Source organism: Prunus avium, chromosome 1 (genome assembly GCF_965620075.1).
Source record: "Prunus avium chromosome 1, drPruAviu1.hap1.1, whole genome shotgun sequence".
NCBI lineage: Eukaryota > Viridiplantae > Streptophyta > Magnoliopsida > Rosales > Rosaceae > Prunus > Prunus avium.
In genome coordinates, this window is record NC_142284.1 from 58,711,112 (window position 1) to 58,772,059 (window position 60,948).

Sequence of the window (60,948 nt, forward strand, 5' to 3'; positions counted from 1 at the left end):
CTCACCTGCCGTTCGGCTCTTTATTAGCATGTCATCTACGTACACCTCCATTGTGCTGCCGATCTGCTCGGCGAAGATTCGGTTGACCAGCCTCTGATAGGTTGCCCCCGCATTCTTCAGGCCGAACGGCATGACGTTGTAGCAGTAGAGGCCTTTGTCTGTTATGAACGCCGTGTGCCCGCTATCGGCAGGGTGAATGAAAATCTGGTTGTATCCAGAGTATGCGTCCATGAAGCTGAGCAATTCGTGACCGGCAGTGGCGTCAACCAGCTGGTCGATGCGTGGCAATGGGAAGCTATCCTTCGGGCAGGCCTTATTGAGGTCGGTGTAGTCTTGGCACATTCGCCACCCGCCGTTTGCCTTCCGAACCATGACAGAGTTGGCCAGCCACTCTGGGTATATGGCCTCCCGGATGAAGCCAATGGTCATCAGCTTATCCACTTTGTTTTTCATAGCCTCATACCGTTCGGCATTGTAGGATCGGCGTTTTTGCCTAACCGGTTTGAAGGCCGGTGATATGCTCAATTTGTGGCTAATGATGTCAGGGGATATGCCCGGCATATCGTTATAGAACCAGGCGAAAACCTCTTAATTCTGCCGAAGGAATTGGATGAACTCGGCTCGGAGGGCGGCGCTGAGCATGGTGCCGATCTGTACGCGCCGGTCGGGCCAACTTTCATCCAGTGCCACGGTTTCCAGATCTTCGGAATGTTGTGCCACCGGAGTGGTCGCCTCTTCTCTAGGATCATCCACCGCTTCATTACCGTTCGGCATATCCACCACTGTGAAGGTTTCCTTTTGCTTCTGAGGGGCTGCCGATTTCAATGCCGTGGCATAGCAGTTCCGAGCGCTCAGCTGATCGCCCCGGATTGCTCCGGTGCCGTAGCAGGTGGGGAACTTCATGAAGAGCATGTGGGGGGACAAGTGGGCCTTTATCGCTGTGAGTGCCGTTCGGCCGACTATGACATTATATGCCGTGGGACAGTCCACTACGAGGAATTGGTCGTAAACCATGGTTCTTCGTGGAGCCACGCCGAAGGCAATTGGCAGGCTGACACTACCGATTGGCTGGACTAAGTCCCCTGAAAAACTTAGAAGGGGCGAGAGTTGCCGATTGATTTGGCTCTCATCCACTCCGAGCTCCTTGAATGCATCGGCGAAAATGACATTTACCGAGCTGCCGGTGTCGATTAGGATTCGGCCAACATCGAACTCGGCAATCTCGGCTCGGATGATCATGGGGTCGTCATGAGGGAATAGTATCCCTTCTTCCTCTTCTTCGGAGAAAGTAATGGGTTCCCAGCATACCTTCGGCATCTTGGTGTGCCGGTTGCTCTCGATGCCGAGGACTTGGGGGTACTGTGCCGCCCTGACATACTGTTTCCTTGACCGGTTACTCGCTCCTGCGAGAGTCGGGCCGCCGCTGATGGTGCTGATCATGTTGATCTGACGATTGGCGTTCGGTACCGGAGCCTGCTGGGGCCTGGTGATATATTGGTCCAACTTGCCCTCCCAAATGAGCCTCTCGACGATTTTTCGCAGGCTTATGCAGTCCTCAGTGTTGTGGTTGTTCTGCTGGTGGTACCGACAGAATTTTTCCGTATCGCGGCTGTCCTGCCGACTGGGCTTCCGGAAGGCTGGCTTTGGGATGATTTCATTTTCGTTCATCAGGACCGCTTCATAGGAGGCGTTGAGTAGAGTGAACACCTCCGTCCCCTGATTGTGCGCAGGTAGCGGCGCTCGGTAGCTGTCTTTGTCGTACCTGCCCTTATTCTTCTTGGAATGCCCCTTTTGAGATCTTCCGGTGTCTTTGCACTTGTGGCTCTCAGTGTATTCGGCAGGTCGCACCGTTGGCGCGAACGGCGATATCTGCGCCATTGCGGAATGCTGTAGAGGTTTGTTCTGCCGAGCCGTGGGCTCGGCCTTCGAATTGAAGTATTCGGCTTTTGCATGGATTGCCGCTTGCTTCATGAGCTCGTCGTACGTACGCCAGTTGCTGCTGTGTACCAGATACCGAAAGTGTGAGGACCATAGGCCACTCTTGAAGGCGCCACAGGCTGCCCTGTCGTCGGTATCTGGACACCTCGAATATTCATTGCTGAAACGCGCGGCGTACTCATGCAACGGCTCATCATCTCTCTGCCGGACGGTATATAGGTCGTCGGCAGAGTACAGTCTGTCCGTTTGAATCATGAAATGGTTCAGGAAGATCTGCTTCATCTCATGAAAAATCAAGTTGGTTTACATCTTTAATTATTTTTCAATTTTTGATCAATAATAAATATAAGAACGTGTACCATGTCCAATGAATAATGTGAAATAAGGTTACTCATGTATCTTACCATGCAATTTATAAAGTGTAAAATATTATACTAAAAAAATGATAAATAAATTACTATGGGGTGTTTAATTCTCTTTCATTAATTACTCCAGATTTTCTAAGTCACAGAATTTGTCAGCTAGCAATATAATCAACTTAAATCACTCAAACCCACTATGCAATGCATTTCTTTCCAATTTTTTGTGTCAAAATAATAGATGATTTACTAAATAAACTTCTTCTAAAGTTTCATTAAAAATTTCCATGTATTTATCACAATTTCCATGGTTTTCATTCAATTTTTATCGATATCAATATTTCCGTATTTTTTAACCACCGATGTTTCCGAAACTATCGATATTTAAGACCTTGGTTGGAATAAGAGCAACATACTTGATGTACGCGAGGGGCGAGGTTTAAGGCAGGGAGAACACCCAACCCAGATGAAATAGAGAGAGACATAGAGGGGCGGAGAGATTTCAGGGGCTAGAGGAGATAAGGGTTGCTGTTGTGGCTATGTCCGATAGGAAGGGAGGGGGAGGATCGCGTTCGCCGGACATGGGAGGGGCATTGGGCGATGGGGAGGTAGATGGAGGATCGAGATGGAGTAATTAGAAAATCACTGAGGTAGTCACGTGTGAGAAAAGCAACCCTCAACTATCGGTTCCCCATTTTAGGTGCTTTTTTTTGTTTTTGTTTTTCCACAATTTATTCTGGACCATTAGATCAAATAATTCAAATCTAACCGGTCCAACAAGTTGATGAATCGATACTTTGATGTAGGGGGCTTCTCCAATGCGAACTCTAAGATGCGAACTCGTTGCGAACTTTTGTTTTTAACCGTTGGAAGAAGAGCGAAAAGAAAGAAAATAAAACCACACAAGCCATCCAACGGTTAAAAACAAAAGTTCGCAACGAGTTCGCATCTTAGAGTTCGCATTGGAGAAGGCCCCCTTTGATGTATACTAGAATTTTCGCTCAAAGAAACTCCCTTAAGTAAATGAAGGTCAAGAAAGGCAGCAGCATCCTAGGTTTTAGCCTCACATGAGTCACGTGGGCTTTACCAATTTATATTGAAAATACAACTAAATGAGCTTTTTTATATTTTACTTTGCATTAAAAAAGAAAAAGCAAACACAGATTTCGACATTATTTTTGTCCATGAAATTATTTTAATCCCTTGGGTAATGGGGTAAGCACCTGTTCTTGTCACCCAACAGCGCAAATTACTAATTGTGCCAGCACTACCAGAATTACTTAACTATTTTTTCTCGGTTCCTCCTCCCCACGCTTAGACAAAGCCAACTTTAACGCAAGTAGAAAAATCCATCAAACCAGAGAGGGTGCGTGGAATTTGAAATTAAATAATTGGCTTCGAGGTTTTTGTTTTGACTCGGATTTTGAACACTTATTCTCTATGTGAACTGGATACAGAAGACATGCAATCATAGCACTATACCATATCCAGCATTTCTTTCTTCTTGATATCACTTTCCTATCTCCTTTTTTTCCGTTTTCTGAAGCTCAAAATGGCTGATGGGCTCATTTCCATGCTGCTAGATCGCTTGGCCTCTGCAACCTATGAATACATAGGAGGAGGGGTGAAACTTGTTTTGAACGTGAAGGAAGATGTTGAGAAATTCACTCGGACTCTCCGAGTTATTCAAGCTGTGCTTGAGGATGCAGAGCAACGCCAAGTGACGGATCAAGCTGTCAAAATCTGGTTGGATGAGCTCAAAGATATATCCTACCAGATGGTGGATGCGCTGGATGAGTGGAACACTGCCATTCTGAAACAACAAGTTGAGAAGCAAGAAAGAGAACAAAATGCTCCTGTTCCCCCCAATAAGAAGGTATGTTTCTCTAGTTTCTCCCGTTGCTTTTGTTTTGGCCAACTGAGTCGGGTAATTCATCATCATAAAATTGCTCAGAAGATACAAGGTCTGAATGATAGGTTAACTGAGATTTATGAGGAAAGAAAAAAGTATCAGTTTCTACACAAAGAATTAGGCATTCAACAACCTCAACAACCTCAACGACCTCAAACTGCATCTTTTGTCAATATGTCTGAGACATTTGGTCGTGAAAAGGAACAGGATATTTTGATAACAAAGTTGTTGGGTGATGGTAGTGAAGAAAAAAAGGGGCTCCTTATCATCCCTATTGTAGGGATGGGAGGCATGGGTAAGACCACTTTGACCCAACTAGCCTATAATGATGACAATGTTAAAGCCCATTTTGAGATCAGAAAATGGGTTTGTGTTTCAGACCCTTTTGATGAGATTAAGATCGCTAAAGCCATTAGTGGCGATTACGCCCCAAGTTCAAATGAATTGGATGAGGTCTTGCAATGTATGTCTAGATCCATCCGGGGCAAAAAGTTTCTCCTTGTCTTGGATGATGTATGGACCGATGATCCTAAAAAGTGGGAACAATTAAAGGTACCATTAATCCAAAGTGGTGCTAAAGGCAGCAGAATATTGGTCACCACAAGAAAACTAGAGGTTGCTAATATGATGAGAGCAACACCAAACATGATCAATCTGGAAGGGTTGAGTGATGAATATTGTTTGGCAATCTTCAATCATATGGCCTTTTCTGATGGGAATGTAGATGAGGCATTTGGAGATATAAGTGAGAAAATTGTAAGGAAGTGTAAGGGTTTGCCTCTTGCTGCAAAGACTTTAGGTAGTCTCATGCAGAATAAAAGAACAATGAGAGAATGGAAGGGTATTTTGAATAGTAAGATATGGGATCTAGAGAAAGTCGAGCAAGAAGTTTTCCAACACCTATTCTTAAGTTATAATGATTTGGCCCCAACAATTAAATGCTGCCTTTTATATTGTGCTACTTTTCCTAAAGATTACGAGTTCCAACGAGATCATTTGATTAATCTCTGGATGGCACAAGATTATATTATTTCGAAAGGGAATAAAAGTAAGGGAACAACGGGTGATGCAGTTTTTGACAACTTAGTGGCCCGATCATTTTTCCAGGATTTTGATGAAGATCTTAAAACTGGTACCATTACAAGTTGCAAAATGCATGATATTGTGCATGACTTTGTGCAATTTCTCACCAAGAATGAGTGTTTGATTATCTATCATGGCGAGGAAACTATCAGCGAATCAAATGTATTGGGTGATAAGGTTCGTCATTTGACCTTGAGATATGTTCCTGAAGGTCCACTTTCTATCTCATCTTACAATTGCAAAAATCTTCGCACGCTCGCAACTTTTGATTCAAGAATTACTACCATAGACCCAAATTTAATTTTACAATTGAAATGTCTTAGGACATTAAATTTGAGTGGTAATTCCATCAAAGAACTCCCAGAGGAGATTGGTGAATTGATACATTTGAGGCATATTGATTTGTCTTACAATGAAGATTTGGAGAAATTACCGGACAGTATTTGTGGTTTGTACAATTTGTCTACCTTGCGCCTTCGTTGTTTCTATGGTGGACTTAAAAACTTGCCTGAAAAAATGGGAAACTTGATTAGCTTAAAGCATCTTGAGGTTTGGTTGTGTGTAGCTCTGGAATTCTTGCCCAAAGGGATAAGGAGATTAACAAGTTTGCAAACACTAGATGTGTGTCGGTGTGGTGGCGACAACGATAAAGCATTCCAAATTGGGGATCTGAGAAAGTTGAACCTTGAGGGAAGTCTCAGAATAGAACTTGTGGGGGATGCGACAGATAAGAGCGAGGTTGAGAAAGCACAATTGTGGGACAAAAAGCTATTTCATCTCACCGTTGATTTTCAAAGGCAGACGAACAATAGTAGTAGTATAGAAATACTGAATGCCTTGCGACCGCACCCAGATTTGGAATCTTTAAATATTTGGGATTATAATGGCACCACGGGGCCCAATTGGATTCAGTCTTTACACCATTTGAGATTCCTTAGTGTTAGTTGGGGGACAGAGTGTGAACTTTGGCCTCTTGGGAAATTGGAGTGCCTTGAAACACTGAACCTATCCGGGATGGATGGAGTGAGAAAGGTCGGTGTTGAATTTTTGGGATTAGAAGATCAAACCTCATTTAGAATCAGATCACCACCCCTGATATTATTCCCAAAATTGAAACAACTCCACTTTTACGACCTCCCGAATTGGGAAGAGTGGGAAGGCGTGGAAGAGTGGACGAAAGAGGATTCTGAAATTACAATCATGCCATGCCTTTCTGAGTTGACAATTCGACATTGCCCTTTACTAAAAGCACTGCCAGACTTCCTCTTCAAAACACCACTGCAGACTCTTGAGATCTTATACTCTCGGAGACTTTCAGAGCGTTACCAAAAAGGCAATGGAGAGTGGGCCAAGATTTCTCACATCCCAAACATCCGCATACAAAGAAGGTAATGGAGCTCTAGCAATCTCTTATTTACATACTTATGTATCAATTCCAACTATGATCTTATTTGTTTCCTTCAAAATCTTCAGAGGATGGTGACTCGCAAAGCACATTTATGAAAACATCTGTCTGCGGCATATATAATCTTGAGATGAGTATGAAAGGTACTTTGATCATCTTCTTTAAAAGGTACTTTCCTTTTTAATTTTGTACTAAAAGTAAAACTAATTGTTCGCATTATTTTACGACCTCCCGAATTGGGAAGAGTGGGAAGGCGTGGAAGAGTGGACGAAAGAGGATTCTGAAATTACAATCATGCCATGCCTTTCTGAGTTAAGAATTGAGAGGTGCGGAATGCTAAAAGCACTGCCATACTTCCTCTTCAAAACACCACTGCAGACTCTTGAGATTGGCAGATGTCGGAGACTTGCAGAGCATTACGAAGAAGGCAATGGAGAGTGGGCCAAGATTTCTGCTACGAACCCAAACATCCGCATACAAAGAAGGTAATTGAGCTCTAGCAATCTCTTATTTACATACTTATGTATCAATTCCAACTATCATCATATTTGTTTCCTTCAAAATCTTCAGAGAATATTGACTCGCTAGGCACATTTATGAAAACATCTGTCTCGGCGGCATATATAATCTTGAGATGGTGACTCGCTAGGTAATTTTCTTCCTACTAAAACTATAAGTAATTGTTCGCATATATGATATCATAATTTTTCTATGAAGAGGATTTTTCAAATGAGTATGAAACCACTTGTGTCTCGGGGGATTCAGTACTGGTGTCTCATCAAATATGCAACCACTTGCATTACAATCAAAAACGTTATCAGAAGTTTTTTGATTAACTTCTTCCTTTGACTTTATCATTTCTTTTTCAATCAATTCTTCCATCTCTCTCAATTTTTTCATAGCAATTCTAGTAGTAGCTTCTGTCTCTGCTGCCTTACTCAATACATCATAAGTTGTTCACATCAAAGCATTTCGTCGCAATGTGATCGATGATTTACCATTTACCTGTAATAATTCACCATGCCCATTTGCCTCCAATTCCTTTTTGGCATCTTTTGTCCATCGCTTCAATATATATTGTTCTGGTATTTGACTCCAACATTTGACATTTAGTACCCTTAGAGCATGACGACACAATAAACCCATAGATTCAAACATTTTGCAACTACATGAAATAGTGCAATTGAATGAATTTAGTTCGACAAGGTAAACTCTGTTGTGACCCTCTTCATTAAGTTGAAATGAGTGAATTGTGCTATCACTTCCAACCTCATGCATCATCACTGCCAAACTATCTACAAACTCCTTTTCAAATAATTTAAATATTTTCCTTGTGTAGACAGTAGCAGCATGATTCAAAATTCCACTGCTTTTGGCAATTCTAGAAGGGAGTCCTTGATTGCAACGAAAAGACTCTTCTAATTCACTTGAACGCATTTTTTCCGCTTGTTTATCATAGTGATGCACAAATTGAGTAAGACTCATTGTCTTAGTAGACATTTGATGAAAAACATTGTTTGTGCTCTCACTTCTTTGTGAAGATTTTATCCTAGCAGTAAAAATATGCCGGCTAAATACTGGACACCATTTTGCACGAAGATTATATAGTGTCATCAACCATGGGTTGCCTGTAAGGTTGAATTTTGCCAATAAGTCATCCCAAATAGATTGAAATTCCAATTCTGTCTCACAATATCCTTGAAGACACTTATTGAACATATGGTTAAACTCTTGATTACCATAATAACTTCCCAAATTTCTTGCAGCATTCTGAGATATGTGCCACGAGCATAAACGATGACATACCCCAGGAAAAACATTTTGAATGCCATTTGCCATTGCCTGACATTGATCAGTAAAAATAGTCTTTGGTTTTCGACCTCCCATTGATTCTAAAAATGTCTCAAATAACCAAATAAATGAATCAGTTTTCTCATCCAATAAGAAAGCACAACCGAATAGTACATTTTTCCAATGGTGGTTGACGCCGACAAAAGGAGCACATATCATGTTATACCTATTAGTTCGATAAGTAGTATCAAATACTACCACATCTCCAAAACAGTCATAGTCAATTCGTGACCTTCCATCTCTCCAAAAAAAGTTTGTCATTCGATTTTCTTGATCAACTTGAACTGTGTAAAAGAACATAGGATCTTCAGCTTGTTTGCGCTTGAAAAGGTTCATCAAGCTTTGAGCATCCCCTGCTTCAATCATGGCCATTTTCTCCTTGTTCACAACATTGTAGCAATCTCTTTTTGTAAAACCAACATTTTGAGACCCGCCAACTTCTTCTGCTAAATAAGAATATGTATTTGTGGTCCTTATTCCTGCACCCACCATTGTTTTAATGACACCCAAATTTGAATCTGAAACTTTTCTATTTGATCTCAAAAATTGCCTCTCTTCTGGCTTAGCAAGTTCATGGTTATGCTCAGGAACAAAATGAGAAACTTTCCACGTATCATCTTCATCCTGAAATGCAAATCGAATGCTAGCTTCGCAACCTGTTCTTGTCTCTAATTTGCTAACCTTGCTCAATTCCGAAGGGTCACTATCTAGTCGAAAACCTTCTTTTGAACAAAGATAACTAAATTGCCGTAGAACTTTTTTGGTATTGTATCTCTTTTGTCCCTTCCGAACACTAAATCCAACTCTCGTAGCATAATTGTTGTAGAGATTATAAGCTTCCTCTTCAGTGGACACAACCCTTCCAAGCAAATCTTCATCAATATTTTCTACACGGTTAACGATCATTGGATCTTTTTCTCTTACGTTTTCTTCATCACTTTCAACATCAATGAATACTGACACAACCCACAACATCATCTTATATAACATAGAAATAATGATAATAATAATAATTATATATATATAAGAGAAACAACCTGTATAACCTCCTACAATCGACAAAAAAAGAAGAAGCAGCAATAGACTGAAAAAACAAACTGCAGCAATCGACAGAAAAAAAAAAAAGCAGCAATAGACTGAAAAAAAAAAACTGCAGCAATCGACAGAAAAAAAAAAGGCAGCAATAGACTGAAGAAAAAAAAACTGCAGCTGCAGCAATCGACAAATAAAAGCTACAGTAATAAAATAAAAAAGTACGATTGCAAACACAAATCAAGGATATTTGTTTACCTCTGTCACTATCCATAGTTTTATAGCTGTAAGCTTGACCGAAAAAATAAATGGCTGCAAAAGTCTTCTTTTCATAACAGTGGTACAAATTTCGATAAAAGTAATTATGTTTTAGGGTTCCTTTTTTATATTTTAAAACAAAAACAAAAAAGAGAGTTGGTTACTAACGGTGTTATAATTAAATTTGGATGTTAACATTCTCTCTCTTAAAAAGCAGCCATGCCACATGTCATTATACAATTGGTGCGTACTACCACCTGTAACTGACACGTGGTAGTACTGTACTATTGTATAATTTCTCCAAAGTGTGAAAGCCCTTGGTGGTTGTCTGCTTGGAGATTCTTATTTCATTATTATCTGAAAAGTATATCAAATATAAATGAAAGGCATAAAAAGCGAGGAGTTGTATCCACCTGCCCCAGCATTACATGGCAACGTAAATGAGAAATGTTTAGAAGCCATAAAGATGAGGACTGACTTCCATCTACCCGATTATTAATGTATGAGATGAGAGCAAGTCCAGCCATAGCCCCCAGCCCTGGCAGGACAGGTCTGAGGCCATCTCCAGTTATGAGCTAAATCCCAAATATAGCCCTAAAATAATGCAAAATCCATCTCCAACCATGGGCTAAATAAAATTTTGGCCAAATTTGGAGGGCCACATTTGGCCCTTTAGCCCTCCAACTAGGCCACATATAGCCCACCTTTAGTCTATGCCAATTTTTTGTGGGCCCATGCATTTGCTTTTTAAAAGCCAATAATAAAGTAAGTTGATGTCATAGGTGTATATATATAATAAAATATGAAGAATCCTAAAATATAGCCCTGCATGGCTGGAGATAGAAAAATTTAGCCCTGCACTATTCTTTAAAAAATTAATATTTTTTAGGGCTAAATTTTTAGCCCTGGACTACATTTAGCCCTATGACTGGAGATGGCCTTAGCCCAGGTAACAGTTTGCAGCGGGCCAAGCTTGCCCTGGCAAGCTATGGGCCCCACGAGACAGGGCCAGCCCATAGGCGAAACCAGCCTGACCACACCAAAAAAAATTTAAAAAATACTAAAAATTTCAGAAATTTTTTTATAAATAAATACTAAGTCATATTCTTCACTTCCCACACCAAAACTCTATACAAATTCCTCTCCTCATATCTCATGTGAATAGTGGTTGTCATGGCAATGAGTGGAAACACCACAACCTTTTGCAATGGCTGCCACTATTCATGTGAATAGTAACAGCCCTTGCCTTGCTCTTGCCCTTTGCCATAGCAAATGAGTGGAAGTGCTCTAAGAGCATCTCTATTGTAAAAGTGTAAAGGGAGATGTACCGAGAGTTATCGGAAGTTGCTCCAACATTCATATTTAATTTTACATCTCCATTTGTTGAGCTTCATATGCTGAAAAGGAGGAGAAATAATGTAAAAGTGATGGGCACCAAATATATAAAAGGTGAGATAGCTATCAAAACACCAAAAATATCATTTTGCTGCAACTTAATATAAAATCATTTCCTTTCATGTCCTTTTTACATCTCCTCACTATAGGAGAAAAACTCAAGTTTATAACTTCTGGAGATGTAAGGCCCCGTTTGATTCATGGGAAAAGAGACTTATGGATGAGAAATCAATTGCTTTCCCATGTTTGGTAAGTCTAGACATGGGAAATCGATGCCTTGCACATGGGAAAGTAAGGGGAAAGTGAAGTCATCTTTCCCCCTTGGGTTTTGTTTTCCTCCTTATGGGAAAGTTTAGGAAAATGAGCCAACATTAAATATGCATTTTTCATGACCATATTATCCCCATTAACAATTTAGAATTACAATATAGCATTAAATGCATTCTTTTTCATTTTATTTCATATGGGTAAAAAATCACATTATCTAACACAAACTTATATCGTGGCATGCAACAATTTTATTTTTTAAATAAAAAATAATCATCAATTAGCATGCAAATCACAAATCAAATTTATAAATTTTTTGACATTTCAATTTGAGAAACTTAAATACCAGTTTGTTCAGTATAAAGACTAGGTTTTCCTTTCAGTGCTCATTAACTATATAAAGACTTGTATAGAGTATAATTTAGATATATAAAGACTTGTAACAATCAGCATAATGAGACAAGTCATGTAGACTGAAATTTAGATATATACCTGAATTTAAATTGAGATTTCAATTTGACTATTTGATTTTGAGTGCTCTTTATGATATTTTTTTTTTTCCTTAGTCCTTTATGAATTTAGGTGTTAGTGTTTTCAATTTTTGATATTGGAAAAAATAAAATTAAAGGATTGAAAAAATAAGAGCCAAAGCCATAGATTGGTAATGATTATTACTTAGTAGAAAATAAGAGTTTAAGAAGGAGGAGACATGAATTATTTCTTTTATTGTTGCTGTTACAATAGAAAAAAAAAAAAAAAAAACCAAGGTAAAACTGTAATCATTGATGTACACAAGCGGGCCTCGAACCCACGCCAGAAGAGTAGAAGTTAAAGTGCAGAAAACCAATGCCGCAGGGCCTCGAACCCACGCCAGAAGAGCTGTTAATAATTACAGGTTTACGAATAATCCCGCTCGCGTTGACTCTGAGCGCAAGAATTATGGAAAGGAAAGAAAAGAGAAAGAGGTAATTATAAAATTCGATATGGTTAGTTTATGCTTGAATGTATATCCTCAGTCTCTGGTGCTCTTGAAAGTTGTACGTGCCATTGGGATTATAAGAGATTGGTAACTCGAGAAGGCCCTGAGGTCACTTGAAGTTTTCTTTTATAACTTTTATTGAATATTTTGTTCTGGTTTTTTCCTGTGAATATTTCTTTTGTCATTTATAAGGGAAAAAGATGAATTATGTTTACCTTCCCCTTTGCCTTTTGTGCTATATAAACATTCATATAACTTTGTTACCCTAAGAGGCTAAACGCCAATTGACTGTAGCCCTGTCTTCCAATACTGTGAATGATGAAATGGTTCTTTCATTGTATGGTTAACCTATGGTGCACTTACTGGCTATTAGGATATTGGAACTTGGCATATAGTCATGGTTAAATGTTATCCATAATGAATTTTCCCAAATCTGGAAGATTGGATAGTGTCTCTGACTTTTTGGTAAATTCATGATAATGTTGCATGAAATTTAACAAAAGATTGATATATATATTTCTTCTTAGCATGCTTAATTGTTGCCAAGATAGATCTTAGAAGTAGAATAGCTAGGCACCACATAATATTGAAGAATTGAGTTCTGAATCTTCTGATCTTTTTCTTTTATGCTAATGGTAATGATGATCCATTATTGTGGACTTTTTTGGCCAATGTGTGGTTGAGTAAGGTTTTAAGATTTTTTTAATATAACGGAACCATGCCAAGATCTTATTATATTTGGGTTTGAAGGTTGATAATTGTTAATGAATGCCCTTTTGTTAAAGAATGTAAAAGTGGTGCATAAGGTTGTTTCTCATCACAATCTTAGTTCTATTAGCTAGCTTGTATGTCTTTCAGGATTGATAATACTTGGATATGTTTTTCCTCCCATAAAATTGAAGTTGTTCAATTTTTATGTTTCTCCTATCCAACTAGATTAGCGTGCGCGCACACATAATTTTCATCAGCAAATTAAGCAATTTGAAAACCTTGTTATCGATTTCAGATTGCAGAATTGAAGTCTGGAATCCTCCCACGTGCTTGAAGGGAACTGAGGTCTCCTTTTTTCTCCCCCTCCAAATCACTAAATAATTAATTAGAAAACTTTCTTTTTTGCCTGGCCTGATTGTTTTGATGAAATATCATTCTATCTTTTGTATAAAGATCACCTCTTATATGTAACTTTGTAAGTGTGTCCTCATTTTTATAGGATGTGGTTATTGTGCAGACTCAAAATGCCAAGCTTGGTCCTCATCCCCTGTGAAATCAATGAGGCCTGTGCAACAGGAAGAATGTGCCGTCGCATTTATAATGCGGCAAAGTTTGCAAAAACAGGCGAGAACCAGTGCAATAGATTGGAATGTTCACCTGGAGAGGTAAATGGAAAGCCCCACTGGAATGTCAGATACATTAGCCTCATAGTATGCAACTGAAAGAGTTACTGGATAAGAAATTCATGTTTTGTTTTCATTTCGAAGGCTGTCATCAGATGCGGCGCTGAAGTTTAGAAAGTTTATTTTAGATTTGGAGCAAGAATATGTATACTTTTGAGAAAAGTAACTGCACGTATACCTTAAGCTTTCGGAGAACAACTGAATGTAAATTAATGGAGCTACATATAACAGAATGACGATACTTTCTGCGGAACTCAATCAGAGCCTTGTGACTTCTTCAACAGATAGTACGCACGGAACAAAAAAGATCCTGAAGCTATCTCACACGGACACATCCTGAAGCTATCTCACACGGACACATCCTCAACAAGAGCCTTGTGTCTGCATATATTTGATTGATGTGGCGCCTCCTCCTATTTACGTCTTTATTAGGTAATCACTTGAGATACGACACGAAAACATCCTGAAGCTATCTCACACGGACACTCATTTCATATTTAATTATTTATGTTTTACCGAATTAGTGTTTAGTAAAATTGAAAACACGGGTACGCTAATATGCTTTAAAATAGTTTAAGGTACTAAATTGAAATTAACTTAAAAAATAATAGCAGAAGAGATAGTTCTGTCTGACTTCAAATCTAATAAATAACAATTGTTTTTCTTTTTTGTTACATTGACAGTGATTGAACCACCCTCTCTTCGACCCAAAAAAAAACAAAAAAAAACCGCCCTCTCTCTAAACGACAATGAAGACGAATGCTATTCACAAAAACCCAAAATGTATTGGCGGCTATAACAAACAGGTTGAATTGCCTTCATTCTGTTTCTGTATTTGCTGTTGAAGAAGGTGATGAATGTTGTATTTGCTGTTCCAAGTTATTTCTGATCTATCGAAGGTGTGTGTTTTGCCTTAGGTAAAAAAACACTTTGATTTGATGTGTGTTCTTAACCCAAAAAGAAAAAACATATATATAATTTCCCAACTTTAATAACAGCAAGCATAAAATTTTAATTTCCCAGATAAAAAGAATAAAACTATGATTTCATTTGATAGACAAAGGGGTGTAGTAAAAAAAGCAAATAAGAAGATAATGTAATAAATAAAAAGGAAAAAACAGGTTGAGGAAAAGTGGAAAATTAGTCAAAAGATAATGGCTCTTGAATTGAAATCATGAAAGGCAGAAGCTGCCCCTCCATTACAGATAAGCCTCCTTAAACTTTTGGGATAAAGATTCGTGTAACAGTTCCTTTAAGAAGTCTGTGTGGTTCTAGCTTCTTCAAAGTTGTTCAACTCCAATTACTTTCCTCAAAGTTGGCTGCACTTTCCAGCGCACCAGCACTACTTCGTTGCCTTTTTCAGATTCTGCCATTATCTCTCATTGTGATTCTGACTTCCATTCTCTCATTCTAACTCTTTTTTGGAGGGAGCCACAAAACACCTTAGAGATTTTAAGTTGTTTTCTCAAAATTTAGACATCAACCCCAACAACCCCCACCACCACCGCCGACGCCACTGGAAAATGCCACTTGAAATTTGTGATTCATTATCTATATCTATACATATAAGTTATAAGTGCCACTTGGAATTGAGCCTTAAAAATAAGTCTTGTCCTTATATATATTGAAGAAAGTGACATTCAGTTTCAATATTATTGAAGAAAGTGACATTCAGTTTCAATATTATTGAAGAAAGTTTTGAGTTCAAATCTAATAAATGACAATTTTGAGAGACTTGAAAGGGAATGTTAGCATAACCCACTCTAGACAACAATAAACAGAAACCCTTTTTCTTTTTCTTTTTTTGAAGAAAGGTGATTTTACAATAAACAGAAACTTAATTTAAAAGTTAGCATAACCCAAACAAGAAAAGTATAATATATTTTTTTTTCCGAGAACAAGAAAAGTATAATATACTAGCCACTCTTTTGCCTTGGAGTTTGCCTTGAAGACTTACTCAGCATATAAACTGGGCAGCAGAAAGGGAACACTACAACACAAACAATCATCCTGCAATCAGTTCTTGTTCATAAACAATGCTGTCAACCATTTTCTAAAGCTCAAAATAATGGCTGATGCGCTCATTTCCGTGCTGCTAGAACGGTTGGCCTCGACAACCTATGAATACATAGGAGGAGGGGTGAAACATGTTTTGAACGTTAAGGAAGATGTTGAGAAATTCACTCGGACTCTCCGAGTTATTCAAGCTGTGCTTGAGGATGCAGAGCAAAGGCAAGTGACGGATCAAGCAGTCAAAATCTGGTTGGATGAGCTCAAAGATGTATCCTACCAGATGGTGGATGTGCTGGATGAGTGGAACACAGACATTCTCAAACAACAAGTTGACAAGCAAGAAAGAGAAGGTGGTCCAAATGCTCTTGTTACAAAGAAGAAGGTACGTTTCTCTAGTTTCTCCCGTTGCCTTTGTTTTGGTAAAGTCAGTCGGGTGATTCTTCGCCGTGACATTGCTCTGAAAATAAAAGATCTGAATGATAAGTTAACTTAGATTTATGAGGAAAGAAAAAAGTACCAGTTTCTACGTAAAGAATTAGGCATTCAACAACCTCAACGACCTCAACGACCTCAAACTGCATCTTATGTCAATATGTCTGAGATATTTGGTCGTGTTTCCCTCTTTTCGGCCGGGTAGGCCGATGGAAGGAGTTTTTGGTCCTTCTTCTCTTGAGATGCGTAGGCGTGCCACCACCAAACCACTTGATGACTTGGATGGAAAGATTGTGTGAGTGTGTTTGCGCTTCTGACTTCTAATCAAACAATTGATCGACCAAGCAAGGAACCTCCTCTTGGTCTAGGTTCTTTTTCTTCCTTGAGGTCAAGGATGATTGAGCTTTGTATGACTATTTTTAGGATTTTTGTGATAAGTGTAGTGAATGTAAATGCAGGAAATGAAATGACAAAAATTTAAATGCGATTAAATAGATTAAAGCGATAAAGACTTGAATTAAATTCGAATGTAAAGACAATTGGAATTAAATTGCAAGAAAGTAAGCTTACACTAGAAAAACGAAGAACTCGGATAATCTGAATAGCTTGAAAGATAAAATCCTAGACTATGAATTGAAAAGTACAGGATAAAGAGATAGATTTTGTGTCTTCAGTTGGCGGTCCTCTTCTCTTCTTTTGACGACCAATTTATAGAGCTTCCTTCAGCTCATGGGTTTGGCCATTAAATGGCCTCAACTAACTTTCATTGAAAATCCTCCCGATGTTAATGCCTTCCGGAGCTCTACGCACGAACCACCCGATGTCTTGGAAGTCTTCCCAACATTAATGCCTTCCGGAGCTCTAGGCGTGAACATCCTGACAATTTGTTTCTCTCACACCCTTGCTCAAACACCTTGGAGAACTCAATCTACCCTTGGTTTTTCATGAACTCACTAGCTTCCAGCTACTTCACCTCTCTCTCACAGCTGCACTTTTGCCTCTATCTTAGCTTAGCTATATCTTCGACCGAAGATGAGAACATCTTGAAACAAGTCCTCAAATTAGGCTTCCATGTTTCCTGCAGGTTGTTCTCTCCTTGGCCAATCAAAGGCAACTTAAAACAAAAGCCCTGTATGGAAAAACACCCAAGGAACCCAAAACATGTAGACAAAATAGCACAGCGGAAACTAGACGGCCGGTTGCTTTTCTTCAATTCCTTGTATCTTTTAGTTGAGCCAACTTCTTCCAACAGATCTTTCCATCCAACCAAGGATTTTTCCACTCAACCAAGGATCCTTAAATTCGACCGAGGATTTTTAGTTCGACCGAGGATTTTTTAGTTCGACAGAGGATTTTTCCAAATAATTGGTGGGTGGGTCTAATAATACCAATCATGACATATATATATATATATATATATATATATATATGATAGTTTTTGTTGGCCAACTAATTCAAACCGTGGGGCCTATTCATTATATATAAATATAAATATATATATATATATATATATATAATGAATCGCAAACACTAAAGCTTCCTTCCATCTTCCCGACACTTTCTCCCCACACTTTCTCCCCACATATAGTTTTATATTACAAAAGTTGCACTCCTCCACCTTGTTGAGCATCTTTCCTCATCTTTTTGTAAAGAAATCCCACGCCCCATTCATCAATTGCATCTGCTCAACTCCAACTCCAACTTCTCCATAGCTGTGTGAGCTCCTCCATAGCCAGTTAATCCATCAACAGGTAACTTGCTATAACACGCCAAATTCTTTATCATACTTAAATTTAAACTGATAACAACATGCCAATTGATGGCCTTTGAATTATTTTCAGATTTTAATGCATTTTTTCCTCTCACAGCCATGGTCTGCACATATATATATATATATATATATATAAATTAAACAAATGGCAATAGGCCAATTAGTGGCCTCTCAGTCATCTTCAGCAAATTCTCACGCCATTTTTGTTCTGCACACACACACACACACATATATATATATATATAACTTAAACAAATGGCAATAGGCCAATTGATGGCCTTTGAGTCATCTTCAGCAAATTCCCACGCCATTTATGGTCTACATATATATATATATATATATATATATATATATATATATATATATATATGAATGAATTCTGCCATGCCATGCAAACATGTTTGAGTGTGGTTGAAAATTCACAGCAATTAATTACAACCCATAAGAATGCTTTCAACAATATAAGTGCATCTATTTAATTGTTGTACATCGGTTATGAATAAATACATATTGGTGCCCCTTTCAACAATACATAATTGAGCCTCAACAATATGGTGCACCAATATATATTTATTCATATCTATTCATGCAGAAGGCACATCAGATCAAGTTGCATCTGATAGAATGGTTTGTTAGCCTCAACTAATGTATTTATATAAATGCACTCAATGGGTTGCCTTTATATCCAGAAATATCCCAGTACATGATGGCGTGGCTTTTTCAATTATGGCTACAGTTGGGGCACTCAAACAATATTTATCAATGATGTATAGCCATCGTGTGGTCCGCATCCACACGCCCAGCACCACTCAAACAATATAATATTGTCATTGGTTTTGAGCCACAGCATATTCAAACATTTGGTCCATGCGGCACTCAGCAATATGCAAAAGGCAAAGTTAGTGGGCTCTGACCACTGTGGTTTTACACAACATTGGGAAACACCCAGACCAATTCATTAAAATTGCTCTCTGAATGGAATGAGTACTTTCAGTTTACCTTTCTGGAAGGGGCAATGTTTGCATGGCATGGCAGAATTCATTCATATCTATATATATATATATATTCATATCTATATATATATATATATATATATATATATATATATATATATATATGTGTAGACCATAAATGGCGTGGGAATTTGCTGAAGATGACTCAAAGGCCATCAATTGGCCTATTGCCATTTGTTTAAGTTTTATATGTATATATATATATATATATATATATATATATATATATATATATATATATATGTGTGTGCAGAACAAAAATGGCGTGAGAATTTGCTGAAGATGACTCAAAGGCCATCAATTGGCCTATTGCCATTTGTTTAAGTTTTATATTTATATATATATATATATATATATATGTGCAGAACAAAAATGGCGTGAGAATTTGCTGAAGATGACTGAGAGGCCACTAATTGGCCTATTGCCATTTGTTTAAGTTATATATATATATATATGCAGACCATGGCTGTGAGAGGAAAAAATGCATTAAAATCTGAAAATAATTCAAAGACCATCAATTGGCCTGTTGTTATCAGTTTAAATTTAAGTATGATAAAGAATTTGGCGTGTTATAGCAAGTTACCTGTTGATGGATTAACTGGCTATGGAGGAGCTCACACAGTTATGGAGAAGTTGGAGTTGGAGTTGAGCAGATGCAATTGATGAATGGGGCGTGGGATTTCTCTACAAAAAGATGAGGAAAGATGCTCAACAAGGTGGAGGAGTGCAACTTTTGTAATATAAAACTATATGTGGGGAGAAAGTGTGGGGAGAAAGTGTCGGGAAGATGGAAGGAAGCTTTAGTGTTTGCGATTCATTATATATATATATATATATATATATATATTTATATTTATATATAATGAATAGGCCCCACGGTTTGAATTAGTTGGCCAACAAAAACTATCATATATATATATATATATATATATATATATATATATATGTCATGATTGGTATTATTAGACCCACCCACCAATTATTTGGAAAAATCCTCTGTCGAACTAAAAAATCCTCGGTCGAACTAAAAATCCTCGGTCGAATTTAAGGATTCTTGGTTGAGTGGAAAAATCCTTGGTTGGATGGAAAGATCTGTTGGAGGAAGTTGGCTCAACTAAAAGATACAAGGAATTGAAGAAAAGCAACCGGCCGTCTAGTTTCCGCTGTGCTATTTTGTCTACATGTTTTGGGTTCCTTGGGTGTTTTTCCATACAGGGCTTTTGTTTTAAGTTTCCTTTGATTGGCCAAGGAGAGAACAACCTGCAGGAAACATGGAAGCCTAATTTGAGGACTTGTTTCAAGATGTTCTCATCTTCGGTCGAAGATATAGCTAAGCTAAGATAGAGGCAAAAGTGCAGCTGTGAGAGAGAGGTGAAGTAGCTGGAAGCTAGTGAGTTCATGAAAAACCAAGGGTAGATTGAGTTCTCCAAGGTGTTTGAGCAAGGGTGTGAGAGAAACAAATTGTCAGGATGTTCACGCCTAGAGCTCCGGAAGGCATTAATGTTGGGAAGACTTCCAAGACATCGGGTGGTTCGTGCGTAGAGCTCCGGAAGGCATTAACATCGGGAGGATTTTCAATGAAAGTTAGTTGAGGCCATTTAATGGCCAAACCCATGAGCTGAAGGAAGCTCTATAAATTGGTCGTCAAAAGAAGAGAAGAGGACCGCCAACTGAAGACACAAAATCTATCTCTTTATCCTGTACTTTTCAATTCATAGTCTAGGATTTTATCTTTCAAGCTATTCAGATTATCCGAGTTCTTCGTTTTTCTAGTGTAAGCTTACTTTCTTGCAATTTAATTCCAATTGTCTTTACATTCGAATTTAATTCAAGTCTTTATCGCTTTAATCTATTTAATCGCATTTAAATTTTTGTCATTTCATTTCCTGCATTTACATTCACTACACTTATCACAAAAATCCTAAAAATAGTCATACAAAGCTCAATCATCCTTGACCTCAAGGAAGAAAAAGAACCTAGACCAAGAGGAGGTTCCTTGCTTGGTCGATCAATTGTTTGATTAGAAGTCAGAAGCGCAAACACACTCACACAATCTTTCCATCCAAGTCATCAAGTGGTTTGGTGGTGGCACGCCTACGCATCTCAAGAGAAGAAGGACCAAAAACTCCTTCCATCGGCCTACCCGGCCGAAAAGAGGGAAACAGGTCGTGAAAAGGAACAGAATAGTTTGATAACAAAGTTGTTAGGTGATAGTAGTGAAGAAGAAAAGGGGCTCCTTCTCATCCCTATTGTAGGGATGGGAGGCATGGGGAAGACAACTCTGACCCAACTAGCCTATAATGATGACCGAGTCAAATCCCATTTTGATATGAGGCAATGGGTTTGTGTTTCAGACCCTTATGATGAGATTAAGATTGCCAAAGCCATTATTGGTAAAGACGCCCCAAGTTCAAATGAATTGGATGAGGTCTTGCAATGTATGTCTAAATCCATCCAGGGCAAAAGGTTTCTCCTTGTCTTGGATGATGTATGGACCGATGATCCTAAAAAGTGGGAACAATTAAAGGTGCCATTAATCCAAAGTGGTGCTAAAGGCAGCAGAATACTGGTGACCACAAGAAAACTAGAGGTTGCTAATATGATGAGAGCAACAAGAAACATGATCAATCTGGGAGAGTTGAGTGATGAATATTGTTTGTCAATCTTCAATCACATGGCCTTTTCGGATAGGGATGTACACGAGTTTGGAGACATTAGCAAGGAAATTGTAAAGAAGTGTAAAGGTTTGCCTCTTGCTGCAAAGACTTTAGGTAGTCTCATGCAGAATAAGAGAACAATGAGAGAATGGAAAGAACTTTTGAATAGTAAGATATGGGATCTAGAGAAGGTCGAGCAAGAAGTTTTCCAACCCTTATTCCTAAGTTATTATGATTTGTCCCCAACAATTAAATCTTGCCTTTTATATTGTGCTACTTTTCCTAAAGATTACGAGTTTAAACGAGATGATTTGATTAAACTTTGGATGGCACAAGACTATGTTATTTCGAAAGGGAATAAAAGTAAGGGAACAACAGGTGATGCAGTTTTTGACAACTTAGTGGCCCGATCATTTTTCCAGAATTTTGATGAAGATCGTAAAACTGGTAGAATTACAAGTTGCAAAATGCATGATATTGTGCATGACTTTGTGCAATTTCTCACCAAGAACGAGTGTTTGATTATAGATCATGGTGAGGAAACTACCAACAAATCAAAGGTATTGGATGATAAGGTTCGTCATTTGACCTTGAGATATGTTCCTGAAGGTCCACTTGTTATCTCATCCTACAATTGCAAAAAGCTTCGCACGCTCGCAACTTTTGATTCAGGAATTACTACCATAGACCCAAATTTAATTTTACAATTGAAATGTCTTAGGACATTAAATTTGAGTGATAATTCCATCAAAGAACTCCCAGAGGAGATTGGTGAATTGATACATTTGAGGTATATTGATTTGTCTTACAATGATGATTTGGAGAAATTACCGGACACTATTTGTGGTTTGTACAATTTGTCTACCTTGTGCCTTCGTTTTTGCTCTAAACTTAAAAAACTACCTGAAAACATGGGAAACTTGATTAGCTTAAAGCATCTTTATGTTACCGGTTGTCGAGTTCTAGAGTTGCCCAAAGGGATAAGGAGATTAACAAGTTTACAAACACTAGATGTGTGTCGGTGTGGTGGCGACAACGATGAAGCATTCCAAATTGGGGATATGAGAAAGTTGAACCTTGAGGGAAGTCTCAGAATACAACTTGTGGGGGATGCGACAGATAAGAGCGAGGTTGAGAAAGCACAATTGTCGGACAAAAAGCTATTTCATCTTACCTTTGTTTTTCAGAGGCAGACGAACAATAGTAGTAGTAGTAGTAGTGTAGAAATACTGAATGCCTTACGACCGTCCCCAGATTTGGAATCTTTAGATATTTGGGATTATAATGGCACCACGTGGCCCAATTGGATGCAGTCTTTACACAATTTGAGATTCCTCAATCTTTCTTATGGGACACAGTGTGAAGTTTGGCCTCTTGGGAAATTGGAGTACCTTGAAAGACTGACCCTATACTGGACGTATGGAGTGAGAAAGGTCGGTGTTGAATTTTTGGGATTAGAAGATCAAACCTCATTCAGAATCAGATCACCACCCCTGATATTATTCCCAAAATTGAAACAACTAGAGTTTTTCTACATGTCGTATTGGGAAGAGTGGGAAGGCGTGGAAGAGTGGACGAAAGAGGATTCTGAAATTACAATCATGCCATGCCTTTCTGAGTTAACAATTGAGAATTGCGCATTGCTAAAAGCACTGCCAGACTTCGTCTTCAAAACACCACTGCAGACTCTTCGCATCCCTGGATCTGAGAGACTTGTAGAGCGTTACCAAGAAGGCAATGGAGAGTGGGCCAAGATTTCTGCTACGAACCCAAACATCCGCATTATCAGGTAATTGAGCTCTAGCAATCTCTTATTTAAGTACTTATGTATCAATTCCAACTATGATCTTATTTGTTTCCTTCAAAATCTTCAGAGGATGGTCGTGACTCGCAAAGCACATTTATGAAAACATCTGTCTCGGCGAGCTTGAGATGAGTATGAAAGGTGCGTACTTTGATAATCTTCTTTAAAAGGTACTTTCCTTTTTAATTTTGTACTAAAAGTAAAACTAATTGTTCGCATTCCTGTTAGGCAGTTGTTTTAGGTGCTTTGATGTTTGTTTTGTTAAATCTTTGGAGTTAATTTTAAATTAGCTAGTATTAATAAATTAATTTACTTGTTATGCCACACGAGGTTTGTTGTTTTGTTTAATCTGCATGCTTTAGTTAGTTGTTTCTCAAAAAATTTAATTCCCTCTAAGAGAAATGATTGCAAGAAGCAAATTAATTGATCAACTGTGTATGTGTCATGATTTCAGGGACCTCTATTGAAGCAAACAGAGTGATGTAAACCATCAAAAGTCAGCCTACAGAAGTTCCAATATTTAACTATTCTACTGGTGTATTGAAATTTTGATTATTTTCACCACTGCCTTTGACATGGTGAATTTGGAAGTTCAACTGAGCTTGATGATTCAATTGCCCTTATTTTTTTTGTTTTGTAAGCACAAACTTTGTGAACACCTTATATCTACTGGTGTATTGATCATTTGCAAAACTTCCTTTGTGTCATTAATTCGTAAAATGTACTCTGAGGAACTGGTGAATTTGGGTTTGCAATTTACCTGGAAGGTGTGTTTTGTTGTTCCTCTAGAAGGTGTGTTTTCTTTGCCATCGGTAACTTTGATTTGGTGTGTGTTCTTAAGCTAGAAAAGTCGTTAATTGTGCTGCGGACGTTTATGAGCTTGCTCTCCTGGTCTGCATATATTTGATGTGGCGCCTTCTCCAATCTCTCATATTTCAGCTGCTGCTGGTGCCATTATATTTTATGTCCTGGTCTGCATACTACATGGATTTATCAGAAAGTAATTCAGTTTCAAATTAATTCTTAATCATCATTTTTGAGGCTCCTGTTTACCCAGTGGTTAGAGTTGGTTAGAGCTGTTAGAATTGTTCGGAGGTTGGTTAGCTTAGCTGTCAGCTGTTAGAATTTTTATGTCATCCATGTAAACTTTTGGATGACGTTTAGTCCTGCAAATTTAGCATAAATAAATTGGGTTAGATTGTATTATTAATAAATATGTATTTTGTTTTATTAGTATTAGTGACAAGATAATGAGAGATGGCTCATTCGGCCAACAAGCCCAAAAGGATGTTAATGGCCCATTATGCCGAGAAGTTTGTTTTATGGGTACAAGAATTCTTTAGTGCGGGCCTTATATGTGACCCTTATGTGAGGCTTCATCTCTTAACTTAACTGTTGAATCAAATTAGTTAGCCATTGAATCAAATTGATTAGTCTAATCCAACGATTAAGAGATAGAATCTCACCTCAAATCCATATATAAGGCCTCAAAGATACTGTAACGAGGGAGTTATAACTTATAACGTGGGGTTATAATAAAGGCATCCCGAATATAGCTATCAAGTGGACAACTATTTGACGGCAGGGTTGAACGCATCAGTACGTTGTTCACCCCTCAACGTAAACCCCTAGTGCCTCCTTCCTTACGCATATGGTAAACCTAAACACATGGTACAAATGAGTACCCCCCTTGACAAACTTTATTGGTCTGCCATTAGCCGAAAGCCACTTTGCCAAATAGTCCATCTCTTGCCACCCGTAATATATATCTGGTCATAGAACATTAGAATGTCGTACGGATCATGAGATAGAGAGAAAAAGAAAGAGAGAGAAAAGAAAGAGGGCTAGCGATATATTGTGGTCAATCAGAATCTGCCTGTTCACGCGCAAACCGTACTTGGGTACGGTGAGGGGCGGTGCGACTGATTCAGTCAGTCAACTAAGAAATTTGTTTTTTTTTTCCCCATTCCATGCATGTTTCAAGGTTGTTGTTGGTGACAAAGGGCCATCTCTTTCCATGGATTGGATATGAAGAGAAGAGACAAACCAGCTGGCTGGCAGTCAAGCTTAGCTTGAGACAGCTGTTTTTGAAACTAGATGACTAAAAACAGTGAAGGCCTTGACCTACAAACCATGTTTTATAATATATTTCTAGCTTCATGTATTATTCTATGTTGTTGGTACAAGTGTTAATTCATTCAAAAAATATGTATGTATACACGTGTGTGCGTCTATGTTTCCTTACCAAGTCTATTTCGTGTGCTTTATGTGTTGTGATGTGCCCACAACAGGTCCATTCATGCAAAGTTTTGACCTGTTTTTCTGGTCCCGAATCAAATGCAAAAGACTCATATCTCATATGATTGTGTACTGTTTCTCTGTTTATTCAAAATTTAAAAAATTAAAAACTAAAAGAGCTTATGTTTAACCAAAAATATCTTAAAATAAGCATAAACGAACAAATAAATATAAAAAGAAAAGTGTATTGACACTAGGAGACTACTAAGTAAACTAATGAAGAATGGAGTCATAATTTCAAAATAGATTGGCCTAAACTCACTTTACAAATAAATTTAAATAAGTTCGAAATTTTCGTAGAGTCGCGTTTATTTTTTGAAATACAAACTTTGCATGATTTTACATGATGAATTATAGTGTTGACTGATAATATATATGAAAAACATCATACAATAGACCTAACAAGTTCAATTATATTATTAGCATTCTAATTAATAAGACTTCAAATTAATTGGCGACTTAATCGGAAACCACCTTGATGTGTAATTTAATGATTTGAATATCCAAATTCTGATTGATAGTCAAGTAACATAAATATTCTCAATCAAGCAAATAATTTTTTCGTTATGATGATCATAGTATTATGCGTTATGTCGATGTGGCGTTATCCAACCACTCAAATTACAAAATGTAGTATAGCATTATATACATAAAAAAAATATAAACATATCACTCGCTATACACGTTACAATATTTGACTAGATAAATAACACTACAACGGCATGTCACGTTATAGAAAAGTCATGTATACAATTACATGTATAAGTTATTAGTTTATTAATAAGTTCGAATAACCTAGATTTTATACCCTGTCCTGTTTGTAAAACAACCATTTCTAAAGAATGACATGTCACATACATAAAAATATGTTCATATATACAAGTGAAAACAACAGCAACAGTACATGTAGTGTGTGAACATCATCAGAAAAAAAGAAGAAAAAAACTGTATGTGAACATCAGCACGTGGCATTATTTGAATGGAAAAAATTAATATGCACATGCGCTAATTGCCAGCATCTTCCCACTTACGTAACTACTTGGAAACCTCGCTCCAGCACCACCCCCACCCTAATGCTTTAATAATCACCGCATCTGCATACTAACGTACTTGTATATATCTAAAGCACCAAATCCATACTCATCACACTGAAATTTCTTCCTGTGATCAAAGCTCTAAACAAAACCATCAAATTTTACTAAACCCCCCATCGTTAATGGAACCACCGGCTGCCGATTGCCACCACGTCCCTTCTTCGGCACGATACAGAGGCGTTCGCAAGCGAAAATGGGGCAAATGGGTGTCTGAAATCCGCGAGCCAGGGAAGAAAACTCGAATATGGCTCGGGAGCTACGAAGAGCCAGAAATGGCTGCCGCGGCCTATGATGCGGCGGCATTGCACCTGAGAGGACGTGGCGCGGTGCTGAATTTTCCTGAATTGGTTGATAGCCTGCCGAGGCCGGCGAGTTCTAGCCCGATGGACGTGCAATTGGCGGCTCAAGAGGCTGCATTGAGGGTTAGGAGGCTGCGAATGGGGGCTGTTTCGACTGAGGTGGCGGGTGACTCGTCCTCGCCAAGGGACTTGAGCTCAATGCCTGTGACGGTGGGGCTGTCGCCGAGTCAAATCCAGGCTATTAACGAGTCGCCATTGGACTCGCCGAAGCTGTGGATGCGGTACATGTACAGGGCTCATTGCCATGAGGGTCTGTCGTTGTTAGGGGACGACATGTCGTGTGTTGAGTATTATGATGAGGAGGTTGAGTTGGGGGGGGAGTGTGAGAATATCCAGCATTTGTCCATATGGGACTCCTACTTATGAGCCATTAGTTAATTAGTTTATTAATTATACGTACTTGAGACAAAGCAAGTCACCTTTTTTTGGTTTTAATTTTGGAAAGTTGAAAACTACTATTGTATCCAAATATTCACCCAAAAAAGAAAGTTGTATAATCTATATGATTAAGAGCATTTATCCGTGTAACTGAGGTTTTAATTTCAATCTCCCCCCTCCAAAATTACTTGTATAAAAGTATCTCTCATGGTGTCCTGTTTTTGTGAGTTTAAGGAAAAACAAAAAAAACAAAAAAAAACTAATACGATCATTTTGACCTAGTGGGCGGAGCCACCTAAGGACCAGGGTGGGCCTAGCTCCCCCCTCTCCCCCAAATTCTTTTCTTTCTCGATATTTACTTAGGTATATATAATATACAGAGATCAGGTGTTTTGGGTCATTTGTTTCTCTGGATAATCTAATTCCCCGTAGCTTTTTGTTCTTGTTGGCTTTTGTGCTTTTGCTTTGGTTTCTCTGTCTTATAGCTAGTTTTTTCTCGTGATGTTTAAAAAATCTCTCTTCCTCTTTTATTTATCTTTGAGATTTATGAACATTTTTTTTATAGTTTGAATAGTGTAGATGATGAGATTAATTTTCAACGATTTTTAAAATTCATAACAATTATATGATTGTAATGAATGGATATATTATTATCAATATGAATGATAGTATGAAGTGGGCCAAAATGAGTAGTTATTAATGAAATATTAACTAATTAACCGGTTAGAGCTTGAACCCACTACTACAAAAATTGAAATAGACGACGGGGAAACGCCGTCGTCTTTTTCTTTTTCAAACCGTCGTTAAATCGACAGTCGTCTTTTTGTAAGTCAAACTACGACGGTAATTCACCGTCGTCTATTATATGTAAAAACGACGGTTTTTAAAAGAACCGTCGTCTATTACATGTAAAGACGACACTTTTTCTGAAAAAACCGTCGTTATTGAATGTAAAGACGACACTTTTTTTTATAGAACCGTCGTCTATTAAATATAAAGACGACACTTTTTCTGAAAAAACCGTCGTCTATTTAATATAAAGACGACACTTTTTCTGAAAAAACCGTTGTCTATTTAAATGTAAAGACGACACTTTTTCTGAAAAAACCGTCGTCTATTTAATGTAAAAACGACACTTTTTCTGAAAAAACCGTCGTCTATTTAAATGTAAAGACGACACTTTTTCTGAAAAAACTGTCGTCTATTTAAATGTAAAGATGACACTTTTTCTGAAAAAACCGTCGTTTATTATATCCAAAGACGTCTATTAAATCTAAAAAAGACGGTTTTGTTCCAAAAAATCGCCGTTTATTATCTGTAAAAATGATGTACTAATTTCATTTTAGATATCCTAAAAAATTATTTCTTTCATAAAACTTGAAGATTCAATTGTAATTACATTGTTTACCAATCTTGATTCCTACTATATCCATACAAAATACCATATTTATAACATTATAACCTATAATTACAAAATACCATATCCAAAGCATTAACATATGGTTGTTGTATCTTCCACAATTTGTACTTGTTCTCCACATTCAGCTGTCATCTTGGAGTAGTGTTCTAAGTCATCTTGGTCAAATGGATCTTATATTCTTCTAAGTTGTCATCTTGGCCTTTGAGCTGCACTTGATATAAGCTGCAGCACCTATTTGCCATGTCATCTTACCTGAGCAATCAAAAACCACAATAAGATTACATTATCTTGCTGTCATTTTAACTAACAAAAAATATGCATAAGCTTATGCAGGAAAAGTTCATTTGTAACACAATACATAAGAATATTTTGACTAACTTAGAGTTTCTTTTGTGACGTGGATGGCGAGCTCACCAAGAAGGTGCGATGGAGATCTGTCATCGAACCTCAAGCGACATCGAAGACCAAATCTGATGTTCTAGGATTTTCCCATCTCGCAAGGTCTCTAGATCTGTTTTCAAGGTCATCTTAACTAACAAAAAATATGCATCATCTATACAAGCATAAGCTTATGCAGGAAAAGTTCATTTGTAACACAATACAGAAGAACATTTTGACTAAAACTTAGAGTTGCTTCTGTGACGTGGATGGCGAGAGCTCACCAAGAAGGCGTGATGGAGATCTGTCATCGAACCTCAGGCGACATTGAAGACCAGATCTGATGTTCTAGGATTTTCCCATCTCGCAAGGTCTCTAGATATGTTTTCAAGGACATCGTCGTCGTTGACTGTGAATATGGCGTCGATGGCAGCTAGTGATGACTGATTCGAAGAACGATGGCGTTGATGGCGTCGCTGCGTCGATGGCGTTGACGGCGTCGATGGCTGGTAGGTACGTATGAGGAGTAGAAAGGTGAGAGATTGAGTGTTTCAGATAGCTCAGGAGGGTTTCAAGAAGAGAGGAGCTCAAGAGGTTTCAAGGAGGAAGAGATAAAGTTTTCAGAGACGGGGGAAAATCTGAAAATTTGTCGAGCGCGAATTCACTTAAGTGGCCTTTTTTTAGCGTGTTTTAAAAGACGACGCTTATTAATGAGAGATAAGGTTTTCAAAGACGGGGGAAAATTTGAAAATTTGTCGAGCGCGAATTCACTTAAGCGGCCTTTTTTTAGCGTGTTTTAAAAGACGACGCTTTTTATAAAAAAATCGTCATCTTTACATATAATAGACGACCCTTTTTAAAAAAAAAAACCGTCATCTTTACATATAATAGACGACCCTTTTCATAAAAAACCGTCGTCTTTACATAATCCGTCATTCGTTTGTTTTAAAATTAAGTCGTTTATTATGATTTACAACGTCTTTAATTTCTTAATGCCGACGTGGTTTGTGGGTTTTATTAATAATATTTTATTCTATTTAATTCGAAATATTCATAATAAATTTAAAATAAATCCAAAAAATGCAACGTCAACTCCTATGAAGTCATTGAGATATTTTCTTCCCCCTTAAGCTTTAAAAAATTAAGTTTGAGTTATACAAATTTAAAATTACCACCAAAAAGAAAAATGTTTTCATGAGTCACAACATCACTTATACTTTAATGGTTTAGGGTTTAGGGTTTAGGGGGATAAAGGTTTATTTTTGGGGTTTAGGGTTTATGGTTAATATATATTAGGCTGTAAATGTTAGAAATGTGCCCTAAGAGCCAATACATTTGATGTAATCTCCTTAGAATACATTTCGTATATGATATATAAAGGGCAAACTTATTTGTTATCTTTTACATCGTGTAAAGAAACAAATGTCCCGGGTATGCTAAATAAGAGATAAAGTAATCTAAAGAAGATTAGATTCGGGAGACCTTTAATCTCTAACTGTAGCATCCCAAAATGTTCCTAATCATAGGTTATCAAATGGGCATTGATAAACCGTCAAGATTAGCACATATTATGTATGCTCAATTGGGAGGATGGTTAGTCTCAAACCATTTGTGTAGTTGACACTAATACAAGTATGTGGGTGCTCATTAGTGAATGAGTACACTGAACGCGATCAACCGTAGTTCTCATATGGAGTATTTATCTATATGTCAAATGAGAACTCATAGTTGCAATAATGCAAATTAGTCCTTAGACCTGAGGTATCATGGTTGTCCTGTGATGCGTTATTGATCTTTGATAGCTCTTAAAGGCAAGCCGTAAAAGATTTGTCTTAAGTGTTGTTGGGATCTCTTAATTCATCATAGGGGCATGTGAATGTACAATAAGGAATCTCTACTTTCGATAAAGAAGGAGAATGTTTCAAGATGTGATTCAGTAAATCTTTGGCCAAAGTATTTTTGAGCTTGATTTAGAAAGTTGTTCTTAATCATGTTCTTTTGAATCACATGAGGTTATAAATCATATTAGGGGTTTGACATAAACAATCCGTACCCTAATAATATGATTTGAAACATTGTATAAGAGAAGGATCGTATTGCATTGCAATTCCAACTGAATAGGTTCTTCATCTATTCTGGTTAGCTTGGGTAGCCTTGATATATTGCTAGATGTCACTCTTGGCTTGTGGAAGTCCTAGGATTGATTGTGATCGATCCAAATAAAGGAAGAATTAAAAAGGGGTTTTAATTCCAGTTGGTTAGAAAGAGTTCTAATATTTTCCCACTGCCTTGCTAATTAGAACCTAATGGATCGCACACCTTAAATGGTTAACTTTGAGTAATACAAATGAGAATGAGGAAATCAATTTGATTGATTTGATGTGGATGATTTACTACGTGTAAAAACGTATTTGGGCCTCGATAATAGTTAGAGGGAAGCCCAAATGGTTGGGTATCAAGTCCAAGGGCTTAAGACACCTAAATATTATGGTTTAAGTGTCATAAGGCCTAATTTTGGAAGCCCAATGGGATTTGGCCGAAAATGGTTAAGTGAATGTGTATGGGAATTGTTTCCATAAGCTAATTAACACACAAACACAATCCAACATCAACCAAATGGGTTTGGGAGATCAAAGAGAGACAAAAGAGAGTTTTCAAGAGTGAAACACTTTCATCTTTCAAAGTGGTTTAGATTGAAACCAATCTTGTGAATCTTGCACTAGCATCCAAGTATTCTCAAGATACTTATTCTCATCTCAAGGTTCCATTGGTGTGGAGACTTAGAGGCCATATACTTTTGTGGCTCACATGGAGGAGAAAGATTAAGGAGCAAAGATCAAAGAGGAGATCAACAAAGAGGAAATCATCAAGAGAAGACCAAACACAAATTGGTTCATATAATTGCTTCAAGGGTAATTAGATCTTATCCTTTTTCTCTTGAATTTTCATTTATGAAAAACATATCAATGTTCATGGCTTAAGATACTTGGAAGAAGTTTTGTTTTTGAATTTAAACAACCACCATAGACTTCCGCTGCGATTAATTTGATTAAATGCATGTTTAATATTGAAATGAACTTTGGAAAAATGTTTTGAAATTCCTACAGTAAAACCATAATCCCTTTTCTAAAATTATTTAAACATATATATATAATTTAGGGTTTATATTTTAGGGTTTAGGGTTTAGGGTTTAGGGTTTAGGGTATAGATGTAATAAGCGTCATGTTTATTTATATTGTTAACGACGGTTTTTTTGTTTTCCGTCGATGATTATCGAAGAGCGCATTTCTAAACCATGATTTCTTTGAAATGACGTTGTACACACATAACAACGTCATAGTTTTTTAAAAAGCGACGTAAAAGGTTTTTCAAACGACGCTATTTTTCAAACCGTCGTCTTTACATATAATAGACAACCATTTTTATTAAAAAACCGTCGTCTTTACTTCATAATAGACGGCCCTTTTTATAAAAAACCGTCGTCTTTACATATAATAGACGACCCTTTTTATAAAAAAACCGTCGTCTTTACATATAATAGACGACCCTTTTTATTAAAAACCGTCGTCTTTACATATAATAGACGACCCTTTTTATAAAAAAACCGTCGTCTTTACATATAATAGACGACCCTTTTTATTAAAAAACCGTCGTCTTTACTTATAATAGACGACCCTTTTTATAAAAAACCGTCGTCTTTACATATAATAGACGACCCTTTTTATAAAAAAAAACCGTCGTCTTTACTTCATAATAGACGACCCTTTTTATATGAAAACCGTCGTCTTTACATATAATAAACGACCCTTTTTATATGAAAACCGTCGTCTTTAATTCATAATAGACGACCATTTTCATATAAAAAGGGTCGTCTTTACTTCATAAAAGACGACCATTTTTATAAAAAAACCGTCGTCTTTACTTAATAATAGACGACCCTTTTTATAAAAAAAAACCATCATCTTTACATATAATAGACGACAGTTCTTTCAAAACAACCATGTTTTTACCAAAAAAAGGACACTTGATTTTTAAAAGACGACGCTTGTCATACCTGCTGTCGTTGTTTTTTGGTCAAATTTTAACTCTAAAGAAAAGCTTTTTAATAAGATGACACTTTTTTATTTGTGTGCGTCGTTATAAAAAAATTCTCAACAGTATCTCCATTTTTTAGTTGTTTAAGTCACTTATCCACGACGGTTTTTTGTTACCGTCGTCTTTTTAAAAACAACGACGGTTTTTTGTTCTGCCGTCGTCTTTTTCTGGTCGTCTTTTGCCCTTTTTGTAGTAGTGACCATTAAATATATCTCTAATTATTTTTAAAAAAATTATGAAAGCCTCACTCTAATGTGAAATCCTAGCTCCGCCATTGTTTTGACATACACATGAATTGCATGTGTCATCCTTATTATGTATGAGGACTATCTTTATCAATGTCTTTTTAAAGGGGCAAAAAACATTAGTACATTTTATTTTCCTTCTCCTGCTTATTTATTATCAGTTTCATTATATTACTTCATTGCAAACAGTAAACTTAAGTAATAAACAAGGACAAAAAGAGCAAAAAAATTCACATATAAATTGTAATGCATGTATTTGGTTTTCCCTCTATGATTGTTAGGTAGGTGGATTCTTCACTTTCTTGTCAGATTTTTGGTAGCATTCTTGTGGGGTAGCTTTTTACAAAATAAAGAAACATAATAATAATTACAAGAGAGTGGAAGAGCGCTTTGCCATACACAGATGACTACTCCCATGCAATCCGACAGGATAATCGAATAAAGACAATCCACCACTAAATACGTACACCTCTCTTTTTCTGGACTTTTCTTGTGTTTTGTCATTATAAAGTATGGGAGTAGTTAGAGATTATGAATGAATATTGAGGATGCACAATTGCATTTGACAGAGCTAAGGCAGGAAATGGGAGGGAAATGGAGGGTGTTCCTGAAAGAGCTTAGGAAGGTGAGCTACGTAGCAGCGCCGATGGTGGCTGTCACGGTGATGCAGTACCTTATACAGGTTGTTTCGGTGATGATGGTTGGACATGTTGATCAGCTCTCGCTTTCCGGGGTCTCTATTGCCACCTCTTTCACCAATGTTACTGGCTTCAGTCTTCTTGTAATGTCCTCTCTCCCTTTTTATCCTTTGACTGCAAGCCATGCAACTTGTTCATATTTTAAGGTCTTGTCTCCCTTCAATTTCAAACAACTAGCTTCAATCATGATTTTTGGTCTTCTTCCAAACACTAGCTAGGTTTGATCTGCACTGATTTGGAGTTACATTGGCAAATTAAGTTATACTCAAAGCTGGGAAACTCAAGCATCTTGTTAAAATCATAACTTTCGTTCAACGGACTTGTTTACTTAGTTGCCAAGTTACCTTAATTTAATTACTCATGATAATTGATCCTTCAAAATGTTGCAGTTTGGTCTGGTTGGTGCATTGGAGACTCTGTGTGGACAAGCATATGGCGCAGAGCAATATCAAAAGCTTGGAATTTACACTTACACATCCATCCTTTGTCTTTGTTTGGTCTGTGTCCCAATATCTCTACTATGGATATTCACAGACAAAATCCTACAATTGATAGGCCAAGACCCTTTGATCTCAAATGTAGCCCACAAATACTCACTCTGTCTCATCCCTAATCTCTTCTCCTACGCCGTACTTCAATCGCTCGTTCGATATTTCCAGACACAGAGTTTGATTCTTCCAATGCTGTATAGCTCTTGTGCAGCTCTGTGTTTGCATGTACCTCTTTGTTGGGGTCTCACCTTTAAACTCAAACTAGGAAGTATTGGAGCAGCATTAGCTATAAGCTTCTCTTATTGGTTTAATGTGCTTTTACTTGGGTTTTACATAAAGTATTCTGTAGCATGTGAAAAGACTCGTGCTCATGTGCTTTCAATTGAGGTCTTTCTAAACATTAAGGAGTTCTTCCGCTTTGCTGTTCCTTCAGCTTTAATGGCTTGGTAATCATTTTCTCTTTTCTTCCTCACTCTAAGAAGATTGTAGTCTTATTGTATACACACACGAGCACTCAAGCGCTAACTCGTTCGTAACGTGAAGGAGAGAAACGTGAAGGAGAGAAAAGACAAAAAACTTGTAGGTTCCACTATGCAGTTCTACCCGTTAGCCCAGCCAGGGCAAAAGGCCCCCCCAGGCCAGCAAAGTGGGACTCCAGAATCCAGCCCGGGCAGATAGTCGGCTCAACGAAGCCTGCGTAGGCCCAAAGGAAAGAACATCTCAAGCTGTTGTCTGAGGATGCTGAAGTCAGCATGATATCAAAAAAAATTAAAAAATTAAAAACAATGGAAAAAAAAAAAAAAAATTACTATGTCAAATACCATTCATGTGAACAGTAAATGTCATGTCTCCTTTTATCTTTTACCATGTGTCATGTCAAATAAATAAAAGTGCTCTTGTACGTATTCGCCTCAAGTGGTACGAAAGGTAGGGAAATGATAAACTACTAGGAAAAAAATAATAAAGCTGGGTTTTACATTCATGCCCATCCATCTAAATTGAATTGAATTGAATTTTATATAGCAAAATTGAAAGGTGAGTAGTACAGGTGTCCTGCCATATCATCCAAACCTAAGAAACTAGAAAGGTCCTAGAAGGTACCGATGGGCCAATATTATTCCAATAGGAAAAGCATGGGAAATAAATATATGGAAGAGCAGACAAGAATCCAAATAGTAATCGCATTAAAATGGCCGAGTGGAAGGAAGGTCCTAGACAACCCTATCCCTATTATGTGGCATTTTCTGTTTCGACCTAGTAAGTGGTCATGATTATCAACAGAATGTTGATCACAATAGGCCCTAGGTCTTTTCTTCACATAAACCAACCTACAGAAAGGGCCAACTTTCAATACTTTTATTGGGAGAATTTAAAGTACATGTTTGCAAATTGCAATGAGTCTGGAGTGGTTTCCGTATTTTTGAAATTTGTCTACATTGGAATTGAGCTCAATCTTCAAGAATGAAACAAATAACACTCAACTCGATAACATCAACAAATTTTATGCAACTTCCCAGGTCTGGAGAGGGATCTCTGTCATTTAGTTCAAGCTTCATAATCATAAAAAACTTATATGGGGCCACATTTGCAATTCGTGATACCTATTTATTTATTTATACTAAGTAGCCAACTATATTTATTGCGTTCTTGTCAACTAAATAGACTAATCAAGAGATTCACTTCTACTATGAGACTAATAAAAAATCCTAGGTCCTACAAAGACGGGTGATCTCACCACTTCCTGCCAACTGAAGAATGTGCCTCTCGACCCTTCTTCTCTCTTCTTATCCCTTCTTCTTTCTTCGTGGCAAGGAGGTCGGCAGCTCTATTTTGCTTCGCAATAAACTACCATTGACCTCATGGCCAACAAAACTAAAACTATCCCTTCTTAGAGTTTTGCTTTTAAAAGAGATGAATTGATTTCACCTTGTGCCCACTATAGGCCATGCTGACTCACCATTTATTATCTTATATATATATAACTCTTTGGTGTTTTTTTTTTCACGCTCAAGCATTCACTTTAATGATTATTGACGTAATTTAATATTATATCAAACTTATCGTACCTTTCTCTCTCCTTTCTCTCTATTACCTACTTTCCCTTCTCTCTGTCTCTCACCCTCTCTTTCTTTTTTTAATTTTCATTCTCTTTCTTCTTCTATTTCTCTCTCTCTTCTCCGCTTCTTCTCCTTGTTAACAAAGGGGGCTTAAGCCCAGAGAACAATGGTTTCATTAAGCATGTTGTTTTTTCCTTGAGTCAAAAAGCTTGTGGAAAATGCATCACATGCCTCTTTAATTTCTAGATCTCCATAGACATTTCATTTAAGCCTGTTATTTTTCCTTGAGTCAAAAAGCTATGAGAACAATGAGACTTGTAATCATTTATCCAAATCAAACGGACAATGGATTTTGATAATTTGTGGATTGCGATGGGTGTTTCTTTGTTTTTCTCTACAAGTCAACAATTTCTGGAAAACACACCCCTTAATGGCGGTACATATGCAATCATAACCTAGAAATTAATTGACAAATTTAATTGGGGATTGTGAACCTTTCTGCTATGGGTGTTTCTTTGTTTCTCTCTCCAGTTGGAAGGATCAGTTGAGTTGTAGGTTATGGTATGATGTGATGAGGTTGTCAATGTCAAAAAGATGTTGAGAAGATCTTTCTTGAGAAGATGGAGGCGTTGAACAATTAGTTAAAGTAAACCTCTTAGGCTGCCCTCAGCTGCCCACCTTTTCAGTTTTATAAAGAAGAGAGAGAAGGGAAAGCGTGAGGTAATCGAGAGAAAGAGGAGAGAAAAATGTATGACAAGTTTGATATAATATTAAAGAGATTTTCTATTTAAATTCCGCACTTCTCTTTGATCACCCCAATACTTAAATCATTAAACCGTAAGTTTTATTATTGTGTAAAAAGACAAAAAAGAACATCAAACTTAATAATTAACCCTAGTACATCTATACACACACCCCACACACCCCAACTTCCTATTTACAAACTCTCTCTCTCTCTCTCTCTCTCTCTCTCTCTTTGAACAATACCTAAGTGTTGGAATTCCAGTTACAGTTCTTGGAGAGATGTAAAGTTGTTCTCTTTCTCTAGAAAGTATTAAATTTTGGGTTTGGGGTTTCATTTGTTTGTGTTTTTTTTTCTGCTGGGAACAAAGAAAATTGTAGGGTTTAAATAGAAAATCTCTTTTATTTCTGATTTTTTTCAGTTTGGGGTGTATTTAAGGGTAGTTTAGGAAGATAGTGGGGTTTTTTTTAGAAATTGTGAAAATTTAAATTAAAAGATGGGGTGAACTTAGAACATGGGGTGAACTAAGAGAAGTATGGGGTTTAAATAGAAAATCTCAATATTAAATTAGTTCAATAATCATTAAAGTAGCTGCCAGTTGCGCGTGAAAAAAAAGAGTGCTGCTAAACGAACCCTAAAATTAACTGAGTACACCTATGATCTAAGTACACCCTAATATTTTAATTAAAATGTAAAATTAACTAAGTACACCTTATTTAACTATCAAAAATACCCCCGATACACCATAATACAATCTATCACACAACACCCTAATTCCAATCATAAATCAGGTTTCTCTTTTTACATGAATTCGTTCCCTCTTTTCAGATTTTGGGTTTGCATCAAAAAATTTAATTTCATGAGCTACAATGGGAGTAGATTTGCTAACTCCTTCAATTCAAAGCTTCATCATCTTACTTTTCTTTTCAACGGTGTTTTAGTGCACATGCACACAACAAACAAACTGAGTTATAAGGAAATCAAAGTGTGCATAATTTTAATTTCCAATAAGACAATAAAATAAGATTTTATTTGTTTATTTTTATCTATGTTGCTATTTGCCTTTCTTGGAGATATGTGCATTGAAGTTTCTCTTTCATAATTCTCCTATTTCTCAGCCGTGGATACTCTCCCATAACCCATTACAGGTTTGCCTTCACTTTAACTCACGGGACAAACCATTAGGTTCAATATTCATGGGTCTGCTATCGTTTTTCAAATCAATGATTTTCACCAAGATTGGTGGGCAAAGAAGTGGGGTCAAACTCAAATGATTCTTTCGAAACACCATCTCATTCATCATCAGTCATCTTGAACGACGGAATTCAATGAGAAAATCTATATAGCTCATTGGGTGGTACTTGAAACAAGATCCTTGTACTAAAACAGACTGACAAATCCTTTTACTGGAACCAAGCAATACAAAAAATTCTCTAAGTTTGATTATGGCTGAATATGGTGAGTATGTTGTACTTATTAAACTTGTATTTGTTTCACAATTCAATATATCCTTTTTGGTCATTTTATATTATGGTAAATTAGTAATTCAATAAATAATTTGATAATATGATGTACTTAGGCTTAGTTTGGGGTGCTTTACTTTTAAAAAAAGCAGCTTATTTTTTAAGTTTTGAATGAAAAAGTGTTTGGCAAATCAAGACAAGGCTGCTTTTTTTCAAAATTCTTGTGACTCACAGCATGGAAGCATGCGGAGCAATTAATGAAACATTCAAAATACCTATAATACCCCCATTTGTTTTAGCAAATGACATCCGTTATCCTCACTTTCTATTCTACGTTAGACCCACCAGAGTCCCAAATTCACCGCCTCGCCACAACCTCCCCGGACCGTGACCGTATAGGATGTGGCTGTGTTATGGCAGGATTTTGGGTGGGGTGGAGAGAGAGAGAGAGAGAGTCATGTGGGGCTGCCGTTGGGTGTGTAGGGAGTGGAGTGGGTGAGGGCTATGGAACAGCCATAAGAGAAGGAAGAAAATGTTTGAATGGGGAATCAGTGGGGTAAAACCAATTATTGCATATTTGATTCCTTATCAACCAATGATAGGATTGCAAAGATCTGGAAGAAAAAAAAGGGGGGGGGGGCTGTGAAGGAAGAAGAAAGGAGAAAGGAGAGAAGAGGGAGAGGAAAAAAAATATTGGGCCCGTGAAGGAAGAAGAAAAGAGAAAGGAGAGGAGGGAGAAAGAAAAAAAAAAGAAGAAATGGGGCCTGAGAAGGAAGAAGAAAGGAAGAAACAAAAGGGAGAAAAATTATACATTTTTAATTTCTTATGATAATTTTAGGTTTTGAAAAAAATTTCAGCATGCCCTTTATTGTCATTATACACTCTCACAGCACTTCTATAATAAAGTTTACCAAACACTATGACACTGCTTTTTATACTCACAGCATTTTTAAAAATCAAGATTACCAAACACTTTGCTGCTTCACTTCACAGCTATTTATTTTCACAGCACAGCAGAAGCAGTTTTTTTTTAAAAAGCACAGCAATATCAAACTAAGCCTTAGTTAATTTTAGGGTTCGTTTAGCAGCACTAAAAAAAACACCAAAGAGTTGATCTGCGCGTGGTTTTAAGTTTTTTCAATTAATACATATCAAAGCTGCATAACCATTGGATTGATCTGACGTTTCACCTTTAGTGTCCACATTTTAATTAAAATCCAGTCATCCTGATGTGAGCAAAACTGTATATCAGTTATTCTCTTATCCGGATGTCCGCACGTTATTATCGTGCGGATGCTATTGTAAACAGGCAGGAAAACAAAGAGAGGTAGTACAAAATACACTGCGTCCGCACGATAATAACGTCCGGATGTCCGCATAAGAGAATTTATATATATATATATATATATATATATATATATATATATATATATATATATATATATGTCTTAAGCGCAGAAGTTATAAAATAACCAAGAGTTTTGTCATTCACGCCCTTTGTAAATTCCAAAAAACTGTGTCCAATCCCTTTTCTCCTCTTTTTGATGAAAACCCCATTTTTCTTCTCTTCCAGACATCACATCATACTGTCATCCCTTTTTTTTTTCTTTTTTTTTTTTCTCAGCTCTCTATCTCTCTCTCTCCACTCAAGAACCATTGAAAATGTACACTCCTCTTCTTCCCTTCTAGTTTTATTTTTATTTTTTTTCCATGTTCTTCATATCTAGACCTTCATTTTTTTGCCATTGTTGCCTAACTTTGGTGTCGTGTATCTGGCCATTGTTTCCATTTTTGACTGACTTGGTGTGACTAGAAACGGCACCTGCAAAAAAATTTGGTTTCACCCACTACTGAAATTTTCTTGGCCGTTGATCATTGTGAAGCTTTAATGAGATGCCCCCATTGAATTTTTTTTCTGGCTCCGTCCTGTGTTCACTTAATTTATTTTTACAAAATGCAATCCTAAAGTCAACAGCACATCACATGAACCATAGAACAATATATATATGCTCTTATTCTACAAAAGTCAATCGAAAGTAAGATCGCACATACGCTCTTATTCTAACAAGGATGACAAATTATTACTTATTTCCATTACATCAAACATATACACAAGGGACCAATCGCTTGGTGGTTCAAGTGGTAAGGAGTTTATTCCCCTTAAACGAGGTCTCGAGTTCGAGCCTTGTGGATGGAGCAGCCATCATTAGGAGAGCTTCCCCCCGAATGGGGTCGACCCGGCTCCAGGGATTAGTCCTCGCCTACGTGTGGGGGATACCTTGGATTCATCCACACAAAAAAACATATAAACAAGGGAGAACAAAATAAATCACACAACACTCTTATACAGCTGATTTAAAAGTAGCGAAAGAGTTTGTGGTCCTTACGTAGACGTTACGGAAGGATCCCAAAGAGAATCATTTTGCAAACCCTCCAACTGATCCTCGAAGGCACTAGAGAACATCATAGACTCAGACATTTGCATCCACATCTTGGGCGAGTCCAAGGGTGACTCGTTAATGGCTTGAATGTGATTCGGCGAAAGCCTCACCGTGATGGGCCCCACGTTCGAGCTGGAGCTCCCAGCCTCACCGTGTGGGGGATACCTTGGATTCATCCAAAAAAAAAACATATAAACAAGGGAGAACAAAATAAATCACACAACACTCTTATACATCTGATTTAAAAGTAGCGAAAGAGTTTGTGGTCCTTACGTAGACGTTACGGAAGGATCCCAAAGAGAATCATTTTGCAAACCCTCCAACTGATCCTCGAAGGCACTAGAGAACATCATAGACTCAGACATTTGCATCCACATCTTGGGCGAGTCCAAGGGTGACTCGTTAATGGCTTGAATTTGATTCGGCGAAAGCCTCACCGTTATGGGCCCCACGTTCGAGCTGGAGCTCCCAGTCTCATGAGCTTCAGCAGCGGGACTACTTCTCAGCCTCAAGGCTGCTTCATGTGCTGCCATGCGTATGTCCTCTGCATTCGAGCTTGCGGGGCGAGGCATGCTACTCACAAGTTGTGGAAAGTTGAGACTCGCCTCAAGTCCCCGAAAATGTAATGCAGCAACATCGTAGGCTGCTGCTGCCATCTCTGGGGTCTCGAAGCTGCCTAGCCAGATTCGGGTTTTGGTTCCCAGCACGCGAATTTCGCACACCCATTTGCCCGATTTTCTCTTTCGGACTCCTTTATAAGAGGGAGAGGCAGCCCCATAGGCATTGCTAGAGTTGGGTTCCCCCATGCATGCACAGTATTTTAAATTTGAGCTCACTGTTTTTTGGTATTTGAAATTCGAAGCAATGAAACACATTGGTGAAAATGTTGTGTGATCCAGTTATAAGTATTTATAGATGTGAATTTATGCAATGACCGTGTCTGTAATGTTTTGTTGCCTCTGTTTTAATGACAATCTCTTTGCCCAAAAAACCTGAGAGGAGGTGTGAGCTTCCATGTAGTTGCCCTAATGTTATGCACATGTGCTAGTGCACGCTTGTAAATTAACATCTTTGTCTTCTCCAATTGGTCGAATCCAAGAAAGATTTACTCAGAATTTTAAAATTGAGGAATCGAAATTCATGCAATGATGAATCAAAAGAGTGACAATTTTTAGATTATTTTAAGCCAAATTTGGGGAGGGCGGGTGGAGAGGACACAATAATTTATAGAAGAAAAAAAAACTTTGCGTTTCTGTTCATCAGTTGTGATTTAATCCTGTGATGGGAGGGTAAAGTTCCTTATTGGCTTGAGAACCATTTGTGGTCAATAAGTCAACTTTCTTTGGTGTGCGAGCGTGCTGTTAACAGTTAAAAACCCTAACAGACTTATGAAAAATAAATAACTTGCGCCCTAAGTTACTGACTTTAAACAAGTGATTGTGAATTTGGGTGATGAATATCTCCCAAGTAAGTTCTTTTCTTGCCTCAGACTGGTGAGGACTTTATAATTTCTCACAGTAAAAACTAGTAGTTCTGGCCAAAATGAATATTGAAAATAAATCAAACTGTTTTAAGAAGAACTGCCTATTACACAACTTAAAACAAAAGGGAACTGCCATGTCTGAAAGGACAACAGAACATTGGGCTTCGATTTCTGCTTAGATTGTTGTCTATGACTCATGCTGGATTGAATGTATCTATGCTGGATTCAAACGTCAGCACCTTCAACTGATGAGGTTCAGCTGGAAATCGATACCAATGTTGAGATTGGCAGAGTTTTCATTTGTTTAAGCCATGGAGGGGCTTGTTGGATAGGCAGAATTGAGATCTCTTCAGTCTGGACAAGGCTGGAAGTGGCTGGATTGATGATTGATGACCTGAAGCTACACTATAGTACATGTTCTGCTTGATTATGAATCATCCAAGAGCTATTCTGGCAATTCTGATAGATCAAGGCATCTCTGTAAATTTGTTGAGGTTTTCATATTATAAAAGACCTTAGTTTTGCTTGATTTGGCCTATGTTGAACTAAATTTGTAACGAGAGAAGTCTCGTTTACTTTGTGAACTGCTTCTTTAAATTGATATGAAGTCAGAAACTTGAGTTATGGCTTATCTGTCTTTTATAAATCAAAGAGCTTGGTTGCTTCAGAGTCTGAAGGCTTTTGAGATCGACTTTGAATTTTGTCAGTATGACTTCGAAAGTTTTTGTTTTGATTGAATTTTTGGCAATCCTTAACCCTGTTCATCTCCTCTCATATTTATAGAGAATTTGAATGAGGGTTTATTCTTTAATATCTGGAGGGTAGATGTTTTGAAAAGGATTTTCCTTTTTCAACGCAAAAATGGGGAGTTATTAATCTGACAAAAAGAACCATCAACAGTCAGTTTCTATGATGGCCCTTTTGGCTTTTCTGGCAAACAACTCTCCTGTTTCTTGTTGCCTTTTTGTGAAAATACAACCTGCTTTGATGCAGAGCTCTCATTAGCATAGAAAGGAAACTTGGCCGCCCTTCTTTTCTGGCATTTTAAATGGTCATGGAGAGTGTCCTTCTGGTTAACCTCTTTTTCTTAACTCCCCATCACTTCCTCTGCCCAGTTGAAAACTTTGACTTTCAGAGTCACGTGGGCCTTTGAGAAAAAAGATATTTCCCAAAAAATATGTTGATTTGAACTCTGGAATTGAGATTAACGGTGATTATCCAATTTTGCCTTTCTTTGGAGAGATTAGAAGTTAGGCCTAATCCTAAAATCAATTAGAAAGTGATTTGTCCAGATTAAATCACCATTTACTGGCAATTAATCTTTCATCTGTGAATTTTAATCCTTGCTAATTGTTTTACAAAGGTCTAGGCCTCTAAAACCATATGGGCTGATTTATGACTTTAAACAAAGCCCAAACTCCTGCTTTTGACATGGGCCAATAATCAATTGGGCTGGCGTGTGAAATTTAGGCCCAAACAGTTTCTGTTACGGACGCGATTTGAAACCCAGGTGCATGAGATTTGGACCCCACGGATCCTTTAGCTCAGCATGGCGTCTCTAACATGGGATCAGCTAAGAGATTTTATGAACTTGATGGATAATGACTTGATCCATATGAGAGCTTGAATTTAAATTTTATAAATAGTATTGCTGAAATAAAAAAATTTACGATTATAATTTTTATCGTCTAAAAGGCTTAATATCACAAAACATCCATAATATTTACGAAACTATCATATTGCATTCTTAATGTTTTTTTTGTGTCATTCGTGGTCCTCAAGGTTAGTATCTGTGCTCACAAATGGTCACTGCCGTTAGGTTCATTTCAAAACTCTGTTAGTTTGTTGACGTGTCATATATATATATCACAAAACATCCCTGAGGTTCTCGCACCTATCACAAATGGTCCATGTGAAATTTTTTTTTTTCATTTAAATTTCATAAAATTTTGGTTTTCTTTTTTAAATTATTTAAAAATATATTGTATTTTAAATACACGTGACACTATATTATTGGAGATGTGGGCTCCACATATATGGCAAATCAACAAACTAATGAAGTTTTCAAAAAAACAATTTAAAATTCATAAAATTTAAAAATGAAAAAACCATTTATAGAAGGATTTTAACCTTGAGGACCATTTATGAACCTTAAACCCTTGGTTTTTTTCATTTTTAAAATTTATGAATTTTAAATTGTTTTTTAAAAACTCCATTAGTTTGTTGATGTGACATATATGTGGAGCCCACCTCTCCAATAATATAGTGTCACATGTATTTAAAATACAATATATATTTTTAAATAATTTAAAATTCATAAAATTTAAAAAAGAAAACCAAAATTTTATGAATTTTAAATGAAAAAATCAAAAAAATTCATAGGGACCGTTTGTGATAGGTGTGTGAACCTTAAGGATATTTTGAGATATATATGCCACGTCAGCAAACTAACGGAGTTTTTTACGGAACCTAACGGTATGGACTATTTGTGAGCACACGTACTAACCTTGAGGACCACGAATGACAAAAAAAAAAAAAAACATTCAGGATGCAATCTAATAGTTTCGTAAACCTTAGAGACGTTTTGTGATATTAGGCCTGTCTAAAATGAGAATGATGTTACATTTCATCTTTAGGTAATGTGTGGTTCCCCCTGCGGCCTAAAAATGGATTCTTTTTTTGTACTAATCCAGTCTCAATGCATATCTTGGTGTAATTATATGTTGTTAGATGTTAGTTACAGATCATTATTTATATCTAAGTTTCTATCTTCTATAAAAGTAAATCACTGCAATTATTATTATTCAAGTGAATGAAATAGGAGAAAAATTCCAGATTTATTTTTCTTTCTAATTTTATGAGCTAACTTTCTCAGCATCCAAACACACAATTCCAGATTTCTCATCAGTAAGTTGACTTTGGCTCTTCAAACATTTAATTTTACTTTGGAAAAACAAAACTTACCTTGAAAATGTTAAAAACATACCTTTTTTTTAAAATTTTCATATATTAAATACATAGACATATTTCACATGTTTTCAAAATTTTCATTCTTTTTTATGATATTGCATTAATTGAAGTGAAGAGTGTATTGGAGCCAAAATTATTCAAGTAGCAAATAAGACTTTTCAAATTGCCATGTAGGTCAACAAACTTCAATTTGAAAAGTTTTATTTGCTATTACTTAAGAGCATCTTTAACAGTCTCTTCAACAACTTTGGAATTCTAAAATATGCGAGCCGCATCATAAAAACTCTCTCAAACAGTCTCTTCAACCTCAATAATCAAAACTGCAACTTCTTTCTCTCTCTAGGACTAGTAAGTTGATATTGTCTCTTCAAAATATTTATTTTTCTTCCTGGGTTTGACGTACATCTAGTTTTAAAATTTAATAGCTTTGCTTTTTATTTATTTATCATATTGGATAAATATATTATTTTAGTTACCTACAAAAATCACTTTGCTAGCATAAAAAAAGAAAAAAAAGAATCACTTTTGCTTGCTGTTTTATCCAATATGACGTTGGATAATCATGTTTGCTTGCTGGTTTTCAAGATCATTTTAGAAATTGATCATTTTTGTCTATGGTAGCAATTGAGTACTTCACGATCGTTTTGGTAAAAGATTAGTGTGGCCGATAAGGATAAGGCATTGATTATTCTGGTGGCACATTTTGACTGAAAGTACGATTTTGTTTATGATCCTTTACTTTACTATTGCACTAATCTTTATTGGCCAACCTGATAACTTGTTTTTTTATTGAAGAGAATAAAACAATACATGGAAAGCCGAAAGCTAAGAGAAAACAATAAAATATAAAAAATACAGACATTATCATGCAAAACAGAAAAAAAACAAACATCAAGAAAAAGAAAACATTAGAAATATAACAGCATATAAGTTATCGTGCTTGCATATCCACCATATAAGTTATCGTGCTTGCATATCCACCATATAAGTTATCGTGCTTGCATATCCACCATTTGAGTCTCCAATAATTACATATTTAATTTGACTTATGGACAAATACGCAAGCATACGTTCATGCTTGTTTGAGTAAATCCATTGCCCTCTAAAATTGCCCATCTCTACGAGCACCATACATTTTTTTTTTTTTTGGGTGAAAACACCATACATTTTCCACCAATGCTCAATAACGAAATTATTGGAAGGGGATTTAGTTTTAATTAAATATTATTTATTTTTCATAATGTTATCTTTAAAAAAAAAAAGGTTATTAATTATTAAGTCAAATATTGTATTAAATGGATTGAAGAGTTTGACGGGGCACAAAATTTTAAAGCAGTAAATAAGGCTTTTCAAATTGACACGTAGGTCAATAAACTTCAATTTGAAGAGTTTTATTTGCTATTATCATTGGAGATACTCTAAGTATATATTTATTGATGTTATAAAATGGGAAAAACTCAACATATCATCTACTTATATTATAATAACACATGAACAAGCTATATCATGTATCGTTATATTCTAATATCATACAATAATTTCTTCATATTCTACGTATCAAAAGTGTCTTACATAGCCAGGGAGAGAGGTCCATTAGTGACTTCTGATTTTAGACCACAAAGTGCACAATTTTTTTTATTGGGTAACAACTCAAAATCGTTTGGAAAAAGAAAAGAAAAAAACTCAGAGTCATCCAAATGCACCCATACGTGTGCTAAATTAGAATCCTTCTTTATTATGGTGTAAAACAGCTAGATCAATCTTCAATAAAGATATTGATATATAGAAACTTTGGATAATTAACGTTGCATCAATCTCTTCAAAACCTTTGTGAGCTCAATGCATGCCTTCCTTAATTATAACATTGTTGATACGTACATGAACGTATATAATCTCAGCTACCTAAATTGATTTTTAGGAGCTGCTGTAGAGTGCCGCTACCACTATCTTATTTTCCCGCTCACTTTATATTCTCACCCCTTACCAAATTTTTAAAACTAATAATTCTTTCTCCCCTCCCCCATTTAGGATTAGTTTGCTATTGTTGTATTTTTGTATATAAACAAATTGCTTTGAGAAATAAAGCAGTTAAACATTTGATAACTTGTATTTGTAAGTGGTCAAAGTGTTTAATAAACTTTTATAAAGAAGTGCTTTAGGTGTATATAATGACCAAAAAGGAAATGCTGCTAAAAGTGTTATATAATTAGTTTTTTTGACAAAAAAAAACTACTTCATTACACATACTTATCTTTTTCTTTTTTTTTTTAATTATTATTATTGTTAATTATCTTAATCTACAATTGGGACCAAAAAAAATGTATTTTTCTACCCCAAAATTCTAATAATTATTGTAACAAAATTAGTTGTAAATATCATAGTTGTGCATCACGGCAGCACTAGAATGAACATGCAGTAAAATTGAAACAAAAGAATCTGCAACCAATATTGATTATTATAGATTAATATTTGAATAACTAAAGCATATATATAAAGCATGCCAATGTAGATGACAATTTCAAGGGAATTTTATATATACATCACAATAATTGTACATGTTTCAGATGAATTTTAGTTGTTAAAAAAGTCATTTTAAGGTATTAAGTGTTTGTTTGGCATTGTTTATTTGGGGTGATAAGTGTTTTTAAAAAAAAATTGGGAAGCCCAGCCTGTTTGGTAAACTATGAGAAAATCACTTATTGTTAAAAATTGTTATGAGAGAAAGCTATAAGGGAAAACAACTAATGAGGTGATTTCATTTTCTGATTATGCGGGAATCAATTTCGAAGCGGTGCTAGGTTTAAAGATTATGCTGGAATCATTTTCCGTTTCTGCGGGAATTAGTATCAACAGTTTAATAAAAAGTTTACCAAACGCCAAACTGCTTTCTCTTACAGCTGATTTTTCTCATAGAAAATATGACAACGATTATTTCACAACACAACAATGTCAAACTGACCCTAAGTCAAGGAAAATATATAGATATATATTTTTAGTATTTTCATATTAGAGGTCCCGTTTAAGTTTGCACAGAATCCTCAAAGTCTCTACATCTACCTTCATAGTCCTGTGTTTATTCGTCGTCGCTGCATGCAACAATCCCAGACTTGGGCCAGCTCTCGGTGGGACTGCTGAGATTGAGGGGGGATGATTGGCAAGTCTAGGTGTTATGCTGAGCTGTCCATTATGCTGATGTGTTAGTTTGTCCATGTGGATGTCATGTGTGGTTGCTTGTGTTCACGTGGATCTGTCAGAGTTCATATAAGTACCAGAAGCTTCTGTTTGTAAAAACATTAAGAGAAAATCAAAATAGAATTCACAATTTTCTCATAGCTCATCATCTGCTTTACCTTTCATCTTTTCGATACTATTATCACGAGTAACAATCAGAATTTTGACGTGTAGTGCAGAAAAGTCTTTGAAATCAGAAACATGTTTGCCCGTATGTTGTCCACCCTAGCTAGATGTTGTGCATAAAAATGTGAGAAGAAGCTCACAATCCATGGTTGAAACTTTCTTGCTAATGGACGGACAGAAGGAGTTAACAATCAGAAGTTGGTTTCTCATTCTCGCTTTGAATATTAAATAATAATTTCAGAGTTTATAAAGTGGTTTTTTTCTTTTGTTTGAGGCCATATAAGAATTTTTGCTACTTACACACATAATTGGGATGAAGATATCTGTGAAGTCTGGTACTTGGTGCATATAAACTTTTTCATGTAATGTGCCATGTAGTTGTAGAAAGGCATTAGGCACATGCAGTTAAAGTCATAAACCAATCAAATTGAACCAGTATATATAGTGATAGAATGAGGCGAATGGTGGTGGACTTCGCTACAGGATTGAAGGTTTCAGAAAAATCTATACCTTGTTGTTGATGAAACGTTTTGGCAACCAATCTAGCTTTGAATGGCCAAAAGGAGCCATCAGCTTTGTACTTGATTCGCTACACCCACTTGAAGCCAATGACATTTTGGTGAGGTTATAGGGATGTGAAGGGGGAGCAACCTTTTTCATTATTGTAAAGGATTTTTAGCCATTTACTCCCCAAACTATGACCCTAATCGAACTTACCACTTCGAACTAAAATATCTGCCAATTTAGCACCTGAACTACATGAATTCGCTATTTTCACCCCTCCCATTAGATTTCAGATGATCTCATCCAAAATTCACACGTGAGTCTCACATGGGACAGAACGGAGGGCAATATAGTCATTCTAACACACGCACACTTTCTTCTTCTCTCTCTTCCGCACGCTCTCATCTCTCCATCTTCAACTTTCTCTCTCTCTCTCTCTCTCTCTCTCTCTCTCTCTCTCTCCCCCTTCTTCCTCTCTGTGGTTCTTTCTCTTCTTCGTCTATAAATGAATTATGAACAGAAGGAGAATAAAAGCGCAAGTTTAACTCAAAAACATAACAAAATTATAAGCTAGAATGGTACGAAATGATATACAATTAAGCACTGATCACTCGTATGGCGAGTTTTGGGAAAGAATTCTTAGTAAAGAATATGTGTAAGACCCGTGTCTTAGGGAAACAAGAACGGTGAGCAATCCCACATCGCTCGGGGAGGGAAAGGTGAAGTGCTTTAAATGTATGGGCACTTCTCTTCCTAGCAAGAGGCCTTTTGGGAGCTCACTGGCTTCGGATTCTTAGGAACTCCGAAGTTAAGCGAGTTGGGGCCTAGAGCAATCCCAGGATGGGTGACCCACTGTGAAGTTGCTCGTGAGCTCCCAGAAACAAAACCGTTAGGGCAGAAAGGGGGGCCTAAAGCGTACAATATCGTGTTAGGGGAGTCAGATAATGACAATATGTCTTATTCCTTTGTACAGTTGGAGAGAGCTACTTTGCTTTGTCAATGCGGGGTTACCTCAATGGTTGTGGCCCTCCCCACATTAACACTGTTTTATTCCGTAAAAATCACGTAGCAGATTTTTGGTTAAATTATCAAATGATGAGAAGACAGGTTATTTTGTCGCTTGAGAGCTCACTAATTAAGTTATGCTTATGATGAGAAATAACCGATGTGACTTAATATAGTAAGTGACACAATGTTTCTTTTGAACATATACTAACTATCAAGTGTGAATTGTAATCAATCCGTATCCATCAAAAAAATCAAATCCAAAGTAAGGCTCCACTTTCTTTTTTCATGTTATTTCACGAGTGCAAGTTGCGAATTGAAGGGCATAGAGGATATCTGTATGGCATCTTGGCCTCAATTGCAGCTTATATGTGTTTACCTCAGCAAATCTACTAGATTATTTTTAATTTGTATCTTGTAAGAATGAGAGAAGAGATGAGATTGAGAGGGAAGATAAAAGGGGAAGAGTAACAAAAGTGAAAATAAAAACTGAAAAATTAAAACATATTTGAAATTGTTTTCGTACTTCTCCCTCTCATCTTGTCGCACAAAAAATGAAACGGTTATAAAATAGGCCCAAAGAGTCCCACTGATCCTCCAAGGCACCAGAGAACATCATAGACTCAGACATTTGCATCTGCATCTTGGGCGAGTCCAACGGTGACTTGTTGATCGCCTGAATTTGATAGCTTCACCGTGACGGCCCCACGTTCGAGCTGGAGCTCCCAGCCTCATGAGCTTCAGCAGCAGGGCTACTTCTCCGCCTCAAGGCCGCTTCATGTGCTGCCCTGCGTATGTCCTCCGCATTTGAGCTCGCGGGGCGAGGCAGACTGTTTACCAGCTCGGGGAAGTTGAGCCTCGCCTCACGTCCGCGGAAATGTAGTGCAACAACATCATAGGCTGCTGCTGCCATCTCGGGGGTTTCGAAGCTGCCAAGCCAGATTCTGGTTTTGGTTCCCGGCTCGCGAATTTCGGACACCCATTTGCCCCATTTTCTCTGTCGGACTCCTTTATAGGAGGAAGAGGCAGCCCCATAGGCATTGCTAGAGTTGGGTTCCCCCATGCATGCACGGTATTTTAATATTTTTTTTTGGGTGTGATTGAAATTTGAAGCAATGAAACAGCACTACGTACTCTTCATGTTAAATAACACGGATATTTGTGCTCTATAAAGCTGGCCACGCTGCAGCCACTTTACAGTTCCCTAAACCCTTGTCGATGCTCTTTGTAGAAGTTTCTATTGATTATAGGCAGATATTTTAGAGCACGAAATAAAGCATTTGTGCTTATAGAGTAGATGGCTCCACCAAAACTCCACCTCTTGTCAGTAGCTCTTTGAGAATACGAAAATAATACTTTTTTATTCGATATGGACACAAATTTCTCTAAACGTGGCTAGAAGGCAAACTTTTTTATATAAAAAATGAAAATAAACTCAGATACCAAAAACAAATTAATTTTGTTACAATAATTATTTTGTACAACTCTGAGTGCCAGTTTGGCGTTGCTTATTTGTAGTAATAAGTGATTTTTAAAAAATTTTGGGAAGCCCAGCCCGTTTGGTAAACTATGAGAAAATTATTTATTGTTAAAAATTGATGTGAGAGAAAGCTATAAGGGAAAGCAGCTAATGAGGTGTTTCATTTTCTGATTATGCAGGAATCAGTTTCGAATAGGCATTGGGTTTAATGATTATGCTGCAATTTTTTTTCTTCTAATTATGCGGGAATTAGTACTAACAACACTTTTAACAAAAAGTTTACCAAACACCAAACTGCTTTATCTCACAGCTGATTTCTCTCACAGCAAATCTGACAGCGATTATTTTCACAGCACAGCAATGCCAAACTGGCCCTGAGTATCTCCGTATTTTATTGATTTGCAGTACAGCCCACATAATTTGCAACAAAGTCCTTCCTCAGTCCTGACAATATCATCGTCCAATCTCCAGATCTGCTTTCTTCCTCCAATTTCTCTAACATCTTCATCTTCCCATTTCAAAACTGCATACAATCAGATTTAGTGAACAAAAACAAAGATGCTAAAAAATTACCAAAAATCAAATCAAAGCAAATTTAATTGATATCAAATTATTGGGCATAACAAAATTCTAAAAAAAAAAAATAGAACTCAAGATTCATTCATAAACTCACCCATAAACAACAAATTTCATGTCCAAAACCGAAGAAAGAAATTAAATAAGATAAACCTAGATTCTCATATCAGCACCCAAAAAGAGATAAACAAAAAACTAGAAATAAAATTTACTTGAGAGAAATCACCGGATATGATATTAACAAAACTAACACAGAATATATTAAAAAACAATCCATAAAAGAATATGATAATTGCATCCAAAAACATGAACGAAAATCTTACAGCTCCACCAAAATACTTTCATCTTTGGGGGTGTATCCAATTCTAACTTTTAAATATTTTTTTTAAGTGAGTGACTTTCCAAGAGTTGACAGATTCTTAATGACTTTTACATACTTTATAAAGTTAAAGTGACAAACTTTCATATTCTTTTGTCATAGAGTTTTATAGACTTTTAAATACTTATTTTTAAATACTCTTTAAAACTCCCAATTGAATACAACTAAACTTTTAAAGACTATTTAAAAGTCACAATTGAATACCTTCAGACTTTTAAACTCATTAAAAGTCATTAAAAGTTAGAATTGGATACACCCCCTTGCATTTCTTGTGTATTTCAATGAGAGAGAGAGAGAGAGAGAGAGAGAGAGAGAGAGAGAGAGAAGATGAGGTCTACTTTACCCCGAAAAATAGATGAGGTCTGAGAGCAGGTGAGAGGAAGAAGATGATGAGTAATGGAGAAGAGAGAGTAGATCGAGAAAAATGGGCAACGATTGCATTTGAGAGTAAGGGAGCAGTGTGTTAAGAATAGGTTAAGAATGTGAGGAAAGAGTGGGAAATAAAATAAAATAAATAAATAGAGTAAGGAAAGGAGGGAGCCGTGTGTTGTTGTCCGACTTAATTTTTTTTTAAATACTTTTTTTGCAACATTTGAGACACAATTTATAATGAGAGTAAGGAGGGAAAAAAAATTATAAAAAATAAAAAAAGACAGGAAGATAGAGAGAGAGAGAGAGAGAGAGAGAGAGAGAGGCCTCTTAGAGAAATCATTACTTTTTACTTTGTTTACAGTCTTGACACAATTTAAAGCATTCGTGCTCTGTAGCAAAAAAAAAAGGACACAATATCATTTCCACAAAAAAAAAGAAAAAAAAGAACACAATTTCAATATCTGCGCTCTATCTATCTATAGAGTATAGACTATCATAGTTCGATTATGAACCAAAAAAAAAGAAGGACTATCATACTTTGAAATGTGTGCGGTACAATGCCACAATTCAATATTCGTGCCCCATGAGTCATAATAGTGTAAGTAACAAGAAACATGCTTTTTTATTGGTATAAGGCACAAATAATGTTTTATGGTTAGAAATTTTTTATTGGTACAATATATAAGAAAAATGCACAAAAGTATATTTTTCATGGTTGAAAAAGCTTCAACTATTCAAAAAGTGTAGTGACAAACTCTATGCTATGATATTTGGCCACAAATTTTGTGCTTAAACCACTTAAGCACAATTATTTGCCTTTTCTGTTGTCATTGGACACAAAACTATTATGTCTTCTTTACATATCACACAAATACTACATATTTGTGTAAAATGTAATTCAAAAGACATGAACTTTGTTTTTGTGATCTCTGGGTCGTGCCTTTAGCCTACTTTTGTAGTAGTGCATATTGGTGAAATGTTGTGTGACAAAGTTATTAGTACTTATAGATGTGAAGGCAATGATTTTGACTGACATTTGGTGTTGGCACTAAAACTGAACAGATAGAGATGAGTGCAACTTACAAGCGAGATGGACGATAGAGAGATCGATTCGGTGTTGGATGCCGATTCTTCCTGTCCTTGGATGCTGATCCTGAATAGAAAGAAGTCGAGGCTTGTGAAATCTATGGAACCGGTGTGGAACTAGCCTAAGACCCTCCGATGCCGAAGTAAGTTTGTTTTCTAAGAGCTCTTGCTGTTGACAATATAATAGTATAAAAGTCAAGTTGAAAAGTCTTACCCTTGTAGTGTAGTTAAGGGCCCTCTTTATAGAGGGCATTTAGTATGCTCTTAGTACTTTCTTTCGATGTGGGACTCGTTGGAGGGCCTTATGAGGTCGACACGAGTCCTTAGATATTTCGGGCGGGTGCTTCGAGGTAGATTATGTGGAATCGGTAGGGCATACCGATTCCAGGCAATGCTGGGCCTGTAGCGACTCTGTGGCTTTGAGACAATGCCATCGGTAGCCGATGCCGATTGTTCGAGGCCTTGGGTAATTGGGGTTCTTCTCTTATCCACGTGTCGCTGGATGAGTTGAGGGTCAGATATGGTACAAACATTTGGCAACATAATTAACCTGAGAGGAAGTGTGAGCTTCCAAGTAGTTGCCCCTGTGCAAGATACACATGCATGTAGGCCCCGTTTGTTTCGTGAGAAAGGAATTTTGGGGATGAGAACTCAACTTACCAAACATGGAAAATCGTTGTCTGGCACATGAAAAAGTAAGAGGGAAAGTGAAGCATTTCTTCCTCATTGGCTTTTACTTTCCCTTCCCATAGGAAAGTAAGGCTAGCATTAAATACACTTTTTTTCTGACTAATTTTTCCTCACTAACAATTCATAATTACAGTTTTTATCCAACAACTATTGGTATTCTTTTTTATTTTTTTATTCATATTTCTTAAAATCCTAGCAACGTCCTTGCTAGCTGTATATGCAGTTTGAGAGATGCAGATTAACTGCTTTATGTTTAATTCATATAAAGCCATGTTTTTAGAATGTTGATGATGTTGAGATGTTGAAGTCAATTCTATTTTTCTTTTTTTTAAGTATGCTGATTACTCTTATTTAAAGTATAATTTTTTAAAAAAATTCATATGTAGATGAACTGTTGTAGTTGCATATGTACTTCTTTTTGTTAAGAATCCCCCCAATTCCAACAAAATTGAACACCCAACTCCAGCAAATTGTATTGATCAGCTCAAGAAGTCCAACGCTTTTTTTTTTAAGCACAAAACTGACTAGTGACAAGAAAGAACTAATCCAACACCAGAGGCCAGAAACTGAAATTTTGCATATTCGGATTATCAATAGGACATTGGTGCAATGTTTAATTATTAAATTGGAATGTTTAATTCGACCAAAAAAAAATTGGAATGTTTAATAAAATTAACGGAGTTTTCATATTTTTAATAATGGTACAATTGAGAAACTAAACAAAATTTGTTTTCCATTCCTACTCAAAACAAACATGGGAAATGAAATAAAGTGATATTTCCGGGTTACTTTCCCGTCATTACCAAACATTGGAAATGCATCACCATTTCCCATCTCTTGAAAAATGACATGGGAAAACCAAACGGGGCGTACTATTTACGCACGCTTGCAAATTAATCTTTGTTTTCTCTAATTGGTCGAATCCTAGGAAGATTTACTCGGAAATTTATAATCGGGGAATGAAAGTTCATGCAATGATGAATCAAAAGATTGACAAATTTGGGGAGGACTGGTGCAGAGAACCCAAGAATTTATAGATAAAAGAAACTTTGTGTTACTGTTAAGGATGCGGTTTGAAACCCAGGCGCATGAGATTCGGACCCCACTGATCCTTAGTTCAGCATGCCGACCCTGACATGAGATCAGCCAAGAGATTTTATGAAGTTGATATATATATATATATATATATATTTGGATCCATATGCTAAAGTCGTATACTTTTAGCAAAAAAAAATATTTAAAGACAAAAGTTCCTGCCAATTACTTTCCCAAAAAAAAAGAAAAAGTTCCTGCCAATTACAGTGATATTCAATTTTCACTCATATAAAAGAGAGCCTGGATTTAAATTTTATGAGTAATAGTTTGCTGAATTAATTTTACTCAATCCAACTTCTTTTCAATTCAATTCATCCTTAAGTTAATTTTTCCTAATTCAATTAGGGTCTGTTTGGCACACCTCCTTGGACTAGCTTGGACTGGCTTAAATAACCCTCTAACCCACGTTTGGTGCAGCGCTTCATTAAGTTAAATGAGAATATACAATTCGGGCCTATGAAAAACATTTCGCTCGTTCGCGCAAAATAGAGAGCTCCGTGGAGGGAACGAAGTCGTTGTTTTGGACGATCGAGTCTGCCATTATCCAATGTTGCTATGTCCTTCTCTTTTCTCTTCAACGTTGTGATGGGGACATTTTATATCATATATTTAATCACATTCTTAGTATATTTTGGTTGATATTTTGGAAGAATTTTGATACTTTGAATTATATTTCCAATATAGGACTTTCGACTTCCTCTGGAGCAAAACATAATCAAATGGACGAATTTTGGAGTAACTCCAATTGGAGGACGTTCGTGAGTCACTTAGCTTGATCGTATCAAAATTTTAGATTTTTCTACTAAGTGGTTATTCTCTGGCAATAAAATAAAGGAGCAGTGCGCGGTGCTGGAATAGTGACGTGTTGGGCTTTTATTGCGTTTTGGAGCCCAAGATGACCTCAAATGGGTTCGTGGCCTTCTGGAGAAGTGTTCAGAACGTTTTTATCTTTAAAACAAGCTATCATGGGCCAGATTTGGAGGAGATTTGAGGCCAAAACGTGACTGGGAAGATTGTGGGCAGATTCTCCTACTCCAATTTGGATTTTATTTCCTAGTATTATTTTATTTTTACCTAGTTTCCTTGTGAAGCTGGGGCAACTGGGTTTTAGGAGGTATTTAAGTTATGTTTCACATAATTTTAGGGATCTCTCTTTTGGCTTTTGGAACGCGACTTTTGCTAGGGTTTTTGAAGAACTTCTACTTCAAGGTGTTTTTATTCTTATTCATGGGAATGATATTCTCTTGGGTTTTAGTTATGATTATGCGCAACTAACTCTTTTTGCTAGGGCGAGGCCATAAGCCTTAGCATGAATATGTAATTTTATTAATTTGCTTATGAATGGATGCATGTTTGATCACCATTAGGATATTTAGACAAGTAATTTGATGCAATTTCTGTTGGAACATCACCCTGAAATTGAGGAGGGCTTCTTGTGATTAGTAATTGTAAGTTCACTTAAGGCGAACATCACGCTCTTAAGGGTTGCATGGTTTTTCAAAAGGTTTTTTACAAAGCTTAATGAGTCTTGCATGTTTATATTTGATCTGAACATCACAGACAGATTGCATGTTAGATATACGTTTTCGCTTGAACATCACAAGGAAAATATGCATTAGGAAAACCTAACCTTCAAAGCATATATGTGGAAATTCATAAGTAACTGATAGAATTGCATAGGATTGTGACGGCGACGGCTAAACCCTAGTTTCTCTCTATATTGTTAATTTTAAAAACGTTTTTATTCTCTGCTATTATTACCTCCCAACTTTCAGATTTCTTTTATTGTCAAGTTAATCTTTTCAAATTCATAAATTTCACATCTTTGATAAAATCTATTTTAGTTATTAATTAAGAGTTAGTTTAATTACAAATTAGTCAAACAATCTTTGGGGACAACGACCTTGCATGAGCATCTATACTACAATATCCTTGTATTCTTGCAAGTATTTTAAGTGATTTTAACCCTGTTTGCGCAGGTACTAAAAATCATATCACGTTGCTCTGGCCTTTTCCGTTTTGCTTTGCTTTCCTCTGTCAGACCACCACCATCAGACCCATAACAAGCCACCACATACCCAATCGAATCATCATCATCACCCAATCAATCAATCAAACCATCATTACCACCCATAACCAACCACCACATACCCAGGTCAACCACCATCACCACCCAATCGAACCACCACAACTATTATTTAATGGAACCAGAGAGAGAGGTTGATTCAATTGGGTCTGTGGCAGCATGAAGAGAGAGTGAAAAGAAGGGAAGTAAGAAGAAAAGAGAAAGGAACGAATAGGAAGAAAGAAACAAAGAAACAAGAAACTGCCAAACAAAGTGTAGAGATTTGTGTAGAGATTTTCTGGTTTAGAATTCTTTCATATGTCTTACATTACTTACAATCAACACATATATATATATACAAGTTCCTAAAACATTAATTACAATAGTCAAGCCCCCCATGTTAGGCAAGCCCCCCAAATATGGTAGGCTACCAACCTAGTCAAGCCCCCCAAATACTGTAAGTGCCAAACAGAGTAGGTGCCAACATTAATTGACTATTACTAGCCACATTAATTGACTAATAGACAACATAATTAACACTCCCCCTCAAGTTGGTGCAAAGATGTCACGCATGCCCAACTTTTCAATAGACTCATTGAAAACTCTACTTGACACTGCCTTTGTCAGAATATCAGCAAGTTGATTTTATGAGTTTACGAATGGAAACTTAATCATCTTTTTTTTCCAGTTTTTCTTTGATGATCGACTTCCACATGTTTAGTACGGTCGTGTTGTACTGGATTATGTGCTATCTCGATGGTAGCTTTATTGTCACAATATAGGTTTGTGGCATTCACTTGTTTAATGCCAAGATTTTTTAGTAATCTCCGCAACCAAAGCAATTCACATACTCCTTGAGCCATTCCTCTAAACTCAACTTCAGCACTGGATCTTGCTACAACTCTTTGTTTCTTACTCATCCAAGTAACTAAGTTGCCACCCACAAATGTAAAATATCCAAAAGTTGAACGTCTATCCGTGATACACCATGCCCAATCATCATCAGTGTATCCGTCAAGATCCATGTGTGTATGTTTGGAGAACATCAATCCTTTTCCAGGGGCAATCGTCAAGTATCGCATTGTCTACCGCGCAAATCTCACGGCCTGGGGTTCCAGGCCGAGGGGATATGCGTGGACACGCGGCTTCCTGCTTCTGGGTGCGTTGCGGTTGTGCGCGGGAGTGCCAGCACGGTCTACCGTGCGTCGAGGTGTTTGAAGTGGATGAAAATGGTTAAGTGGTGCGCTTGTTTGAACTCGTCTTCTAATCAAACGATTGTAGCCGAGAGAGGAACTAATCTCGGCTGTTAGGTTCACGGCTGCTAGTCCTCGAGCAAAAGAAAATAAAAACTAAGTAGAAAAGAAAACTAAGCCACTTTCGCAGGGATCTCGATTACATTTAGCATATGCAACAGGCCTTTAAACCTCTAGGTATCCCTAGTAGGAGGAGTTGTGTCTCCTGAGGGTTTAACAGATACGATACCCACAAACGTTTTACTGACTCTGTAAAACAAAGTTTTTAGAAAACTTAAAAGATTGTGTTAGTCTTTTAAGCAAAACAACAAAAAGAAAAATAAAAACAAAAACAAAAACAAATTCAAAATAAAAACAAAAACAAAAACTCAAAACAATTTTTCCGCACATTTTCTGAAGAGAAATGACTCATGCACATGACTTAAACGTTTTAACAAAGAAAGCTCAGTTTTAGACATTATTTACAAGGTGGCAATGTTCAAAACACAATATGCTTAAAGTGTAGTAGTGTGATGGCCAAATTCAACTCATTCTCTAATTTCAGTTTTTACAAACCTTCAAAAATCATACCAAGCACAAATGTAATTTCAAATCTCACCAAAGTTGTCCTCTCACAAATGAATCACTCGGAAGAGGGTTACAATGCATCACTCAATAATAAATATGAGAATAGAGTTAAACCATAAGGGACTTAACTCATAATAGAAGGATGGAAAATATGCATGACTATGATCTCAAGAAGGATGCCAAACACTTAAAAGTTTGAAAAATGTGTGCAATTGAACCACATGACATTTAGGATCAATTTAGGTCTTTACCATGGGTTGTAATGGGGCTAAGGGTGTAAGGTGAGTGAGAAATGAAGGATATGGATACAACAAAGTTCAAGGAACTCACAATGTAAGAGCATA

General features: G+C 36.9%; 4 protein-coding genes and 4 pseudogenes across 4 annotated transcripts; 5 read left to right on the forward strand and 3 right to left on the reverse strand.

Moving 5' to 3' along the window:
• The first annotated feature begins 3,849 nt into the window (after positions 1–3,849).
• On the forward strand, positions 3,850–7,186 carry LOC110756014 (disease resistance protein RGA2-like). The gene is made up of 2 exons (XM_021957385.2): positions 3,850–6,451; positions 6,951–7,186. The coding sequence occupies exons 1-2, from the start codon at positions 3,850–3,852 to the stop codon at positions 7,184–7,186; spliced, it is 2,838 nt and encodes a 945-aa protein (XP_021813077.2).
• Positions 7,187–7,654: 468 nt separating this feature from the next.
• Positions 7,655–9,526, reverse strand: LOC148298086 (protein FAR1-RELATED SEQUENCE 5-like). The gene has a single exon (XM_088249724.1). The coding sequence runs from the start codon at positions 9,524–9,526 to the stop codon at positions 7,655–7,657; it is 1,872 nt and encodes a 623-aa protein (XP_088105850.1).
• A 6,276-nt stretch (positions 9,527–15,802) lies between these two features.
• On the forward strand, positions 15,803–17,121 carry LOC148298087 (putative disease resistance protein RGA4; annotated as a pseudogene).
• Positions 17,122–21,239: 4,118 nt separating this feature from the next.
• On the forward strand, positions 21,240–24,297 carry LOC110755976 (putative disease resistance protein RGA3). The gene is made up of 3 exons (XM_021957320.2): positions 21,240–23,548; positions 23,634–23,704; positions 24,018–24,297. Exons 1-2 carry the CDS (start codon positions 21,360–21,362, stop codon positions 23,644–23,646), a joined length of 2,202 nt encoding a protein of 733 aa, XP_021813012.1. The 5' UTR covers positions 21,240–21,359; the 3' UTR covers positions 23,647–23,704; positions 24,018–24,297.
• Positions 24,298–26,964: 2,667 nt separating this feature from the next.
• LOC110756010 (ethylene-responsive transcription factor ERF022 pseudogene) lies at positions 26,965–27,927 on the forward strand (annotated as a pseudogene).
• A 6,460-nt stretch (positions 27,928–34,387) lies between these two features.
• LOC110756003 (protein DETOXIFICATION 14-like) lies at positions 34,388–35,951 on the forward strand. Its single transcript, XM_021957371.2, has 2 exons — positions 34,388–34,611; positions 34,918–35,951. The coding sequence occupies exons 1-2, from the start codon at positions 34,414–34,416 to the stop codon at positions 35,467–35,469; spliced, it is 750 nt and encodes a 249-aa protein (XP_021813063.1). The 5' UTR covers positions 34,388–34,413; the 3' UTR covers positions 35,470–35,951.
• Positions 35,952–41,986: 6,035 nt separating this feature from the next.
• LOC110756016 (ethylene-responsive transcription factor ERF021 pseudogene) lies at positions 41,987–42,652 on the reverse strand (annotated as a pseudogene).
• An 8,924-nt stretch (positions 42,653–51,576) lies between these two features.
• LOC110756017 (ethylene-responsive transcription factor ERF021 pseudogene) lies at positions 51,577–52,104 on the reverse strand (annotated as a pseudogene).
• Between the last annotated feature and the right edge of the window lie 8,844 nt (positions 52,105–60,948).

What these genes read in the sequence shown, in the direction of transcription:
- LOC110756014 (XM_021957385.2), top strand. Translation starts at nt 3,850, where the DNA reads ATGGCTGATGGGCTCATTTCCATGCTGCTAGATCGCTTGGCCTCTGCA. An exon ending in GAATTGGGAAGAGTGGGAAG is followed by an intron (nt 6,452 to 6,950) that starts GCGTGGAAGAGT and finishes AAGAGTGGGAAG; the next exon opens with GCGTGGAAGAGTGGACGAAA.
- LOC148298086 (XM_088249724.1), bottom strand. Translation starts at nt 9,526, where the DNA reads ATGATGTTGTGGGTTGTGTCAGTATTCATTGATGTTGAAAGTGATGAA.
- LOC110755976 (XM_021957320.2), top strand. Translation starts at nt 21,360, where the DNA reads ATGGGAGGCATGGGGAAGACAACTCTGACCCAACTAGCCTATAATGAT.
- LOC110756003 (XM_021957371.2), top strand. Translation starts at nt 34,414, where the DNA reads ATGGGAGGGAAATGGAGGGTGTTCCTGAAAGAGCTTAGGAAGGTGAGC. An exon ending in TTACTGGCTTCAGTCTTCTT is followed by an intron (nt 34,612 to 34,917) that starts GTAATGTCCTCT and finishes AAAATGTTGCAG; the next exon opens with TTTGGTCTGGTTGGTGCATT.